The sequence below is a fragment of the Papaver somniferum genome, chromosome 6 (genome assembly GCF_003573695.1).
Source record: "Papaver somniferum cultivar HN1 chromosome 6, ASM357369v1, whole genome shotgun sequence".
Lineage (NCBI taxonomy): Eukaryota > Viridiplantae > Streptophyta > Magnoliopsida > Ranunculales > Papaveraceae > Papaver > Papaver somniferum.
The window spans coordinates 12834031-12906119 of record NC_039363.1 but is presented as its reverse complement, the minus strand read 5'-3'; the positions used below and the strand labels follow the sequence as shown (position 1 = coordinate 12906119).

Sequence of the window (72089 nt, the reverse complement as noted above, 5' to 3'; positions counted from 1 at the left end):
TCACATGTCTTTTTTTGTTATCAGTGCTAGGATTGTGCCTTTGATAGCTAGATTGACATCTCCATTTTGCTGTGAGCTTAAACTGACTTGCACATGTCACATTTGATGGAATATGAGCTCATATTTTGACCTAGAACTTTGTAGGTACGTTCTAAGCAAACCTTCACGAGACTTCACTCGTCCACTAGGGACACTTAGTGGTTTAAAAGGCTTAGTGCATATGCTAAATGCATTCGAGAGACCAGCGACAGTGGTATAAGTAGGATTTCCTTAGTTTTGTTTTACTTGAGGACAAGTAAAATTCAGGTTTGGGGGTATTTGATGAGTGCTAAAAAGTGCATATTTCTAAGGAATGGAGGATCAATTGAGGCATGGGAATGGAGCAGGAAAGTCAGAGGAAGAATGGGTCGACGCATGGGGGAGAGATTGTGCCATCAAATTAGGTAAAGTCGAACCCTAATTTCAACTGCCAATTTGGAGGAAAATTGTAAACCCTAAAATTTGGGTATAAATAGGATGTATGTTGTGTTGTAGAAGGTATGCCTGGATTAACCAGAGCATCAGTAGAATAGTTTAGTTTTGTTATTTCCATGAACTGTAGCTTTGAGGGTTATCAATCTTTTCAATTCCATGATTCTCAATTCAAATGCATTGTTAATTTTAGCTGTTCTGAACTCCAACATGTATTTAATTTGAGTGTGTGATTGTTACATTTTATATCAAGCTCCTGTTCATGTTTATGTTATGTTTTGTTCTTATGATTTGTTCTTAGGATAGTCTCATTCTAGTGCACTGTTGAATGATGTATTGCTAGGATAGTTATCTTGATGCCTGTTTTGCTTGAGCAATGGGAAGTAATCAGTGCTCTGGTATGCCTGTGATTGACTGTGCTGTCAAAAGACAGTCAATACTAGGGGCATATCAGTGAGCAAGCTGATTTTCCTCCCATTCTAATATATTGCATTGCTTTACTTTCTGTCACTAGAAAAGTATAAACAACACCAGCTCCCTCCTTGTCCCTGTGGACTTCCCCTGCTTTTCATTATCTACTATCTGACCCTGTATACTTGCAGGTGTAAATATAACCATAGTTTTAGGTTTAATTCCTTAGCTATCATTATGCCTTTTTACAAAATATATGATATGACCGGTTCTACCCTGACCCTCAATATAAGTTAAGATCGGTTGTACCTTGTCATCTTGCATTGTTTATCCAAGTATTATTCAATGAAGAACCAGACCAATACACTTGATGATTTCCTTTTCGATTACGAAACAAGTTTGTACATCCAATTCCTTAAACCAATGTGATAATACATAGTTTCCTAAGATGAAATAACACCTATATCCCACACATAATCATGTAAATATACATAGATTATGTTGATGCCATATTTACGAAGTTCAAAATATAAGTGTTGTACTTCATAATTTAATATAATTCCTTGATACTTTGATCATAATAATATGACCAAGTCTAATACTAGAGTTTCACATGCATATAACTTCTCATGTTATTTTTTCAATATAAAACGACTTGAAAGATATGTTAGGAATGAAAAAAATATCAAGTCAATATTACTAACCTCAAGTGGAAGGATGATGTGTTAGTTGTAGTCGATACTTCTTCACATTCTTCAGGTCTTCAGGGTAATAGTTGTAAGTCTCAACATTCCTAGACTTTCTAGTCTAACTGGTGGGCCCGGAGGTGTGTGAAAATTAAGCGCAATAAAAACGGGCCTACAGTAATACCGCAAGTGCACGGTCGTCAGTTGTAGCTCGTGCAAGTACGGGTCGATCCACAGAGACTGGGAGTGTTTTGGAGTTTTCTAGCTATTTTGGGCTCCTAAACTGTTGTTGGTTAACTATGAAGCCTTTTGGGCTTTGGGCTTAGGGTACCTTTGGATTATAGGCTTGTTTGACAATGAAGTGAACTGATCTTGGGCTCAGTTGGTATTGAAGTGCACTAGGCTTGGCCTTTGAAGTGCACTGGGCTTTGAGTGTCAATGGGCTTCTAGATTAACCCAAGACTGAATGAACTGAACTGAGTTGGGCCTTAGGTTTCTAAGCAGATACAGTGGGCTTTTGTAATGACTGGACTTGTAGCCCAGAATTGAACTGGACCTGGAGCAGCAGCAGTGGTAGCTTCAGCAGCAGCAGAAGCAGTGCACAGCAGCAGCAGAAGCAGTGCACAGCAGCAGCAACAGCAACAGCAAGTAGTAGCAGCTGGGGGAGAACTGGCAGCAAGGCCAGGGAAGGAAAAGGGCAGAAAAGCCAAAAAGACCTAGTGCAGCTGGAGCTAAACAAGGCAGCAGAGCACTAGGCCAAGGTAAAACATGGATATTTACAATGACAAAAGCAAACAGCAAACAACAATGATGATGGTGAAGGTGACAATGACATATACATGGAAGCAACACAGGGAAAAAGGATGCGAATTTACAATGGCATGGCAGTGATAAATCAAAGACAATGGCCAAGGGCCAAAGGCAAAGGAAGAACAGGGCACAAAACAGTTATAAAAACAGCTATAAAAACAGTGATAAGAAGCCACAAAAACAGATAGATAACAAAGAAGAACAGGAAAGATGCTAGGCAGTGGCTGTTTTTGGTTAAATCCTTGTCCCTAATGGAGCTAGGTGGAGATTCTAGCCTGCCTATGTTCCAGGGCATACATAAATGGAATGGAAGGAGAAGAAGCTTGTCCAACTGTTTTACTCCTAGCATTGACTGTCTTTTAACAGCACAATCAATCACAAGCAACAGTGGACACTAAATTCCTCCATTTCTCAATCAGCTCAATTTACATGAATTCTAACCTAAACTTCCACCACTAACAGTGAACAAACTTAACATAAACATGAACAGGAGCTTGATATAAATTGTAACAATCACACACTCAAATTAAATACATGTTGGAATTCTGAACAGCTAAAATTAACAATGCATTTGAATTGAGAATCATGGAATTGAAAAGATTGATAACCCTCAAAGCTACAGTTCATGAAAATAACAAACTAAACTATTCTACTGATGCTCTGGTTAATCCAGGCATAAGTTTTGCAACACACAACACCCAGCTCTATTTATAGCTTACAGACAATCCCCAAATTCCCCAAAAATTAGGGTTTTCCAAAATCACACAAATTCCCAAATTAAACAGTAATTGGGTTTAATTACCTACCCTATTTCACCCACTCTATCTTCTCTATACTCTTCTCAACAATAATCAGGGTTTTTATGATTTTCCCCAAATTGACTGTGAACTAGGGTTTAGGATTTTTACCTCACCAACTGTGATGAGACAATTCCATCTTCGAACCATACTTCTTCTGCTTCCCTTGCGTAATTCCCATGCTTCAATTTCATCTCTAGGTCACCTACTTCATCAACCTCTCACGCTTAGGGTTTCAGGGAAGAAACGTGAGAGATTGAGTGAATAGGGGGCTAGATAGTTAGGGGGTGATGATGGGTTGGTAGTTTAGGGATGATGTGAGACAGGTAGAGGTGGTGGCGCGGCAATTGCAGGGAGTGGTGGTGGTTCTGCAACTGTCGGGGTAGGGGAGAAAGAGGGAGAAGAAGAAAGAGAAGAGAACAGAAGAATGGTTGATGTTTTTAGGTTAATAGGTATAGATTGCTAGTGTGTGAGGCGGGGTATCAAAGTTCTATATTGGCGAATCTGAGTCACTGGATGCGAAGCTGTAGGTGAATCGGATGGCTACCCGTGAAGAGGCTGGTAGCGACCGTCGGATGTCTTGATACAACGAAGTTAACGGCGAAGATCGAGGTTAGGTGCTGTAGTGTTTAGCGGAAGTATCGATATTTGATGCACATGCATAGGAGCGACCGTAGGATTCAAATGCAATCTAATCTGAAGGCTTGGAAATTAAGCACTACGGTGTTTGACAAGAACCTCGAATTTTGATGCACTCTACTGAAGCGACCATTGGATTTCGATGATCCAATCCGACGGCTGAATATGAAGGCGGGTATGGATATTGGAAATGGGTTTGGGTGAGGGTTTTGGGCCTTGGGTATGCCAAGCCCATATCTTCTTTAAGAATAATTCTTCCTCTTCAAGCCCACTTCTAGCCTTTTGGTCTTGTGCACAACATTCTTCGCGGCTTCCTTGTGTAATTCCTCCCGGCTTTTCACTACTTTTCTGCTCTTTTCGCTCCGCTATTCATCCAAACTTTATTTATTACCTAAAAATGCAAAATTAATTAATAAAAATATTTATTCTTGAAAACAATGAAAATACAGAATATGGGATAAAATGTAGAATTAATGCACAAAAGATGAGTTAAATGCCAAGAAAAATATATAGAAATATGCACTTTTTAGCACTCATCAAATACCCCCAAACCTGAATTTTACTTGTCCTCAAGTAAAACAAAACTAAGGAAATCCTACCTATACCACTGTCGCTGGTCTCTCGAATGCATTTAGCATATGCACTAAGCCTTTTAAACCACTAAGTGTCCCTAGTGGACGAGTGAAGTCTCGTGAAGGTTTGCTTAGAACGTACCTACAAAGTTCTAGGGAAAATATAAGCTCAGATTCCATCAAATGTGACATGTGCAAGTCAGTTTAAGCTCACAGCAAAATGGAGATGTCAATTTAGCTATCAAAGGCACAATCCTAGCACTGATAACAAATAAAGACATGTGATAAGAGTGTAAAGTGTATCTACACATGTTTCTAGAATGACCTGAAGTTATGACTACTAACCACCAAGAGATAGTTTTAGGCTAAGAACCGAATTCTAAGCCAAGCTAGCTGTCCGGCTTTACGAGAATTGTGAATGTTCACCCAATGAGTTGGTGATATTTCAGTTTACCCCGTTATACATCGATGGCTGCACCCTCCTTGCTTATTACAAGACTATTTACAAAAAAGATGACTCTTTACATGACTCTTATTTACATTGATTACTCTCTTTTATTTTTGGAACAAGAGAGAACTATTGTCTTTAACATGACAAAATGGAATAAATAAATACTTGATTTTTTTTTTTTTTTTTTGATTTTTCTGATTTTTTTTTTTTTTTTTTTGAAGAAATAACTTTGATCTTTACAACATAATGACACTTTTGATACATGAACAAAAAGAAAAACATAATTACATGACTCTTAGCAAGAGGTGGCCCTTATCGAATGCATCCGGTCAAATTCTATGGTTGTTTTCTTAACGTATCCTCCAACTTCTATCCCAGCCAACCAAAGAACAAGCTAGTCAAGTCTCATTCAGTATTCTAAAGTGATTGGCAATCTAACTTCCTATCAAACACCTTGAAGATCGAGGCTATACATGTATTGGTAGATCGTGCGCGTGCAAGTTTCTTATCACTATGTGAATTGTGCTAGAATCAGGGTGCCTAAATATCTAGACTAAGACTCCTAAAAATTACATATATGCACAAGAGTCAACATTTCAAGGTAAATGAGCTCCATTTTTATGATTTTTTTTTTTTTTTTTTTTTCGGAATTTTTAATTTTTTCAAAAAGAGGGAGTTCTGTTTTCAATTATAACATATTATCAAAGTATCTACTTTTCACCCCCAAACCTAAACTAAACATTGTCCTCAATGTTTCAAAATATGAACAAAATTATAATACAACATATGAAGAGGATCATGTTGAGTAGAGAAAAAGGAAAGATACCCGATTTCGGCGAAAGCAAGATTAGACTCCGTTATTCAAGGAAAAAAATCCAACATATTTCAGCCGAGATCATATTGGATTAGCAAAATATATACAAAAGGAACAAAAGGGTTTTAAGAAATTTTATCTACTGGATTATATACAAAAATTCACCATACACTAACAATCTAAAGAGTTGAGGATCAACCCAAAAGACAAAGTGTAGAGGTTTCAACAGCTTCACACAATAATAATATGATAGGCATGCAAGTGAAGCTGTGAAACAAAATGAGCTACCCCCAAACCTGGATTTTTCAACGGATAAAATTTTGGAAACAAAATCTCGCAGTTTTGGGGGTTCATCATGCACAAGGTCTAGCTCGAAATGAACTTTGCTAGGGACGGGTAAACATGCTAATTCCAACTGTGGCTCCTCAAAGATATTATACTTAGATGCAAAATAGTCCAAAAGGACTTGGGAAGCATACAGTTCCAATCCTAGATTAGGAATTTTCAGAAAAATCGGTTTGACAATATGGGTACAAACCAAATCTAGGTTGGGTGGAAGGCCATCAGATTGTGACTTATGTAGGAATAGGCACATCATTACTAATCACATCAACATCTCCTAAGTCTTCTACACGTGTCACAACATGCTCACAATCATCAAACAAATTGGCAAGATCACAATCAGAGTCATCAACATCATCAACAAATTTATTCTCATGCATCGGCAAATCAGGAGAAATATCACAATGTGACCTAGGTAGAGAATCAGACACATCAAATATATTTTCATGCATAATAACATTAGTGTCTACAGAAGATTCAACTATTCCTATGTCATGCTCATCTTCACAGAATAATTGTACGAATCCCATGTCAATATCAAAATCATATGAATTACAATGAGTATTAGAAAAAACAACATTCATGAAGGTCGAGGGCGAGAAGCCATATGTTATTGAACCAACAGGTTCCACAATATTTTCATGTTCTTCTAACATCATCATAATCATCATAATCATCATCATGGTAGCATGCATATTGGTCCTCATTAACAGTGGTGGTGTCATTAGTCGATTCATGTTCCTCTAAATTAGGTTCATATTCAACATCATTTACATGAATGGGACTAGACACTTCATTAGGGACAACATACATTTCCTCATGAATTTCCTCCTTTTGTAGGTGAAGCAAAATCTGATCTAAATATGCATGAATTCGTGATGTAGATCTATCAAAGTTTTGCTTACTGAGTCTTAAAGCTTCTGTGGTGGAGTCTAAATTCATGGGAGTACAAAATTCTTCATGTTCAAATTGTGGTGAATGGTACATGCGTGCATGGTCATTAGGGTTTACAAAATATTGATCGCAACCCTCAAAGGATTGATTATGGTCCCAATGACTACCATTCTCACAATTTATGGGCATTTCATACCTTGGATTTTCTCTAGATTGCCTAAAATTATGCAAAATATGACAATTCTCAACAGGGTGGTCTAAACTACCACATGCGGGACATGCATAGATTTCAGGTTGCCTAAGAAAATTAGATGTGACAGATTCCTCATGTGATTGCATTTCTAAAGCTGCGATTCGAGCTTCTAATTGATCGATCAGTGATGATTGTGTGAGTGAGGCACTAGCAAAATGTTCATTTTCACGTTGTGGCGAATGATGCATGTGTGAATAGTCATTAGGGTTCATGTATTGAGGCTCGGGACTTTGAAAATGTCCATAATAATTCCTATGACTATTGACATCATGGTCTATGGGAGGTTCATAACGTGAAGTATGTCCACACGCAAGTTCTCTAAGGGATTTGTTGTATTCCCCAACTGTAGACCAAGATCTAGACATGATTGGGCTCAAAAGCTAAGTAACTATATTACAAAGCCCAAAATTTGGTTTTTAATGGGTTTGGATTTTTGGGAAAAATTTGGTTTTGGTGGGATAAAGAAAAAAAAAATTTGGTTGTTAATGTGGGAGCAAAATAAATTTGGTTTTAAAATTTGGGAGCAAGTAAAAATTTTGGTTTTTGAATGGGAGAGAAAATATTTATTTATTTATTTAAAAGATAAAAATTTGGTTTTTGAATGGGAGCAAGCCCACTGTTGGTTTTGTGTTTGCTTTGGCTCAGCTGGTTTGAAAACGTTTGGTGAAACTGAGTCCAAAATCTCGGCCTAGAATTTGGGTACTCGGCCCACTAACGAGTTAACCTAGCGTGATCGGTTACAAGCTCAGCTGGGTTTAAAAACCCAGAATACAAAATACCAGTCCAAATTAAACAAGCTCACAAAAATTAAATACAAGCCCACAAATTAAACAAACAAGCCCACAAAATTAATTACAAACCCAACAGAAAATAAAAAGCCCAAAAATTGGCTTTAATATTACAAGCCCACAATTAAAAATTGGAAGCCCACAATTCGGGTTCTCTTAAATGGGTTACCTTTTAAGCACAGCCCAGCTGCTCTGATATTGTTGCAAAAACCCAGTTGGGCTTTGGTTCTTTTCCTTGGTGGCGTCCCAGCAGAGGAAAAACTGGTTCAGAACAGCAGGTCCAACAGCAAATGAAGTGAAGCAGATGCAGATGCAAATGCTATGCAGTGAAATGCAAAAATAGCTAATAAAACTACTAGAGAAACAAACCCGAGTCCCCGGCAACGGCGCCAAAAACTTGGTGGGCCCGGAGGTGTGTGAAAATTAAGCGCAATAAAAACGGGCCTACAGTAATACCGCAAGTGCACGGTCGTCAGTTGTAGCTCGTGCAAGTACGGGTCGATCCACAGAGACTGGGAGTGTTTTGGAGTTTTCTAGCTATTTTGGGCTCCTAAACTGTTGTTGGTTAACTATGAAGCCTTTTGGGCTTTGGGCTTAGGGTACCTTTGGATTATAGGCTTGTTTGACAATGAAGTGAACTGAGCTTGGGCTCAGTTGGTCTTGAAGTGCACTAGGCTTGGCCTTTGAAGTGCACTGGGCTTTGAGTGTCAATGGGCTTCTAGATTAACCCAAGACTGAATGAACTGAACTGAGTTGGGCCTTAGGTTTCTAAGCAGATACAGTGGGCTTTTGTAATGACTGGACTTGTAGCCCAGAATTGAACTGGACCTGGAGCAGCAGCAGTGGTGGCTTCAGCAGCAGCAGAAGCAGTGCACAGCAGCAGCAACAGCAGTAGTAGCAGCTGGGGGAGAACTGGCAGCAAGGCCAGGGAAGGAAAAGGGCAGAAAAGCCAAAAAGACCTAGTGCAGCTGGAGCTAAACAAGGCAGCAAGCACTAGGCCAAGGTAAAACATGGATATTTACAATGGCAAAAGCAAACAGCAAACAACAATGATGATGGTGAAGGTGACAATGGCATATACATGGAAGCAACACAGGGAAAAAGGATGCGAATTTACAATGGCATGGCAGTGATAAATCAAAGACAATGGCCAAGGGCCAAAGGCAAAGGAAGAACAGGGCACAAAACAGTTATAAAAACAGCTATAAAAACAGTGATAAGAAGCCACAAAAACAGATAGATAACAAAGAAGAACAGGAAAGATGCTAGGCAGTGGCTGTTTTTGGTTAAATCCTTGTCCCTAATGGAGCTAGGTGGAGGTTCTAGCCTGCCTATGTTCCAGGGCATACATAAATGGAATGGAAGGAGAAGAAGCTTGTCCAACTGTTTTACTCCTAGCATTGACTGTCTTTTAACAGCACAATCAATCACAAGCAACAGTGGACACTAAATTCCTCCATTTCTCAATCAGCTCAATTTACATGAATTCTAACCTAAACTTCCACCACTAACAGTGAACAAACTTAACATAAACATGAACAGGAGCTTGATATAAATTGTAACAATCACACACTCAAATTAAATACATGTTGGAGTTCTGAACAGCTAAAATTAACAATGCATTTGAATTGAGAATCATGGAATTGAAAAGATTGATAACCCTCAAAGCTACAGTTCATGGAAATAACAAACTAAACTATTCTACTGATGCTCTGGTTAATCCAGGCATAAGTTTTGCAACACACAACACCCAGCTCTATTTATAGCTTACAGACAATCCCCAAATTCCCCAAAAATTAGGGTTTTCCAAAATCACACAAATTCCCAAATTAAACAGTAATTGGGTTTAATTACCTACCCTATTTCACCCACTCTATCTTCTCTATACTCTTCTCAACAATAATCAGGGTTTTTATGATTTTCCCCAAATTGACTGTGAACTAGGGTTTAGGATTTTTACCTCACCAACTGTGATGAGACAATTCCATCTTCGACCCATACTTCTTCTGCTTCCCTTGCGTAATTCCCATGCTTCAATTTCATCTCTAGGTCACCTACTTCATCAACCTCTCACGCTTAGGGTTTCAGGGAAGAAACGTGAGAGATTGAGGGAATGGGGCTAGATAGTTAGGGGGTGATGATGGGTTGGTAGTTTAGGGATGATGTGAGACAGGTAGAGGTGGTGGCGCGGCAGTTGCAGGGAGTGGTGGTGGTTCTGCAACTGTCGGGGTAGGGGAGAAAGAGGGAGAAGAAGAAAGAGAAGAGAACAGAAGAATGGTCGATGTTTTTAGGTTAATAGGTATAGGTTGCTAGTGTGTGAGGCGGGGTATCAAAGTTCTATATTGGCGAATCTGAGTCACTGGATGCGAAGCTGTAGGTGAATCGGATGGCTACCCCTGAAGAGGCTGGTAGCGACCGTCGGATGTCTTGATACAACGAAGTTAACGGCGAAGATCGAGGTTAGGTGCTGTAGTGTTTAGCGGAAGTATCGATATTTGATGCACATGCATAGGAGCGACCGTAGGATTCAAATGCAATCTAATCTGAATGCTTGGAAATTAAGCACTACGGTGTTTGACAAGAACCTCGAATTTTGATGCACTCTACTGAAGCGACCATTGGATTTCGATGATCCAATCCGACGGCTGAATATGAAGGCGGGTATGGATATTGGAAATGGATTTGGGTGAGGGTTTTGGGCCTTGGGTATGCCAAGCCCATATCTTCTTTAAGAACAATTCTTCCTCTTCAAGCCCACTTCTAGCCTTTTGGTCTTGTGCACAACATTCTTCGCGGCTTCCTTGTGTAATTCCTCCCGGCTTTTCACTACTTTTCTGCTCTTTTCGCTCCGCTATTCATCCAAACTTTATTTATTACCTAAAAATGCAAAATTAATTAATAAAAATATTTATTCTTGAAAACAATGAAAATACAGAATATGGGATAAAATGTAGAATTAATGCACAAAAGATGAGTTAAATGCCAATAAAAATATATAGAAATATGCACTTTTTAGCACTCATCACTAACCTAAACGAAGTTGACTCTAGTAATTAATTAAGGGATTCTAGATAAGTTTTGATACTAAAATATGACAACCAACCTTGACATACCAACGCTTGGTGGGTTTAACCGAGCTATGCTCTAACAATCTCCCTCTTTGTCAATTTAAGTAACAAAACTCTATACATATATAGATAAACGAATTACAAATAAATTATTCTACGTATGTGATTAAAGATTTTTCGTGGTTGTAATAGTGAGGTTCAAACTCTCGGATTTGTGAAGGATAATTTTTTAGACTTAATAAAAAAGGATAAACATATACAAAAATATTAACAATGGGCGAGAGGTACTGGGACTAGGATTCCGCCAAATTCATTTCTTAAGGTTCAAATAATAATTCTTTTATCAATATTAGCTCGAAAAATATATTAAATATATCGACTCTAATTTATTGCCAAGATAGATTCTCAAAATATTAGGTGTAAATGTTAAGCATGGGACATCAAATCATCTAAGCTAAGCATGGCCCATCAAATCAAATCACAACTAATTAATTTAAATCATAATTTCAATTAAAATTAATGCAAAAGTCATGAAAAGAATTAAATATAATTACCCAAGTGTGAAATAAGGCTTCCTCCATCGCTCCAGTGTTCGGATTTAACTCCGCATATTGGAAACACGCTCAAAGGAATTTTTCATTGCTCAAAAGAGGTGTACAAATGATGAAATGGAGATAATAATGAAAATCGGGTGTTCGCAACATTTATAATTGTTGCAAACACTGTTACAAAGAACGATAAATGAAAAGTGTTGTAGTATACAGAAAACTACGACCCTCAACTGACAGTCGTTGTTACTGTAGTATGAACGACTGTCTCTGGTTGTCTAATGTTCTTCGTGTTCTTGAGTTGCAACAGCAGAAATGGTGACTCTGCAACTCGATTTTTCTTCACTCTGTAGCCTCCAAAGCTTCCCCAAACTCTCGACAACCTCTCTACTAAACCCAAGGGGTCCTTTTATACCCAACAGGCGCGTTTAATCTCGCCATAACTCGAGATAATCTTCATTATTGTCGTTGTCCAAAAATAGGGAATAATTGCCAAAAATAGAAGATTCTTACGTACTCTTGCTTCATGCACACTCCCAATTGCCTTCTCCACGCCTCAGCACTCGTCCAATGCTAGTAGAACTCCTCCATGCACGCTATAACTCCAGTTTTTCTTGCTTACAGTGCGTGTTGCTCTGTTTTGGTTTGGTCAATCGAAACAGGAATTCTAGCCAAAATTGACCAATTCTGTCACCCATACTGTGTTCCTCAACCTATCTCACATCTCTATACCAAAATGCAGCCATTGAATCGACCTACAACTCCTTCATTTTCTCGATCGAAATCTCTCCTGAACTGTGAACATTTTCCCGCCAATTTTCAGTTTTCAAATTGTTGAAGAAGGTGCCCCTTATCCTGGACTGGGGTGCGAATAGCATATGCCTTGGGGTGACCTGGGGGTGCTCCTTAGTAATTAGGTTACCCCTTATCCAAACTTGGGAGTCCGAATAACACGTGTCCTCCGGGTGCCAAAATCAACTTTTCGAGCCGAATTTTCTTAAAATATTTATTTCCAAAAAAATACGTACAAATACATAAAATAACAAAATTAGTACAAAATCGAGTGCCAACAATATATAGTATTGAGAACAAATTGGACACAAAAATGTGTCTATCAAATACCCCCAAACTTATTATTTGCTAGTCCTCGAGCAAAATTTATTCTTGAAAAGTGACCGAGTTAATCTCGGGTGGGTTTATCAGAGGTGTACCCACAAAAACCAATACTCCAGACCCTAGCTATCTACGAAAAATCTTGGAAAGCACTAAAGAACCTCCTTGGTTGGCATACTTATTAATTACAGGAGGAAGTACCCTGACGCGAAATTCCAATTGCTGTATACGAGTTTGCACTCAAGCATACTAAAATTCATATAAGTGACAGAGCTCTACTAAGATAGTTTCACGATGGAAATCATACTCGGAGTCAGACTAATCACATGAAAAGATTAAGAATATGGAAAAAGCAAAATGTAGAATATGTTGAAAAGTGAACGGTGTTTCCCATATCTGTCTGAAGGCCTCTGCCAAGATGAACCTAACCTAAATGACTGAGATACCGGTCTGACTAATGTTGACATACTGGCATATACAAGGGAACCAGTGGTCAATAACTTAAATCTAGATCAACAGACTGGCAAATACAAGGGAACCAGCAGTTGACTACACATAACAATAACCATTTTTTTTCTTAACAGCACGAATATATCTTTTTGATCCAAGCGCATGCTTCTTGTCAGCAGATTACACGATATTTCCCGCGGGTCCTGCATTCCACGCTTGCTTAGGCGACGGAAACAGGGAGAACACACGCATATTGCTATCCAAGTGTTAATACTTATTCCGATTGGTCTAACTGGTCCGGTCTAAAATTTTTTTTTTTTTTTTTGAAAAGGTAACTCAGTCACTCTATTTCACCCTAGCAAAGGTAACAACTTGAATCGTGTGCCCCACCAAATCACTTGAAATAAAAGAAAACTAAAAATAGAAAGTGAAAAGGACTCGACGAGATATGGCGAAACTATCATGTTATTTCTAACACCTGAGCTATGTGCTTTTTTGAATAGACTCTATAGATGTTTCCATCTAGTCAGATTGGTTCCTCAGCTCCTAAAACAAAAATGTTTCCATCCACTTAGATTGGTTAGTGCTATCCTTAATAGGCGTAAATTTCTACGCTCTGGAGTTTATTTATTGCAACTAAAAAGTTTCTCCCATACCCCCAAACTTAAATCTAACATTGTCCTCAATGTTTTAAAGATGAAACTAAAAGTATGAACAAGGAGAAACTGTTACCATTTGAAGCGAAAGAGTTAAGGAAAGATATTACCGTGTTGCATGAGATTGGGTTACCTCCCAAGAAGTGCGAAGTTTAAAGTCTTCAGCCAGTCTTAGAAAAGGTTTAGTCAACTCGAACCGTATAACAGTAGCCGGAATAACTGCGGGTCTTTAAAACCAAAAAGAGATGACAACAGGAAATTGCAGTGAACCAAGAAAATGAACAAGACTAGCGTGCCCTTACCTAGTTTCTTGATTAAGATATTTATATCTAATTGTGGTTCAGGTTCAGGTTCTATGAAAGGGTCTAAATAAAATATTTTTCTTGGATGCATTTCCTCATAGATTGGATCTAAATTACTAGGTCCTAGAGTCTGGAAAAACTCAAATACGAACTTAGAATCACGAAGTAATAACCTAAATAATTGCGGATCCTCTAAGTCAATCATATATGGCTTACATAATTGACCACAATGAGAGTAGTGTTCATCCTTAAGCAAATGTGTCGATTCTAATTTCCTAAAGCATTTAGGTTTAGTCTCACAACTTAATATTCGACACATTTGAAATCTATATGTTCCCACATTTGGAAGAAAACTATTTGGTGGGAAAACAAAATAAATCTTGGTATTATTGCCTGGGTTAACCACATCAACCAGAGGATGGGTTTCTAACAGTTGAGACTCTTGTTGGATATCATTAGGTTCTGGAAAACGAGTACGAAGATAGTCTCGTAAGATGGGTGAGGCATTGATGTCAAGTCCCAAGTGAGGGATATTTTTAAGAGTTAAAGAACATGGAGAATGATAATCACCCTCAAACTTAGAGTTTTCGGCGTCTCTAGGTAGACTGGTCATAATCTCCCTAATTTCTAAGTCATCAAATTCCTGAAAGTGGGCGATTGATTTTTCTAAGTCAGGTTCATCCCCGATAATCTCTACGAGTTCTTCTAAGACTATTGTTTCTAAATCGTTTGACTCGAAAACAGTACTCTCAAGATAAACTGGTTCATCTAAACCATCATCGGTTTCGTAATCATCGTCTAAAACGGGAGTATTTCTAGTCAAATCCTCGTCCTTTTGAATAGGTAAATAATTATTAAAATTATTTGGATTTGAACTAGAAATATCATTATAATCATCATCACCATCCTCCTCCTCATCATCATCACAATATAATTTTTGATATTCACGAATTCTCAAGCTTTGTTCCCAACTACATGGTCTATGTTTATAATATTTCTCATAGATCGTTAGAGGTGATTCCTCAATAAAAGTTGGAGTATCCATATATCGCTGCCCACGCATATATTCACCAAGAGTCATTTCCGAAGACGTCTCTTGATAACGAGAATTTCTAAACATATATTCTCGCAACGTCATCGCAGGTGGCGTCTCCTCAAAAGGATTCATCACCGAAGAAATATAAACTACAGAGGGATTCTATACAATCACAAACAAGGCCGACTCGACTCCACCAAAGCAAACCTAAAGATTTCTAGCAAACAAAAAGCATGATGGCTCCACTTAGATTGTTTCTAGACCAGCTTATACCTTTCGAAAGGGAATTCGTTGCAATTTGAGCAAACCCCTCTGGAATCAATCTGAGTCAAAGTAAGTTGAATTGAGGCGAGGGAAGCTCAGTGGAGCTTTGATACCCAAGGCCTCACCGCTATCACAAGGCGGCGCAGTCACGCATTCAACTCACAGAAACCATCATGAACTTTGGAGTGTGCTTAAAGAGCAACCAATATTATTCGAACGAGTTTCCTATTAAGCTCGTTACCCTATCGGTCTCGTTCTATTCCAAATTTTAAGCTTGGGTTCGCGTTAGTTTTCGTTTTCCTAAGGTGGGCAAGAAGGGAACGGTGATGAAATCCGAACCCTTATCTTGTTTAGGCCAGGCCTTGCCCTTTACTAGGAAAATAAAGACAGTCTGGTTCGTCCTCAAACAATTATCACCTTAAGGCAGACAATAACCCGCTTACAGGAGATTCGCGAGTGTTTCGATGGAATTACCTCCCGTACCAGACGGGGGATGAACCGTTGTCGTCGACTCGGGCCACGAATCCTATGCCGTGTGCGAACCCGAGGGGCCAAGACGATATAGTAATCGTCGTCCTTCCCTGCACACAGTTTATATAATAAATTTTTTTTTTTTTAATAATAATACCCTTCCGTAGGGTTAAAAAAAATAAAGTCCAATTGTTTAAAGTCCAAAGTCCAAAATAAATAAATAAAAAATTACAGTTTTCCTCACACACTCAAAAAAATTAAAAATTAAAAATTAAATCCTAAAATTGTCCCTTTTTTTTTTCTCTTTTCGCTTTTCGCTTTAAGATTTTTCCTCTCCAAGTCCTTAGTTTGCACTTTGAACCTGCAAAATAAAGACAAAAGAAACGTAAAAAGGAACAAACAATTCTAAAAAAAAAAAAAAAAAACCTACAAAAAAAAAAATCTACCTAAGCACAAATCCGCGTCGACGGCGCCAAAATGATTAAAGATTTTTCGTGGTTGTAATAGTGAGGTTCAAACTCTCGGATTTGTGAAGGATAATTTTTTAGACTTAATAAAAAAGGATAAATATATACAAAAATATTAACAATGGGCGAGAGGTACTGGGACTAGGATTCCGCCAAATTCATTTCTTAAGGTTCAAATAATAATTCTTTTATCAATAATAGCTCGAAAAATATATTAAATATATCGACTCTAATTTATTACCAAGATAGATTCTCAAAATATTAGGTGTAAATATTAAGCATGGGACATCAAATCATCTAAGCTAAGCATGGCCCATCAAATCAAATCACAACTAATTAATTTAAATCATAATTTCAATTAAAATTAATGCAAAAGTCATGAAAAGAATTAAATATAATTACCCAAGTGTGAAATAAGGCTTCCTCCATCGCCCCAGTGTTGGGATTTAACTCCGCATATTGGAAACACGCTCAAAGGAATTTTTCATTGCTCAAAAGAGGTGTACAAATGATGAAATGGAGATAATAATGAAAATCGGGTGTTCGCAACGTTTATAATTGTTGCAAACACTGTTACAAAGAACGATAAATGAAAAGTGTTGTAGTATACAGAAAACTACGACCCTCAACTGACAGTCGTTGTTACTGTAGTATGAACGACTGTCTCTGGTTGTCTAATGTTCTTCGTGTTCTTGAGTTGCAACAGCAGAAATGGTGACTCTGCAACTCGATTTTTCTTCACTCTGTAGCCTCCAAAGCTTCCCCAAACTCTCGACAACCTCTCTACTAAACCCAAGGGGTCCTTTTATACCCAACAGGCGCGTTTAATCTCGCCATAACTCGAGATAATATTCATTATTGTCGTTGTCCAAAAATAGGGAATAATTGCCAAAAATAGAAGATTCTTACGTACTCTTGCTTCATGCACACTCCCAATTGCCTTCTCCACGCCTCAGCACTCATCCAATGCTAGTAGAACTCCTCCATGCACGCTATAACTCCAGTTTTGCTTGCTTACAGTGCGTGTTGCTCTGTTTTGGTTTGGTCAATCGAAACAGGAATTCTAGCCAAAATTGACCAATTCTGTCACCCATACTGTGTTCCTCAACCTATCTCACATCTCTATACCAAAATGCAGCCATTGAATCGACCTACAACTCCTTCATTTTCTCGATCGAAATCTCTCCTGAACTGTGAACATTTTCCCGCCAATTTTCAGTTTTCAAATTGTTGAAGAAGGTGCCCCTTATCCTGGACTGGAGTGCGAATAGAAGATGCCTTGGGTGACCTGGGGGTGCCCCTTAGTAATTAGGTTACCCCTTATCCAAACTTGGGAGTCCGAATAACACGTGTCCTCCGGGTGCCAAAATCAACTTTTCGAGCCGAATTTTCTTAAAATATTTATTTCCAAAAAAATACGTACAAATACATAAAATAACAAAATTAGTACAAAATCGAGTGCCAACAATATATAGTATTGAGAACAAATTGGACACAAAAATGTGTCTATCAGTATGCTTCATTCCAAGTTTCAACACAACACAATATCCTGCTGCACATATTCAAAAGACAAATGTCGTTGTTGACATTTGAATAATAAAATATTTACTCCCCCTAAAGGAAATATAGGTATATATTCAATCTTAACATCTTTGTTATTCCCCTTTTGTAGTATGCTACACAACATGATATGCTTCTCCCCCTTAGTCTATGCTTTACTCTTTTGTAAGATATAACATTTAAGCACATATATCCTTTCCTAGTGAGCATAAATCACTTATTTTATCTGTATATTTCTCCACCTTTTTGTCACAAAAATGAAAAACAAACAAATAAACAAAAAAGCAAACCGAAAGGATCTTACAACCCATAATGAAAAACCGGAGTATAACAACCACACCCAATATTTCGTTTAACAATATGTATGGACAAACTCCAATATAATTCCAAGAGAATCAACTAGACGTCAGACTTAATTAATGGAAATATATAGAAGAGTTGTATCTCAATTTCTCAATTCAATTTGCAATCAAACAAATAGGAATTTGCGAGCCTGATTGAATATAAGAAATTGCTTGGACAGTATCAAAAACCAATATCCAAGTGTCAATAAATTTAATCAACACCCAAAGTTTGGATTTACAATTGATTGAACTTACGCACAACCTATCATATTTCAATGATATAAACAAATATAATTCAGAAAAAAAATAACACAGACACAAGAAATTTTGTTAACGAGGAAACCGCAAATGTAGAAAAACCCCGGGACCTAGTCCAATATGAACACCACACTATATTAAGACGCTACATACACTAGCCTAATCCAAGTTAACTTCGGACTGGAATATAGTTGAGCCCTAACCAATATAGTCGCGTTCATTATGCCTCTGAACCCAGCTGGACTCTGATAGACGCATTTATGTTTCTATTTTCATCTCTTTTGTGTATTTTGTTAGTACTCGTTTTCGTCCTTATTATGGTGTTTTGTGTGTTTGTAGGTATTTTTTGGAAATAAATAATTTTGGAAAAATCGGCTCGAAAAATTATGCGGAGCATCCCGGAGGACATTTGTTATACAGACTCTCTGCTTTGGATAAGGGACACCCACTTGATAAGGGGTGACCACTTGCTATTCGCACCCCTGAACTGGATAAGGGGATGTCATCTTCTTTGTTTGAATTTGGTTTTGGAGGGAATATTGCATGCAGACGCTGCAGATTTTGGAGTTGAATTCTCAGGCTGTTTTAACGAGATTCAATCATTGTAAATGATTGGGCTGGACTTGTATTGATCAAACAAAGTTAGTTTGGGCAGTTTAACTAATCAAAATGGGCTGGATAATCTGTTGGAGGAAGACAGCGTCAACAGCAGGAGCGTGAACATATTTCGAAGATATGGTGATTAATCAGCAGAAGATATCATAAGATTTGCTTCTATCCTATCTTAACAAAGTTTGGAAAGTTATTAAAAACCAAATATCTGCTATTAACGAGAAATCAGAGTCCACGGGGAAAGAAATAACGGACGAGGCCGTGACGAATAATAGAAGATATTCGGGATTGAACCAGGAGATTTTTGGGCCTGTCGAGTATAAAAAGTCATGTGGGAGTTCAGAGAAGCTTTATAAAGAGTTTGGGGGGTCGAAAGAGAGTCAGAGGAGCAAGGAAGGAGCACCTGCAGCCATTGCAGGAGAGCTTCCTGCTGCTGCTGAGGAAGAAGAAGACGAAGAACAGACTGTCCAAAGACCGTCGTTCTTCAACAGTTCCAGCAGAAGACAGAAAGTGTCGCTGTTTACAGCGCTCAGGTTGTGTCGCTCTTTACTGCACTTAAGTTTTGTTTATGCAGCGCAATTGTAACGCTTATAACTGTTGCGAAATCTCTGTTTAATATTTTCTCATCATTTAATCAACTTTTTGAGCTATAAAATTGTATTTTGAGAACATGAATAATATGAGAGGCTAAACCCCCAACACTGGGATGATGGAGGAAGCCATATTTCACGCATATAATAATTTATTCAATTCTTTCATGACTTCTTGCACTTTTTATAAATTGTTTTATGATTTTTCTTAATTGATTGTCATTTCTTTTGATGGTTTATGCTTGGTCTTAGTGCTTTTGATATGTCATGCTTTCGATTTACAGTTAATCTTCTAAAAATCTACCTTGGCAAGAATTAGAGTCCCTATTTTTATGTGAGCTATAATTGTTTTGGGAATAAATATATTAATTATATGAATGATTATGGTGGAATCCTGAGTCCCAGTGTCTCTTGATCCTGTGACAAATATTGTGTATATATTTTTATTTATAAATCTTTTCAAGTCCGAGCAACGAATCCTTATTTACCGCAATCGAAATACTATAACAAAATGGCGCCGCCGACGCGGACTTGTTTATAGATTTGTTTTTAGGTTTATTTTATTTATTTTTTTACTATTATTTGTTCCTTTTTACGTTTCTTTTTGTGTCTTTGATTTACATGTTCGAAATGGAATACTAAGGACTTGGGAACAAAAAGCTTAAATCTAAAAGCTAAAAGCTAAAAGAGAAGAAAAAAAAAGACATAATATTTTTTTTTAGGATTTAATTTTTATTATTATTATCTTTTTGTATATAGCTTTTATTTATTTTTTTTAGAATTTGTAAATAGGCTTTATTTTTTCATAATTTTTGTAATTTTTGGACTTTTTTTATTTGGACTTTATTCTGGACTTTGGACAATTTATTTTAATTTTAAACCCTACGGAAGGGTTATATAAAAAAAATTATATATAAACTGTGTGTAGGGAAGGACGACGATTACTATATCGTCTCGGCCCCTCGGGTTCGTACATGACATAGGAGTCGTGGCCCGAGTCGACTTCAACGGTTCATCCCCCGTCTGGTACGGGAGGTAAGTCCATTGAAACACTCGTGAATCTCCTGTAAGCGAGTTACTGTATTTCTTAAGGTGATTCATTGATTGAGGATGAATTTGGACTGTTTTTAAATTCCTAGTAAAGGGCAAGGCCTGGCCAATACAAGATAAGGGTTTGGATTTCATCACCGTTCCCTTCTTGGCCGCCTTAGGAAAATGAAACCAAACGCGAACCTAAGCCTAAAATTTTGACTAGAAAGAGACTGATAGGGTAACGAGCTTAATAGGAAACTCGTTCGAAAAATATTGGTTGCTCTTTAAGCACACTTCAAAGTTCATGATGGTTTATGTGATTTGAATGCGTGATTGCGCCGCCTTCTAATGCGGTGAGGCCTTGGGTATCAAAGATCTACTAAGCTTCCCTCGCCTCTATTCAACTTACTTTGACTCGGATTGATTCCAGAGGGGTTTGCTCAAATTGCAACGAATTCCCATTCGAAAGATAGAAGCTGGTCTAGAAACAATCTAAGTGGAGCCATCATGCTTTTTGTTTGATAGAAATATTTAGGTTTGTTTTCGTGGAGTCGAGTCAGCCTTGTTTGTGATTGTGTAGAATTCCCTTGCAAATTAAGAATGTCGAAATGGTATGATAGAAGTCAATACAACGATTATCGACCTGAATTTGAATATGGACATCATCCTTTTTATGACCATGTTGGGAATAGTGGTTGGGAACGTCATCCTTTGGAAGTATATGGGTCATACCCTGGTGAGCCCAATTACTATCCACACATGCATCAGTCTTACGAGCAAGAATATTATAGTACTAGTTCTTCGTCTCTAGAGGATACAATCAAACTATTGAAAAGTAGTCCTTTTTATGATCCCTCTGTTCATATTCCTCCTTTAGAAGAGTCCCTCAAGGAGTTAACTGAGTCGACACGTAAGTTAGCTGAGATGAATAGTGTAATTATAGACGAAAGAACTACAATAATGAGTGAACTTTCCATAGAGGAATCCCTCAAGCTGATGGCTGAGACGAACGAAAGACTTGCTCGAAATAATCTTACTTTCCAATATAGTGTTTCCAATAATACCCTTAAAAATGAGGATAGTTATTTTCATAATCAAGATGACGAGGTTAGAATTGGTAACACTACTTGTTTTGATGAGGTTCGATCTTTTTCATGTTATTATGATGAGGATAGTGTTGATGGAGAATCATACTTATGTAGGAATAGTGATCAGGAAATGGTTACTCCAATTGAGCTTTACAATGATAATATTATTTCTAGTTCAAATCCAAATAATTTTAATAATTATTCACCTATTCAAAAGGACGGGGATTTGACTAGAGATACCCTCGTTTTAGACGATGTAGTATTTCCTGTTTACAAAGCCGATAATGATTTAGAGGAACGAGTTTATTCTGAAAATAATGTTTTAGAGTCTAGCGATTTAGAAACAATAGTCTTAGACGAAGAAGATGAACTCGTAGAGATGAGTGAGGATGAACCTGACTTAGAAGAATCAATTGACCATTTCCAGGAATCTGATGACCTAGAAATTAGGAAAGTTGTGACTAGTCTTTCTAGAGACACAGAAAACTCTAAGTTTGGGGGTGATTATCATTCTACGTGTGCTTTAACTCTTAGAAAGTACCCTCCTGTAGGACTTGACATTTGTGCCTCAACCATCTTACAAGATTATCTTCATACACGTTTTCCCGAACCTAATGATGTCCATAAAGAAGCTCAGTTGTTAGAAACCCATCCTCTGGTTGATGTGGTTAACCTAGGCTATGATACCAAGATTGACTTTGTTTTCCCACCAAAAACTTTTCAACCAATTGTGGGAACTTTTGATTTTAAGATGTGTCGGTTATTAAGTTTTGAGACTAAACCTAATCACTTTAGGATATTAGGGTCGACACATTTTCTTAAGGAAGACCACCTCTTTCATTGTGGTCAGCTGTGTGAGTCAAATCTGACTGACTTAGAGGATCCCCAGTTATTCAGGTTGTTGTTATGTGCTTATAAGTTCTTAGTTGAGTTTTTACAGACTCTAATACCTGAACCGGATCTTAGCTTTGAGGAAATCCAACCGATGAAAACCTTTTATCTAGACCCAGTTATAGAACCTGAACCTGAGCCACAACTAGATGTAGTTGTCTTAAACAAGGGTATGTTCGGCATCTTTTTAGTCTGTTGCAGTTTCCTCTTCTTGTGGGTAATACTTTTTGATCCAGATGACCCACAGTTATTCCGACTACTTCTATATGATTCTATGAGGCGACTAATTCCTTCTGATGTCTGGCTGAAGACTTTAAACATATCACTTCTTGGGAGGTAACCCAATATTCTTGCGACACGGTAATATCTTTCCTTATCTCGTTTGCTTCATTGGTAACAGTTTCTCCTTGTTCATGTTTTTAATTTTATCTTTAGAACATTGAGGACAATGTTAGGTTTAAGTTTGGGGGTATGGGAGAAACTTTTTAGTTGCAATAAATAAACTCCAGAGCTTAGAAAGTTATGCCTATTTAGGATTGCACTAACTAATCTAAGTGGATGGAAGCATTTTGATCGTAGGAGTTGAGGAACCAATCTGAATAGATGGAAACATCTAAAGAGTCTATTCATAAAAGCACAGAGCTCAGGTGTTAGGAATAACATGATAGTTTCACCATATTTCGTTGAGTCCTTTTCACTTCTATTTTTATTTTTTTCATTTTAAACTATGTTTCTCTAAGTGATTAGGTGGGGCACATGATTCAAGTTGTTACCACTGCTAGGGTGAATTAGAGTGATTGAGTTACTATATATATATATATATATATATATATATATATATATATATATATATAAAAGTTGAGACCGGACCAATTAGACCAATCGGAATAAATATTAACACTTGGATAGCAATATGCGTGTGTTCTCCCTGTTTCCGTCGCCTAAGCAAGCGTGGAATGCAGGACCCGTGGGAGCTATCGTGTAATATGCTGACAAGAAGCATGCTCTTGGATCCAAAAGATCTATTCATGTAGTTAAAAAAAAATCGAGAAAAAAGGTTATTATTCTATGTAGTCAACCACTGGTTCCGTTGTATATGCCAGTTTGTTGATTTAGATTTAGGTTATCGGCCGTTGGTTCCCTTGTATATGCCAGCAATGTTGATATTAGTCAGACCGGTATCTCAGTCCATTAGGATAGGTTCATTTTAGCAGTGGCCTTCAGACATATATGTGAAACATCGATCATTTGGTCAACATCAACACCATCTATGTTTTTTCTATATCCATCTCTTAATCTTTCCATGTGATTAGTTTGACTCCGAATATGATTTCCATAGTGCAACTATCTTAGTAGAGCTCTGTCACTTATATGAATTTTAGTATGCTTGAGTGAAAACTCATGTACAGTAATTGGAATTTCGCATCAGGGTACTTCCTCCTATAATTAATAAGTATGCCAACCAAGGAGGTTCTTTAGTGCTTTCCAAGATTTTGCGTAGATAGTTAGGGTCTGGAGTAAAGGTTTTGTGGGTACACCTCTGGTAAACCCTCCGGAGACAACACTCCGCCACTAGGGCCACCTAGGGGTTCAAATGATTTTCCTTTCTAGAATAAATTTGCTCGAGGACTAGCAAATAATAAGTTTGGGGGTATTTGATAGACGCATTTATGTGTCTATTTTCATCTCTTTTGTGTATTTTATTAGTACTCGTTTTCGTCCTTATTATGGTGTTTTGTGTGTTTGTAGTTATTTTTTTGGAAATAAATAATTTTGGAAAAATCGGCTCGAAAAATTATGCGGAGCATCCCGGAGGACATTTGTTATTCGGACTCTCTGCTTTGGATAAGGGACACCCACTTGATAAGGGGTGACCACTTGCTATTCGCACCCCTGAACTGGATAGGGGGAGGTCATCTTCTTTGTTTGAATTTGGTTTTGGAGGGAATATTGCATGCAGACGCTGCAGATTTTGGAGTTGAATTCTCGGGCTGTTTTAACGAGATTCAATCGCTGTAAATGATTGGGATGGACTTGTATTGATCAAACAAAGTTAGTTTGGGCAGTTTAACTAATCAAAATGGGCTGGATAATCTGTTGGAGGAAGACAGCGTCAACAACAGGAGCGTGAACATATTTCGAAGATATGGTGATCAATCAGCAGAAGATATCATAAGATTTGCTTCTATCATATCTTAACAAAGTTTGGAAAGTTATTAAAAACCAAATATCTGCTATTAACGAGAAATCAGAGTCCACAGGGAAAGAAATAACGGACGAGGCCGTGACGAATAATAGAAGATATTCGGGATTAAACCAGGAGATTTTTGGGCCTGTCGAGTATAAAAAGTCCTGTGGGAGTTCAGAGAAGCTTTATAAAGAGTTTGGGGGGTCGAAAGAGAGTCAGAGGAGCAAGGAAGGAGCACCAGCAACCATTGCAGGAGAGCTTCCTGCTGCTGCTGAGGAAGAAGAAGACGAAGAACAGACTGTCCAAAGACCGTCGTTCTTCAACAGTTCCAGCAGAAGACGGAAAGTGTCGCTGTTTACAACGCTCAGGTTGTGTCGCTCTTTACTGCACTTAAGTTTTGTTTATGCAGCGCAACAGTTAACAGCGCAATTGTGACGCTTATAACTGTTGCGAAATCTTTGTTTAATATTTTCTCATCATTTAATCAACTTTTTGAGCTATAAAATTGTATTTTGAGAACATGAATAATATGAGAGGCTAAACCCCCAACACTGGGATGATGGAGGAAGCCATATTTCACGCATATAATAATTTATTCAATTCTTTCATGACTTCTTGCACTTTTTATAAATAGTTTTATGATTTTTCTTAATTGATTGTCATTTATTTTAATGGTTTATGCTTGGTCTTAGTACTTTTGATATGCCATGCTTTCGATTTACAGTTAATCTTCTAAAAATCTACCTTGGCAAGAATTAGAGTCCCTATTTTTATGTGAGCTATAATTGTTTTGGGAATAAATATATTAATTATATGAATGATTATGGTGGAATCCTGAGTCCTAGTGTCTCTTGATCCTGTGATAAATATTGTGTATATATTTTTATCTATAAATCTTTTCAAATCCGAGCAACGAACTCTTATTTACCGTACGAAAAATACCATAACAGACTCCGTGCACTTGATTCCCTTAGCTGATCTCACCCAAAACTAAGAGTTGCTACGACCCAAAGTCGAAGACTTGATAAACCAATCTTTCTCACACAGAAAACTCTATTGAATAGATAAATTTGTCTTCCACAGAAATACCTAAGAGTTTTTTATTCCGTCCTTTGATAAATTAAGGTGAACATGAACCAATTGATACACCGATCTTATATTCCCGAAGAACAGCCTAGTAATATCAATCACCTCATAATAATCTTAATCGTATGGTAGTGAAACAAGATATTGTGGAATCACAAACGATGAGACGAAGATGTTTGTGACTAATTTTTATCTTGCCTATCGGATATTAAATCTCGAGCAAATCTTAGACAAGATAGTACTCAATCTCGAAAGAAAATAGCAAAATCAGAACACGCAACGATACAGAAAATAGTTGGGTCTGGCTTCACAATCCCAATGAAATCTTCAAATCTTTAACCTACATGGCTTTGGAAAAACTTAAGGTTATAGGAGAATCGACTATAGTCGCAACTAATATCACACAGGAGGTGTGGGCATTAAGTTTCCAAGTCGCTAAAGTTCTCCCTTATATAGTATTCAAATCAAGATTTGCAATCAATGCTATCTTGGTAAGAAAGCATTCAATATTCACCGTTAGATGAAATCCTCATTAGACTCAAGCTAATATCTTTGAACCGTTATATCGAACTTAGCTTGTTACACACAAATGAAAAGTGATTTCATTTAGATATGAGTAACCATACCTAAACGTGTACACATTGTTGGCTCAACAATGGTTAACCGACACTTTAACCACAACTAGTTCAAATGACTTAAATGAAACTAGTTATAAAGTTGTTCAATTGTTTATATTCTCATAGAAGTATACATGACACAATTGAAGCAAAATCGATTTTGATTCACTCGAATCAATTCATGAACATTATTGCCACGGTTTGCAAAAGATTTCATTCCTTATTATATAAATGTATTAGTTCATGAACAAACCGATTTTAGAACATAACCTATTCAAGTATGCAAACGGGTACGCATACCTAAGTGGACGGACTAAGGGTTCGCCAATATACAAACGGGTATGCATACCTTCCAAACTTAGTTGAATTTTCGAAACTTGAAACTCACACCGGTACACATACCGGTATGCATACTAAGTTTTCGTACTTTCATTAAACCAACCAGTACGCATACAGGTATGCATATCATGGTTCCCGTACTTGGAATAAATTGCAATAGTTAGCATACTGTGCTATATCCAATCATGGTTATTTATTCTAAACTCCCATTTCAATCATTGAAATATTCTAAGAAGACGACAATAGCTGTCTCACATAAACTATTAGCTTTGAAGCAATTTTCAAGTGATCGAATGATCAATACGAAACATTCTGAGTTTACATCAAATGATTGTCTTACACAAATCATGTAAGATGTTACAAGGCGATTTTCACATGATCATCTTTTGACTTTCGTATAGAATATAAAATGAACTTGGTTAAAGCGAAAGCTTACCAACACATATTTTGAGAAATATGTAAGCGAGTTAAACTCATCTCGAAATATCAAATGTGTATAATTGAAATATATATAGATATAGGACTTTTTTCTCAAATAGGAGATAGAGTAGATAGATTTTTGAGTGATAGATGAGTTCAAGTCTCCACATACCTTTTGTTGATGAAGTTTCACAAGCTCCCCTTGGTAGTTCTTCGTCTTCATTCTATGAACGTCGTGAAGTCTAATTCTAAACTACACTTTCTATCCTAATCCGAGACTTAGATATAAGTAGACTAGAAATCAAGACTTATAGTTTTGGCAACTAAACTCGACAACAATCTTGAGATAGCAACGCTTGCGAGTTAAACCGAGTAGTGCTTTAACAATCTCCCCCTTTGTCAATTTTATTGACAAAACTATCAATACATACGGGTTACAAAAATAATAAAAATTGTAGCTTCTCATCCAAATGCTTGATCTTCTTGGCATCTTCAACACGACTCGAAATCTTCGTCATTTCCAAGTACTTCAGTGATTCTGAACGTGTTCAATTCAGCATCATAGTTGTTAAAGATACGTAGTTATAACAATATATAAAAACAAGATGTTTTCTTATATTTTTATACAGTTTCATAGTATTATTACACAACATCAAAGTCCAATTGTATCACAACTTTGACAACAATACTACGGTGATATGTATCACTCCCCCTTGGTCAATATTTCATCTCAAATAAAAACCACTCCCCCTTACATAATGATCTGTAAACTATATGTATTTATGTGAACTACACACTAATTAATTCTCCCCCTTTTTGTCAATAAAAATTGACAAAGGTACGAAAACTAGTGGAATCATAATGAAATTCTCATAGAGATACTTCATGACTAAAATAAAACATATCAACTTTGTTTCGATGATTTCACATAGTCAAAACTTAGGGTATTCATCAAGGAGTTTATAAAGATACAAGAGAACTCCTACAATATTCTACAGCCGAACTCCCCACAAAGATTTGGAAATTAAGAACAAGTTCAAATAAGAATTCTCCCCCATAAAATGTCATTCCCGAAAGAACAACAAGAGCGACCTTACTTTTGCAAGAAAAGAAGGATTTCTTTGGACATTAACAAATTACATGAAACATGAATTTGTACCCAGAAAACTAAATTAAATAAACTACAAGAGAAACCATGATTAATTTAATTGGAAATGCTCAACATAAGAAAACATACAGAGCCTCACAGTACTTTCACATAGAAGTTGATCAGGGAAAGATCAATACTACGGAATATTCAAAGATTCATTATATTTTTCATCAATATTTGCATAAAGACATATAATAGACTTAATCCTTGAAATCAAAAGTTCATCCTATCTTCCATCAATATTTGCATAATAACACAATAGGCTTAACTTTTGACATATATGGGACAATCATTGTTCAAGGACGTAAACACACATATCCCATAACAATTTTTTGCAATATATAAAACCAATAAATATTAAACTGCAAAATCATCTTCCAAATAAACTTTAGAATTTAAATAAATAAATCTAAAAACATTGCAAGATGAACATCGTTTGCAATAGTTATGTGTACTCACAAGAAATGTTATTCCAAACCCTAGTTATCCTTCTTAAAACACAAGAATAAATTCTCATAAGATGTTTCCTAGACAAATAGAAATATAAATCCTAGGAAGGATGCAACCGAAAGTCATCAGACGTGACCAGCAACTAGAGATCGAACACAAATAAGTTCATCAGTTGCTTTCTTCAGTTGATTTTGAAGATTTTTGTTGCAATTCCAAGTTGTTCACGTACGACCTCAAAATCTCGAAGAAGATTTCCTTCCAATTGAGATGACATCTGAACAGGAAGTTTATTTTCATGATCAACAACATGATAGCAAGTTATGAAAACAGGGTTCTTGTGAAACTCAATAATCTTGCCCTTTTCAACTTTGTCTTCATTTTTGCATCCATCCATTGTGTACACCACAAAGATTCAAGAGAACTTTTGACGTTACAGAACGTGTATGTATTAGGAGAAGAGAAAAACCATGATACATATATATGAGTGTTTCATAGGGAAATCCTAGGGTTACTCGTTTACGTTCGGTAAGGTTCGGGTGTACGTACGCTCATGGTTGTGACTCAGGTTCAAAACCAAAAGAGCATAGGAGCCTAATTTAGAAGTATTTTTTTGATAAAAATCAAAGACAAATTCTAAACATAATGACAACCAATCTTATATCAAAAGAACATAAGATAATTGTTGATGAACAACAACCCACTCGTCATTAGGAAGAAAACAAGAGTTTTCAAGGTAAGCAACAAAGAGAATATTCCCTAGAGTTATTGACTAAAAATATTACAATATATAATAATTAATCGGAGAAGGGCTCAACAGTAAGATGATCATTTTATTTTTAAACCAAAAACAGATACAACAAAGACCACTTTCTCAAGACGAAAGTTTCTTGAGAATTACGAGCATCCTCACCTGGTCTCAAAGATGATGCTCACTTGTAAGCAGTTAAGTTGTAATTTTAAAAGCATATGGCTCATCAAGGGTATTGACATTTTCCCCTTTTCTTTCTTGAAGATCTTCGGAAAAGTCAATAGGTTTAGTCACAAAGTTATTAACAAGAGGAGGATAAGAGATGCCTGAAATTGTTGACTTCCTTGCCTTCTTAATGTTGTGCTTGAGTCTATTTATACTGGTTTTTGGTTAGTTCCGAAAAACGATTATTGATATGAATGTACTCAGGAACGATTGACTCTTTTGATCCAACACTTCCTTTAGTTACAGAAGAAGGGTTTGAAGAAGTTTTCTTACTCATTGGATCAACAAGGCAGTCATTTGTCCGTATAACATAATTCTTTTGACAATTGTATAAAGTCGTTGTGTTATCTTTATAGGAAAGACTTGGCTTATCACAATACTTTTCTTGTCTGATAGCTGGACAGTTAAGACCAGTAATATGAGAAACTGGTTTGACTAATTTCTTAGCCATCCAAATAAGAATGTTATGAAGTTTTTCATTATGTAAGCGAAAACAACATTTCCTTACAAGATGACCTTTGTTGCCGCAATAACAACATCTGAAGGGAATGTTTTTCACTATTCTCAAGCTGTTTTTGAAGGTTGACAATCTTTGTTCATAGGAACATCAGCTACTGAATGTGGTTTTCACTTTTTATGCCAGTGAAATTTTCACTTAGAAAATCGTCATTAACAAAGACAAAATTTATCTTACTAGTACTTGGAGCATCTATTCCTTTATAACCTAGACCACGTGTATGATAATGTTATTTACATGCTCCCAGCATAGTGGATAATTTTGTAGAGCTATTATTCAATCTTTTCAGATTCTCTTCCAGTGACTTTACCTTATCAGGAGAAGCATCTAGATCATCCTCCAATTGTTTTTCTTTGGCGAGAAGGACGATTTCCTTTCCATTAAAACGTTTTTGTTGAGAGTCATATGTTGCTTCAGTTTCCGCGAGTATTTCTTTCAACACAAAGAGGTTTCAACGAATATTTTCACATTCAAAATTTTTTGAATGCACATCTTCTTCCCGATATTTAAGAAGAGATTGTAAGAGTTTATAACCATAATCATATCCCTTAAAGAGTTTTTTCAATTTCCTGTTTTCTAGACAGAGAGGAGTCAAAAATTCATCCAAGCAAGCTGTTGTGAGACTTCCTCATCAATATTTGGTCCCTCGTCTGAATCACTTTTATCTGAAAGATCATCCAAATATTCATCTAGGAGTTTTTCCTAGTTGAACACAGTTTCAGATAATGGAGAAGACGTGAGAGATTTATCAGGAGATTCAAGGCTTTGAACCATGTCAGAATGTTTCTGAACTGGTGTTTTGTTGTTAGAGATAACATTATTGTTCATAGAGTCAGACCGCTACAAACACCGAATTGTAAGGTCTTAAACGTATTTGCCTACTCTGATGGCCAATTAAAAAACCGGGGGTATAGCAACCACACCCAATATTTTTCTTAGCAATCTGTATGGAAAAACTCTAATATAATTCCAAGAGAATCAACTAGACAATCATATTCAATCAATGAAAATATATCCAAGAGTTTTATCTCAATTTCTCAATTCAATCTGCAATCAAACAAATAGGAATTTACGAGCCCGATTGAATATAATAAATAGCTTGGACGGTATCAAAAACCAATATCCAAGTGTCAATCAATTTAATCAACAACCAGAGGTTGGATTCACAATTGATTGAACTTATGCACAACTTGTGATATCTCAATTATATAAACAAATATAATGCGGAAAAGAAATAACACAGACACCAAAAAAATTGTTAACGAGGAAACCGCAAATGCAGAAAAACTCAGGGACCTAGTCCAAATTTGAATGCCACGCTGTATTAAGCCACTACAGACACTAGCCTACTCTAAGTTAACTTCGTACTGAAATGTAGTTGATTCCTAACCAATCTCACACTGATCAAGGTACAGTCACGTTCTTTATGCCTCTGAATCCCAGCAGGACTCTTCGCATTTGATTCCCTTAACTGATCTCACCCACAACTAAGAGTTGCTACGACCCAAAGTCGAACACTTGATAAACTAATATGTCTCACACAGAAAAGTATATTGAATAGTGTTAGAGTATAGCTCGATTGAACCCACCAAGCGTTGTTATGTCAAGTTGGGTCTGGCTTCACAATCCCAATGAAGTCTTCAAGTCATGAACCTACAGAGTTTTGAAAAAAACTAAGGTTAAAGGAGAATCGACTCTAGTCGCAACTAGTATCACAAAGGAGGTATGGGCATTAGGTTTACCAGTTGCTAGAGTTCTCCCTTATATAGTCTTCAAATTAGGGTTTGCAATCAATGTTACCTTGGTAAAAAAACATTCAATATTCACCGTTAGACGAAAACCTCATTAGACTCAAGCTAATATCTTTCAACCGTTAGATTGAACTTAGCTTGTTACACACAAATGAAAAGTTACTTCATTTAGATATGAGTAACCGTACCTAAACGTGTACACCTTGTTGGCTCAACAATAGTTAACCGAAGTTATCCATATTAACACTTTCATATCAACCTTATTCTTCTTAACCATAACTAGTTCAAATGACTCAAATGAAACTAGTTCTAGAGTTGTTCAACTGTTTATATTCTCATAGAAGTATACAAGACACAATTGAAGCAAAATCGATTTTGATTCACTCGAATCAATTCATGAAAATTATAGCCACGGTTTGAAAAAGGTTACATTCCTTATTATATAAATGTATTGATTCATGAACAAACCAATTTTAGAACATAACCTACTCAAATATGCAAACAGGTACGTATACCTAAGTGGCTGGACGAATTTTGGGTTCGCCAGTATGCAAATGGGTACGCATACCTTCGAAACTCGATTGAATTTCCGGAACTTGAAACTCACGCCCGTACGCATACCAGTATGCTTACTAAATTCTTGGACTTTCACTAAACCAACCAGTACGCATACGGGTATGCATACCATGGTTCACGGGCTTGGAATAACTTGCAACAGTTAGCATACAAGTACGCATACTGTGTTATCCAATCATGTTTATTTGTTCTAAACTCCCATTTCAATCATTAAAACATTATTAGAAGACGACAATAGCTGTCTCACACAAACTATTAGCTTCAAAGCAATTTTCAAGTGATCGAATGATCAATACGAAACATTCTGAGTTTACATCAAATGACTGTCTCGCACAAATCATGTAAGATGCTAGAATGCGACTTTCACATAATCATCTTTTGACTTCCGTTAAGAATATAAGATGAACTTGGTTCAAACGAAAGCTTACCAACACATATTTCGAAAAATATGTAAGCGAGTTAAACTCATCTCGAAATATCAAATGTGTATAATTGAAGTCTATATAGCTATACGACTTTTGTCTCAAATAGGAGATAGAGTAGATAGACTTTTGAGTGATAGATGAGTTCAAGTCTCCACATACCTTTTGTGGATGAAGTTCCACAAGCTCCCCTTATTAGTTCTTCGTCTTCAATCAATGAACGTCGGGAAGTCTAATGCTCAACTACACTTTCAATCCTAATACGAGACTTAGATATAAGTAGACTAGATTTCAAGACTTATAGTTTTGGTAACTAAACTTGAAAACAAACCTGAGGTAGCAACGCTTGCGAGTTCGACCGAGTAGTGTTCTAATGCATAATACTTGTACAACCCATAAGAGTTAAGCATGAAGGGTTCACATATCATTTTATATAACTAATACTAAAACCGAAACTACAAAAGTAATCTTGTTTTAGTATGTTATCAAGAAAACAATTTCCCGAAGCAATTTTACCTTAGTACGATTGATCAATCAATGTATCTTGGTTACAAATCGAACTGATTATGTATGTATAATCTCTTAATTCGATAAGACACAAAAATAGATCAGAATTAACTCACTTTATCTTATCAGGTTCTAATTATTCATAAAATAACTTAAACCTTCCTTTAGACAAGAAACAAACTAGGTTAGTTAACTAGTTTTCTTGTCAAGGACTTCGATTAGACTTGAATAACCCGAATCCTATATTTGATAAGCCTAAACTAAAATCTGAATTAAATTATTATTTTTTTATCAGGAATCAAATGGACTAACAAATGACCCCGTATTTCATTAAGAAAAAACAATTGATACCAATCAATAATGAAGATACCAAATCAATTATTAGTAAAAAAGAATTGACATAGTTTTTCTTAACAGGAAATAATTGAATCACAATAATCAATCCATCCATCATAATAGAAATATATCAATTGCACCGAATTTCGTTAAGCAAAAGCAAAATATATGCAATAAAATCAAGCTTTTCTTAATCAGGTAAAACGATCAACTAACAATAAAAGAATTGTTACCTTGGTTTTCCGCAACCATATCTCCCCATAAATATATATCATTTAAGCACAAGTTCGATAAGAATTCTCTACTTGTTTGTTTTCATCCTTTCGCAAGAGAAAAATAACAACAACAAAGACAAAACAACCTTTACCAGAGAAAGGTTGTTTCAGTTTTAACCATTGCGTGCTAATAGGAAAAATTTAAACCCAAAACTCACAAGGTAATAATATACCTTGACAACACCAATATACTTTCTAAGATTTTGGAAAGTTTCTCTGTCTAGTGGTTTTGTAAGAATATCAACTAGTTGTCGTTCAGACAAATCATACTCTAGTTTGATAAGCTCATTCTCATACAATTATCGAATAAAATGATATATAATATCGATATGTTTAGTACGATAATGTTCAACCGGATCTTCTATTAGTCAAATGACACTTGAGTTATCACAAAAAAAATACTCATAGTTGGGATATTTATGCCATAATCAATGAACATTTGCTTCATTCACAAAAGTTGTGTACAACAAGTACCATCAGCAATATATTCTGCTTTACATGTTAAGAGGAATTAAAAGTTTTGTTTCTTACTATGTCAACCTATAATATTTTGACAAACATATAAACAACCACCAGATGTAATTTTCGATCTTCCAAACATCCTTCCGATATAACATACTTTCTATCATAGATCGATAAAGCTTCTGGTCAACGGACCTTTCATTAAGATCCGACTGAATTTTTGCATTGGTTGGCTTTGGAGTTTCCATATGAGTTACTTCCTTTATATCAAGAATCTGACATAGTTTTCTTGAGATAGAAAAATATTATCTTTTGTTGGTGAATTTGCAAACTAAGAAGTATGATATTTCCCCCTCATTAGTCATCTCGAATTCACCAGTTATAAGATATAGGAATTCATCATTGAGTTTTTTGGAGGTCGATCCGTAGATAATGTCATCCACATAGATTTGTGCAACAAGTGCATTCTTTCCATTGCATTTGGTGAAAGGTGTCTTATCAGCACCACCTCTTGGAGTCTGTTTTAGACCATATAATGCCTTTTTGAGTTTAAGTACATGGTCAAGAAACGAGAAGGTCTTCAAATCCTTTAGGTTGAGCAACAAAGACTTCCTTTTTTAAATCTCTATTAAGAAATCCAGATCTAATATCCATTTGAAAATTTTAATCTTAAGATTACAAGCATAAGCAAGTAAAAGTCTAATTGATTCTAAACGAGCTACATGAGCAAAGGTTTCATCGAAATCAATACCTTTTATTTGTGAATATCCTTGAGCAACGAGTCTGGTTTTGTTTCGAACAATAGTTACATATTCATATAATTTTTTCTTCAAGATCCTATATTCAGAATGATGCAACTACAACATACCAGCTTCAAAAATGGTCTCCCCAAAGATCAGTCGTCTTAAAATTAATATTGATACATCACTTGAAGATGTTTCAAACGTTTTTGGTAGTTGTTAATCATTCGAGACCATACGAGTTCCTGCAGATACATCACAGACAAAAACTTATATGAAGGACCGGATCCAGAACAATCGAAATGCTTGGTTGTGAATGAAGCAATACTATGAGCCAAGGAAATGAATGCATACAACATTGTGCTTGAATGTTACAACTTAAATTCAGTTAACTCTACAAATCGTGCAACCCTTTATGTACATTGGATAAATCAGAGGATTGTAGAAGAAATAAAACATCTTCTTTCTAGTACTTTAGGCATTTTGGAAAAGATCGGGTAACACTGTAGCTCACAAGATAACCAATAAAACCAGAAAATATAGAGAGTTTCTTCTGACCTTTTGGAAAACATCCATGAAGATTTTGCTCAAACCATGAGAGACGATGTTGTTAACCTGAAATTATGTAATGTTAATTAATTAATGAGAAAAATAAATCTCATCAATCAATTTTCTCGAGTCTTAAAAAATAAAATAAAAAACCAATCGCATCAGTAAAGCAGTGTCGTGTAAGAAAACTTATAAGAGCACCCTCTGATTTGTATTGAGCTTTCATTTGTCATAGCACATTTCGTTAAACCCTAGAAATCTCACAACACCAAAATCTATTCATCTCCAATTTTCCGTTTCCCCACGATAATTCGTTTTTCCCCAATTTCTTCTTTCTGCAACTCCATCCCACAATGGCGAAGAAACAAAGATTTGAAGATGATTCAGAAGATACAGAATCAGAAACCGATTCATATTCCGAAGAAGAAGGCATAACAAAACTTCTTGAACCATTTACTAGACAACAATTAATTTCCATTATTCGTTCAATCTCAACAAAAAACACAGAAATCATTTCAGAAATTCAACAACTCGCAGATCAAAATCCATCTCATCTTAAAATTTTCATCCATGGACTTAGCTTAGATACCACACCAGATAATCTCAGACAGATTTTTTCAAGTTACGGAGAAATTGAAGATTGTAATGTTGTTATTGATAACAAAGGGAAATTCATCTCTTCAAGACGTTGTTATGGATTCATATTATACAAACACAGAAAATCTGTGATTAAAGCTTTAAAAGAACCGATTAAAAAGATTGGAAATCGAATTACTGCTTGTAATTTAGCTTCATCTGGACCTATCCATATTCCTCAGTGGGCAATGCGAGAAGAAATTCTGCAGAGGAAGATCTTTGTAGGTAATGTTAACAATTCTCATTTTGAAATTACTGCTGAAAAATTGTACAAATTTTTTTCCAAGTATGGGGAAATTGAGGAAGGTCCATTTGGATTTGATAAACACACTGGGGAACCTAAAGGGTATGCTTTGTTTATATATGAAACTGTTGATGGAGTAAGAAAGGCTTTAGAAGAACCTGTTAAGAATTTCAATGGACATCCGCTGTATTGCGAAATAGCAACTTGTTGTTATACTAATAAGCAGAAATTGGGTTCTTATGAGAAGCAAAAATATGGTTCTGATTCTGGTTCTACTGAAAGTTTAACTCCGAAGAGTGACTTGTATAATGCACCTAAGAGGCCTGGTGCTGGTAGGAAAAGGGTGGGGGGTTTTGGAATGAGGAACCAAAAATCTGGTCCTCGTTCTGAAAATTTAACCACGAAGAATGATGGGTATAATGCACCTATGATTCCAGGTGCTGGTAGGCGACCTAGAGTGGGAGATTTTGGAATGAAGAACCGAGTTGGTCCTGGTTCTGAAACACGACGTTATCAAGTTAGTAATTCAGGCCAGGTTGGACCTTCTGGACATGGTCATGTTATGAGACCTGCATTGGTGCGGACAGGAGTATGTGTAGCGTGTGTAGGTTATTATTTTGAGAAACTCATGTTGTTTATCCTGTTTTTTGTGGTTATATGGTTTCTTCTGTCTATAGTTTTTTTCTGATCATATCTTTGTTAATCGGTCGTTGCTTTTTTGGAATGTGGTTACTTGTAGCGTTGTAGAATTGGGAATTTGAGACATGGGAAATTAGAGGTTATGAACATTTTCAAACACATTGTTCCTTTGAATAATGCACTCCTGTTTTTGGTTTTATCCTTTTTATGGATGTTTTGTTTTCGAATATTTCCTTCTTCTGCGTTCTTTTGACGTCGTTAACGGGTTTTTTTTAGCCACTGAACTACGCTAATTATCTTCCTCTAGTAGACTTTTTTGAGACATTAAGAAGTGACATTCGCTTTGTTCATATTTTGCTTGTTACCTTTGTTAGTGTTTCTCGCTTCTGCATTCCTGGAAAATGACTTTTCTTGTTTCCTCTGTGCACACCTTTTTTTGTAAACACCAGTGTTCTGTTTTCCCAGCTGCACAACTAATTGCTATGAATTTGATTCCTTCCGCTTGGTTCAGTTTGTTCTCATTTCCTTGTACTCCATCCTGCCAGCATTTTTTTGGGGTAACCGTTTTAACATATGGTGCAGTCGTCTACTTGTTCCTGTTACATTTGAACCCATGTTTAAACTTCGTAGTACAGAATGCATAGGTTCGGTACTTCCCATCATTGATGCATTAAGTAAGAAGACTGAAGGTTCGGTACATTTGCCTAAAACGTAAGCAACAGAAGCGTACTGTTGCTTTATTTTTTTCTTTACACCAAATAAGAGTCTTTTTGTTGGTCAAAAATGTTTTCTCCACTAGTAAACAAATGGCAGTAATCCCCAATGGTAACACGGGGATCATGACTAGTGTTTTGAAGCATACTCTTTAGCATGTGTCCTCATTGATACCTTTTGCACCGGTATGAATTGCGTTTTCTTTTCTTTCTATCACGAACTTAAAAAGGTTGTCACGATAAAACGGTGTGATCATGGAATGAGCATTGTAAGCCGCTACTATTCTATTATAAAAGGATTTATTTGAATTCATTCGGAGGTGATTTTCTAATTTCAGGAAAAACATATCTCCCCCCTTTAATGAGAGCAAGACCAATCAAAATTTTAAGAGTTAGGTAACAGCAGCCGTTGGATCTCCTTTAATTTAAAATTTTAAAATCTAGACTGTTAGATTATCGAATATTCTCTAAAGATTCCCGTCACAAGTGTTTTTTTGGTTACTCGACAAAAATACCCCTACCAAAATAAGCTTCTTCCCAAGTTTATTTCGATTGTTTTTTCTTCTTCTTAACTGCGTATGTGAGTTCTCTCTGAAACTGTAAACCTTCGGTCTCAACAAAGTAAATGAAATCGAGTTCGCCAAAAACCGATACTTCCCTATTCCACCTTCTTTGATTTTACCAAATTAAATTTCGAATTACAAATCAAGAAAGGATTTGGTTTTTTCCCCATATGTCTAATCTGAATTTCATTTGTAGGTTAGAAACTCAAATCTATAATTTTCATAATGTCTCATTTTCAGTTTTAGTTAATTTTACGTAGTTAGATGTAATTATGTTGAAACAGCAATTTGGTTTTACTATGAAACTTGTCACTTCTACCTTCTCCAAATAATTGATCTTCAGTTTTCACTATGGAAGTAGTGCAGCTTATGTGTTTGAGAAATTCAGCCAGATACAGTTCTCTTTAAAGTCTTTGTAGAAATGCCTATGAAGTTTTTGTGAAAATGCCCAGGAGAGCAATGAGACAGATGTCCACCCTCTTTTACTGATCAGTGACGTGAATTGATAGTCAGAAATGATTGTTAGACAAGTGATTTACTGATATTGTCGACCTAAGGAGTAAAGATTTAGTTTAATTATGTTGTTTTCATGGACTTGTTAAATTTTCAGTTAACTTATATGACAGATTTTGATTTACTTTCTTTGTTTCATTTGTAAGTGATTTCAATGCAAGGTCAAGTTTCGGGTATTCATCCATGTTGGGATCCAAGAATAATTGAGCTAGCTTGACTATGACACCTAAAGAGATGCAGGTAACATTGTTATGGGCTCAAGATCGTGATGTAGTTGGGTTCATACTGTGTAAGCAATTTTTTTGTTTTGTTTTACTGGCTTGATAAGTTTGAATGTAGTAAATGACTACATTTTTAAGCATGTTTGAATTTAGACCTGCATATATGCCGAAGGATCAGATACTCCGCTTATTTACTAACATAGTAACTTATGAATACAAGGAATTGTGCCCAAGACTTAGATTTGGAGTGCTTTTCTCCTTTGATCTCATATGAGCTTATCTACTAGCATAGATATGTAAAAAAAAAACTCTTCTTTTTGTAGTGTCAAGTATTTGGGAACTAATGTTTATGATTGTGATATGCTCACAAGTGAAAGTGTAAAATGAATGAAATGGGTTACATCTGTATCTAACTAACCTCCATCAATTAAAATGTCCACCTCATTCGATTTGATTGTTTTTCTATTCTTTTTTTTGAACGTCTTGCTGAACAGTCCATCATAACTTATTATGCCCAAACAAAACAAAATTAAAAAATTGCTATGCCAAAAACCAAAAGCACGCACAATCTGCTTCTTCATTTTAGATCACTACTAATTTTTTGTAACATTACTAAATTGTGTTTTTGATGTATGAAAAACAATATTTCTGTGAGTGTTATAGTTCTGCCAAGAAGGAAGATAAATGTAAACAAACCATGGTTTGCCGACGTGCAATGCACGTGCATTCTACTTGTTGAATATTAATGCACATTTGGTTTATTTGATTTACTAGAACATGGGGATTTGGAAAAAACTAAACAAATTAGTATAATTAAACTAAGGCAAACTCAACTCCATGCTAGCCAAAACATTTAACCCATAATAACATATAGAGGTCTAACTAAATTGATGTCAACGGTTTGCTAGTGCATGTTACTGACTATCATGGTTTTCTTACCGCTAAAACTTATGAAGATGGTTGTTGCTTAAGTTCCTAGGCTAATTGGTTTTAATATGTATATATGTTTATGCAACTTTCAAAATGAAATATAACAAATATTTTTCTGGCGGCTGAAATATGTACTCAATTTTAGAAAAAAGGTTGAGTTAATTTAACAAAGGTTTAGATTCTAAAATTTAAATAGGAGTAGTATCCTTCCATGTAGACCGGAGACTTTTGATGTGCATAATGATAGTTTAAGGTATGAATACAAAACCAAGTGGGCTTTGTTTGACATAAGCCCATGTTCATAAGCAAAGTAAAGTAACCAAGAACTAAAGCTTTCGAAATCGTGTCATTGGTATCATCACCCAATAACTTTACCACTCTACTATAATGACACTAGTCGACTGATAAAATAAAAAACTCAATAATTATAAATAAATAAATATACATAAATAGTTAACTCGATATCACCTATCACAATCATTAAGAAAGAAAAAAATGTTTACTTATTTTCTTTTTGCCGGGAAATAATATTGTGTTATGAAAAAAACTTACAAATGTTGTTGGAAGAAATCAGGCAAGACTAAGGGTGCACAGGAACCGACCTGGACCGAGGAACCGTCCCGGAACCGGCTGAACCGGGCCGATATTTGTCCCGAACCGAGGAACGGGGTACAGGTACCGGTCCATAAAATAGGAAGCGAGGCTGATGAGGTACAGGTACACGGTCCTGTACAAGTCCCGTACCGTCTGGACCGAAAGAACCAACCATTTGTAGCCATTAGATTTAGGGATAGTAGAATAATAATAGCCGTTAGATTAAGGAGGGGTATATATAGTACCTTAACGATAGGGTTTCTCATTTTCGTTTTTCTTTTCCGTCTTCGTCTTCGACTCTTCCCTCTGAGAGAGAGAGAACTGAGTTCTTGAGTCTCTGATTCTCTGAAGAGTGAAGTATGTAAGTGAACTCCATTAATCAGTGAACACGGAACACCGAACAACACCTCTCGATCCAGAAGAAGAAGGAGAAAAAGTCAGTGATTTCAATGATTTGATTTGTGTAAGTTTTTTACTTTTTTTGCTTTTTTTCTTCTCCAATTTGATTTGTGTAAGTTTTTTTACTATGGATTTCTGTATGAAGTCGAGTTCTGGATGATCCTAGGACTTTTGATTAATTTAATTTAGGGTTTCAGTTTCACAGGGTAAGTTATCAATCACGTCAGGAAAAAGACGAAGGGAAAGGATTCAAGGAAGAAGCTGAAGGAAACCCATTAAGGTACTTTGTATTTCTTTAGGCTTTTTATAATTTTTTTAATTAATTTTGTTGTTTTCAGTTTTTAATTTTATGATGTTTTGTGACTTTTGTCTTATGTTCTAATGTGGCGCAATTCACTTCCATATAGTGTTTACTTGACTTTGAAGATCAATCAGAATTCCTAACTTACTCTCAATTACATGTATTCTATTCATTTCAATTTGTGTTTTCTAGGAAGAAACACACATCTGCACTATAAATGACAATTATACATTTCTGACTCCTGATATCGGTATCTTTGCTATGGGTAATAAGATTTAGGCGTATTAAATGTCAATATGTACTTGTCATCTTGGTATCTTCATTTTTCTGGCTTTCCCATTTTGTAATTTCATCGTGCTTTATCACGACATATTACTTGCAAGTTCGGCACTTCTTTATGTTAGTTTAGATCTATCTTCAGGTAAACTGCATATTTGTCTTGACATCATCATTGGCTTATAAACTGAATCAAGGTTCTTAGCTTTCGTTATTATTGTCTGTAAATCGAGATGAATGTTCTCACCACAACTGTTGGATTATGTTTTTTTTTTTATTCTGTGATTACAACTTGTGTAAATCAGGATTAGCATCAAGCACTATGGAGGCTCTGACTGTTGATTCCTTAAAGTAAATGTAATATACATGTTGGTACTGTGAATGTAATTGTCTGTGTCAGTGGTGGTCTAGTTGTGTCACTTTCGAGTACCATCATAGGCCCCTCTCAACACAGCTAGTCTCTCATTAGATGTCTGAATCAAACATTTCATAAACATTTCAACACAGCTAGTCTCTCCTTAGTTGGTTCTGAAATAAAAAAAACAGAGCTCAATGCTCCTTGAACAATGTTCAGTTATAAAGTTCTTATTTCTTTTTCAGTTGAGTTCTTATTTCATTTCTTATTTCATTTCTTAATTTTTCAGCACTTAAATTTGTTTTCTCAGTGATAAGCTGGCATGGATGAATCAAGTCAAGCTCATGGAATATATACCCCTACACCTACAACTGATACACCTACCACCGCCACAGATGCAATTGTTGGATCCTCAATCCAACCAACAAATGAAGCAGCATAGCCAGAGACAGCAACAGTAGATGTAGAAGTTACTTCTACATCTATGGGTGGTAAGATAACTTCTGACATTTGGAATCATTTCAAGAGGTTGAATGTTCAAGATGCTGGATGCAATTACTGCAAGAAGGTGATAAAGGCTCATACTGGAAAGAATGGTACAAGTGGAATGTGGAAGCACTTCAACAGATGCAAGCAGAATCCTAACAAGCCAAAGCCAAAAGGACAACAAACTCTGACATTAAATCCTGCACAACTGGGTGAGAATGAAGGTCAGTTAGTCTCTACTATTTTCAGTCAAGAGAAATGTAAAATGGCAGTTGTTGAATTTATTATAATTGATGAGATGTCATTTAGAGCAGTTGAGGGTGAAGGTTTTAGGAGAATGATGCATGTCTTAGAGCCTAAATTTGTTGTGCCAAGTAGAATGACTATTTATAGATGTTTATTGGACATGTATGTATTAGAGAAAGAAAAGTTGAAAAATTACTTCAAGTCAACCAAGCAGAGGGTTAGTTTGACAACAGACACATGGACTTCACCAAACAATTTCAACTACATCTGTGTAACAGTTCACTTTATTGATCAGCAGTGGAAGTATCAAAAGAGAATTATTATGTTTTGTGAGGTTAGTGGTCACAAAGGAATTGACATTGGTGAGATGTTAGAGAAGTGTTTGTTAGATTGGGAGCTTAAAGATGTGTTTACTGTCACTTTGGATAATGTGAGTGCCAACAAGGTAGCAGTGGATTATTTGAAGACTAATATTGTTTCAAAGACAAGGGCAGAAGAGAGAGCTAAGTACTTGCATGTAAGTATATGTATATGAATATGACTTATTATTTTTTTTACTTTCTAACTTAGGATTATGTTTATTAGTTTTGTTAAAATATCTAATACTTGTTTGAATTCACCTTTTCAGGTAAGGTGTGCAGCTCATGTACTTGCACTTGTGGTAAAAGATGTTGTGAGGGTCTACAACAAATCAATTGCAAGAATCAGGTCAGTTGTGAAGTATATAAAGGGTTCTCCATCTAGGTTGGCTAAGATTAAGCGTTGTGCAAAATTAGTTGGAATAGAGTCTAAGGTAACATTGATATCAGATGTTAAGACTAGGTGGAAAAGCACATTCTTGATGCTACAGGCTGCAGAAGTGTTAGAAAAAGCATTTATTAGGTTAGAAAGGTATGACAAGGAATATCGGCAGTTGTTTTATTACCCAAAACAGAGTGAGAAAGATCTACCTGATGCTAATGATTTTGATATTGATGTTAATGTTGGTGAAGAAGAAGAAGAATTTAGTGAAGAAGAACAAGAAGAAGTTGAGGTGTCAGGGAAGAAGAATAAGGCACAAAAGAAGAAGAAGAAGGTAGTAGTGAGGAAACCTGCTCCATGTGAAGAGGACTGGATCTTTTCCAGAGGCCTTGTCAAATGTTTGAAAGTATTCTTTGATGCCACTGTTGCATTTTCAGCCTCAACTAAGGTAACAACAAACACTTTCTTATGGCAATTAGTTATCATATATGAGCAACTAGTTGAGTTTAGAGATAATGTAGATGAAGATCCTTTTATTGCTACTATGGATGGAAAAATGTTTAAGAAGTATAACAAATATTGGGGTGATTATGCAAAGATGAACCCTACAACCTTTTTTGCCATGTTGTTGGATCCTAGAGAGAAAGAAAAAGGACTACAATTTGCTCTTGAGCTCTTGATGGGAAGAATTCTTCTAAGGTTGAATCTGTTATGAAGCTTGTTAAGTCGGATTTTAAGATTCTATTTGAAGAATATAAGGATGCCTATTCAGTTCATGAGGAGGAGTCAAGCAGTTCTATCCAGGGACAAGCCAAAGCAGTGGTAAGTAAACCAGTGGCAGGGCCAATTCGTATGAAAGAGTTGATGTCAAGGAGTAAGAGGTTCAAGAAAATCCCAAATGATGATGAGGGAAAAACAGAGTTGGATAAATATTTCATTGACGAGTATGAAGAAGGTGTAGGAGAAGATGATGATGAGGAGTTTGACTTATTGGGTTGGTGGAAGACCAACAGTACAAAGTATAAGATACTTGGACATATGGCTAAGGACATATTAGCCATTCATGTGTCTTCTGTTGCCTCTGAGTCTGCTTTTAGCACAGGAAAGCGAGTCTTAAGTCCTTGTAGAAGCTCTTTATCTACAAGGACAGTTGAGGCATTGATTTGCACACAAAGCTGGCTAAGGAAGCCAATACAACTTGATCTTCTATCTGATTACATACCAGATGATGATGTTGAAGTTGAAGAAGGTAACATATAATACATATTACATTATTACTTGTGTTTGGCAGTAATAGATATAGTCTAATAGTTACTAAATGCTATTATTTGTTTTTGCAGCGTTACTTGGTCCTATCAACACTGATGACACCACAAGTGCTGCTGACATGGATTAGAAGATCAAGATTCAAGACTACTGCAGCACTAGCTGCACTGCTAGTTGTTCTTTTTTCAAGTTTTTCTCATTTTCAAGACTTAGTGTGTGTGTCTGTGGCTACTGCTACTTTTTTTTCCATATTTTCAAGACATTGTTTGTTTGGTTTGTTAGTAATATTGCTACTTATTAGTTGCTGCTTTGAATGAGAATTTGTTATATAAAAAAAACAGGTAAAATAAAAGGCAGACAGTTTTTCCCTGAAAAGGTACCGACTGGTACCGGTCCCGAACCGAAACCGAATGGTACCGGAACCGAGGTATCGGTACCAGTCCAAATGTTCAATACCGATCTTTGGGGGTACAGGTACTCGGCCTCGGCAAGAACCGAGCCGAACCGTACAATGTGCACCCTTAGGCAAGACTTCCCACGGGTAAGGGCACTTTTAAGCCTCTTGACACGTGGATCGTATATGCACGGAAAAAATGATACTTTCGCCCCGTTTAGGAAAAACTGATACTTTCGTACCGTTTTGGGAAAAGTGATGCTTTCGCTCTGTTCCAGAAAATGTATCACTTTTTCTGGAACAGAGCGAAAGCATCACTTTTTCTGAAGCAGGGCGAAAGCATCACTTTTTCTGAAACGGGGCAAAAGCATCATTTTTTCCGAAACGGGGAGAAAAGATCATTTTTCTGAAACGAAATGTAAAAATAGTCGCGGACAAACTACGCTCCCAAGTGATGCTCTAAGCAAAGATGTAGTTAAATCCATATCAGTTATTGTCAACTAAGGTTTCGTGGTGTAGTTGGTTATCACGTCAGTCTAACACACTGAAGGTCTCCAGTTCAAACCTGGGCGAAGCCATATACTCTTTTTATAAAAATTTTTACTTGCTGCAAAAATCTGTGCATGCAGGCATGATAAAGCCTGCTTGGCTTGGAAAGTTTGCTCGATGGTCAATACTGCTGCAGCGATACTCGAGACACATGTAAGTTGGAAGCTGACTTAGGTGGGATACTTCAATATTGATTTGATGAAGAATCATGAATAAGTTTTGAAACTGGAAATGAACAGATGTTATGACAAAGGCGACATGAGCGTGCCTTACTAAGAAAGTTGGGACTTGTGGTACTAAAGTTGTTGGTAGAGCTAAAATTTCCCTAGAAAGCATTTCAGTTCAGTATAGATACCGTTTCATTGTGCAATTTTTTCATGGGATGAGTAAGAAAGGAGACAGTGTTGCGCCCAGGATGACCTTTCTTAAATCTTCTATGACTGGAATGTATCTCCCGATAGCACAGCAGAGCAGTGGCTGGCTTGTTGTTGTGTGCTGATCCTGCTCACCCACTTTTCTTTTTCATATGCCTTAGCTTCAAACAATTCCGGTTCGTGGTGGTTGTAATTGGTTGGCACTCCTCAAAATGATTCTCACCTCTGGTTTTTACTTATATAATCTTGCAGGTGTACTTGTGGATACAACCGAAGTTGATGGATAAACTGCTCATAACCACAGTTGCCCAGTCTCGAGTGGAACTGATGACTCGAATATGCACTGCTCAATTTGACTCAACAAGTTGAGAACAAAAACTTTAACATATCAAATCAATTTCACCAAACAGTGTAATGCAACTGATTTTGCGGGTTCAAAAGCTATAGTGGCGCTCAGGAGATTAGTGTATTCGTATCTCCCAAATATCAAAACGGGAATGACGTCTTTGAGCATCAGCATAAACTCCCCTGCACTCGCCAAAGTATAGAATATGCTTACTATGAAGAGTTTCGCTCCACACCAGACCCCAATAATCTAACAGGTGATGGGAAAGGAAAGGGATCTCCTGCTGATATCTGCACTGCAGACGCCTTGGATGCTAAAGCTTGAGCTGACAACCACGGTTAAGCTGTACTCCTCATATTCGCTCCTCTGGCTTGTGCTGAATTCAACATTGCAGATCTTAGTGGTGGCCTGAGAGCATCTGACATTGATAAGATAATAAAATCAAGGAAAACGAAAACCACTCAACATCGGAGAGTTTCTCTCTTAAGTAAATTTCAGTGTTCTTCAACAGTACTGATATTTCAAATCCAATTGATTTCTGTTTTCCTGACACTTACAAAATTGTTCCAAGAAGATACATCTTGGAGATTGTTAAGCAAAACTGGAGAATAAATTCAACTGATTTTCGTTGTTTAGGTTTCAATTGCAATAGGAACATGAAATTACGGTACCAGAACGAACATCAAAATCAAACTCAGAAATAAAAACAATAGCAGATCAAATTGACTAAAAGAAACTGAAATTTTTCATTCATTTAGGAAAACAAGAAAGAAAAAAAAAACAGAAATTACCGAAACCCTTTACAGAAAAAAACCCCAATTTCGAAACCCTAACCTCCAAAACCGTAAAGAGTTCTTCCCTGTCGCTTCAAAGCATAAACCACATCCATAGCAGTAACAGTCTTCCTCCTAGCATGTTCAGTGTAAGTAACAGCATCACGAATCACATTCTCAAGAAAGATCTTAAGAACACCACGAGTTTCTTCATAGATCAATCCACTGATACGTTTCACACCACCTCTTCTTGCTAATCTTCTGATGGCTGGCTTAGTAATACCTTGAATGTTGTCTCTCAGAACTTTTCTGTGCCTCTTTGCTCCTCCCTTTCCTAAACCCTTTCCTCCTTTTCCTCTTCCTGACATTTTTTTTTTTTGAAATTTCTTTCTCTCTGGGCTGGATTTTCCTTTTTTTTCTTTGTTTTAAATTGTGAGAGATGGTGGTGGGGTGAGTTGGTGGTGGTGGTTATTTATAGATTTAATTTGGACTTGGTCAAACTTTTAAGATGGTGTTTGTACTGTTCGATGGGATTGTGATCCGTGTGAATGGTTTTTGTTTGTAATTCACCGTTAGATTAGGAACACTGGTATCTTATTGGTCGAATAAAGAGTACTCGGATCGTGTGTTTTTTCTTGTTTTAATCAGGATACCGACCGTTGATATCGTGATCCGTATGACTATTTTGATTGGTATTACAACCGTTGGATTGGATGGCAAACTCTTTACTCTCATTTTTGTTTTTTTGGTTGTGTTTTCTCCAAGAGCATGGCTTAGTGGTATCCCATCAACTCCAATACGGAGAAAGTCAGGATTTGTGTTTGTCGTGTTTTCTCTCGAGACGGATCCAAGAGCATAGCTCAGTGGTATCCCATCAACTCCAATACGGAGAAAGTCAGGGGTTCAATCCCCGCCGTCGTAAAGGTTTGTAGTAGATTAGTTGTATAGTGGGTTTAGTGGTGTTGTGTCCGGCAGTGGGGCCAGTCCAACTGGTTGGGTTCGGGTAGGGACCTGGGTCCGGCTTTCGCGTATCAAAAAAAAAACGAGATTACTCTGAGTTAGTAGTTTTCTCTCAAACGCGGTCTAGTTTTGCATTCTTCATACTAATACCATAATTGGTAGTTTTCATACATAATGATGTTCATCATGTGATATAACGTGTGAATAAACATGTGAAGAGATCCTTCCTCATAATAATTTAAGGTATGAACAATATTATAACCAAATGGGATTTATTTAGCACGGAACTAAAAAATTAAAATTACAGAAGACCATGTTCATAAGCAAAGTAAAGCAACCAAGAGTGGGAGCTTTTGGAATGAGTTTGTGAAAATCCTCGCTAGGTTATCGAGTGAATATTCTGAGTCTTCAACGGAATATGTAGTGCTCCCGAACTGATAATTGAATGAAATAAAAATATGTTACGACTAACAAACTTAAAAACTCATTGTAAATAAATAGGTATACTTAAATGGTTAGCTCAATCACCAATCACAACTATTAAAAAATAAAGATGTTTCTTTAATTATTTTTTCCAGGAAAAGCCATTGTATTATGAGAAAGAAATTACAAATGTTATGGGAAGAAATGAGGTAAGACATCCCACCACTCATTATAAATATCAAATCTTCTATAATACTTAGCCGCTTTATCAGCGAATGAGCTAAAATCTCAACTAGGATGACTTATTTTAATAAACAGAAAAAAGTATAACAGCGCATAACAACCATTAACAAAGATGTTTATGATTAAATAATGTCGTTATACACACAGGGAATGTCTTCTGCGTTGAATATCCCGACTCTATTCATTTATAAATGCAACCGCGATGAAAAGTGTATTACACTTCCTGACCATACATATATTGTTACTTTCAATATCATCATCATCTTCCTTTTGGACGTCCTTCGTGCAAATTCTGCAAACAAATAGGACGTATTTGGCGTATGTCTTCGGCTAGATGTTTATAACAAGTAAAGGTGGAGCTCTATGTTGTGTATTTCTCAAAGATATTAAAAGAGTTTCCATAACGAGAACTGACAATTACATACAACACTACTAGTACAACAATTAATTTATTGATTAAGAGGAAATTGGATATAATCATCTATCACGATTAACAAATTCGTTTTGAGATTCACGTAGATCATGGGTTCTCTTTACTACGCTTGGTAGACGAGGAGGTAAAGTTGTTGTACATGTCAAATTATTTGTATGTTTGGTGGGTTATCAACGTATGTTTGTGAAAGTAGTGACTATAGTTCCTCTTGAATCCGGTCACAGCAGGTTAAACACTTGACACATGAGCGCCATAATAGGTAGCAACAAACTATCATTGTAAGAACTAAACCAATCATATCCCTTACCACCACATCAATTTTAGCTTGCACAACCATATGTGTTTGTTGTTGAAAATATGGATGCATTTTTTTATCTGGAAACAAAGCCGAAGGAAAAATTATATATTTATAGAGGGAGACGGACAAAAGAAAGATGTTGTTATCATATCGGAAAATGGAAACCTGGTCCTTATGGGATTCATAAAACTATCTATTATTGACTTAAATATTGAGATAATGGGACGATACATCGTTTCATGGATCAATCGGTTTTTCAAACACACAAAGGGAATACAAGGGGAAACATAAACCACAAATTTAAGTTTGAGGAAACAAAAGTCAACTTGAAGAAACTGTACTTTGACTCAACACAGTTGAATCACATTTAAGTAACGGAGCGAACCAAACAAAACTCAACCAATTATCCTTTTTTTTCGCATTTTTTAGGGTAGAATTTTAACTTTTAATCAACTACGAATATGATGTCGATCAAAAAATTTCCCATTTCAAGAACAAAACATGTACGTGATATCATTATACATATGCTCGGCCACTTCAGGAGGGCATGAATCAGAACAAGAAAACTTAGTCGTCACAAAAGTATTGTAAAAGATGTTAAAAACATATAATGGTCTTAAATAAACAAAAGTACTAGTATTGCGATCAGCTGAAGTTTCTTGACAAGTGTCATAATCCACCATGTTTTTGCGTTCTATATTAACTAGTAATGACATAATTGACCTTCGCATTCTGAAATTTAATCGAGTCGATAAGGATTAGGAATAACAGTAAGTGCTCATGTTCACAATATTTTTACCCTTTCCCTTCGAAAATAAAGCATAAAAACACAATTATCTCCATAATATGTTTAAGTCAAATTGATATGTCATCTACAAAATGGTGGCGTATTGTTACATCTTAAAATAAATAAAGAATAGAATGTGCATATAGCTACCCAACACAGCTAAATAGAAGGAAACCATGCAGCATGTGACATGGAAAATCATGGGACGGATGAAAGAAATGAAAAATCTATCAACCAAAATTTAGGACCAGCTATCCCATTTTTTATTAATCCGATTATTTTTCATGGCTCTATGGGTGCCACATATCCACACAAAATTGTAATCTAATATTTTGATATATGGTAATCTACTCTTTTATATATAAACGCATTCTTCAAAAAGAAAAAGAAAAGGGAAAAAATAATCTTAAAGTAAAAAATCGATTTTCTATATAAGTTAATATTTCAACTGTTGTCCCAAAGGTTTTGTGGTGTAGTTGGTTATCATGTCAGTATAACACGAAGGTATCCAGTTCAAACCTGGGCAATAACCTCCAAGATCAAGGGAGAAAAACAAAACTATGTAAATACTCTCGTAGTCGTAAGGAGGGGAAAGGGGAATCCTTTGAAACACGATGTTTTTATTTGCACCAAATAAAATTATTGCTCTCTTCTCCACTAATAAATAAATAGAAATTATCTTCGATGATAGTTATATTAAAAGGGTTTCACGATAAAAGGGTAAACATGCATTAAACATGTGCTCATGAAGTGAGTATACACCAAGATAAGCTGCTGCTATTTCGTCGTATAATTGTGCTATAAAGGCTTTATGTGGATTTATTTGATGGTGATTTTCTAATTTCAATAAAAATTATGAATGCTATATTTGGTTTATTAAAATCATTATAAATGGCATGAGGAGTTGGAGAAAACTTAAAAATAATTGGACTATGACATCTAGTATATTTCGCTTTTATGTGATTGTCTTTTTCGTTTTTCTTTTTGGTTCCTCTTTATGTGTTAATGCTAATGATAGCGAGGAAATCACTAAGGTGAAAGGGTGACCTTTCACCTTAATATATAACTTTGGTATCCTGGTAATTATAAAGTGGTCAATTATTTATTACCGACCTTTCATCTTCTTTCACCTAAACCATACCTAGCAAATAAAAAAGATGATAGGTTTCACTATATGGAGTAGACTTTGCAGCAGAATGTACAACTAAGATTGAGTGGTCGTTTACGAATAATTCTTTCAACTAATAAGTTGACGAGTTCATATTTATAAGATATTTTGAGGAAAATATAAAAAATTTAGAAGTTTTAAAAATCTAAAGGGAGAATGACTAAAAAACTTAAAACGCTAAACCGTAAAATATAAATTTTCATATTTCAGGTAGGACAACTGACCATCCCGACCACAATATGGCTCCGTCGTACATATCTCAAAGGCACTTTTGATAGTGTTATTCCCTAATATAAATTTTAGAAACCTAATTAACTTAGCTTAACTACTATCAGGCTTTTTCTATCTCGCTTCTTCCTCTATCTTTTTAAATCCTTTATGCTTCAACAATTAACAACTCTTGCTTCTCTCTTTGCATCACCACCTCCACTATGTCAGTGCATTTCTGTATCTTTCTCTCTTATTCATTTATCAACTCATTGACCGGGTATTATGATGATAATTAATATTTCGCTGAGTGTTGTAAGAAGTTAAAAGGAAAACATATATATTTGTTACTATCGGGATACCTTGAGTTTGTAGACTTTATGCCTGGGGTAATTTTAGCGGATAACTTGAGTCTGTAGATTCTTTTTCGGGGCTAATTTTAAATTTTTCAATAATTACAAGGGCGCAAGTGAGTTTTTATAAGTTTTATGAGTTGGGACTACAAAAATAAGTTCAAGAGTCAATTCGACTGAATGGTTGACTCAACGTCGTTGAATGGCCGTTTACCCAACCAAATATTCTTTTGTTTTCTGTATATAAGTGTATGATTCACCCGATTTTTATTTTAAACGAAACATTGATCAAATATCTTCAAATTTCTGAAGGTCTAAAGTAAAAGAAAAATTCTTAATTCAATAGTTCCTGAATGTTTACAACTTTGTTTCTTTCTTGACGAAAAATAATACCAAATTGACCTGCGTTTGGAATCGTTCCATCGAACATGTGTTCATGGCATTACAATTTCACCATTTTATGAAGGTTTTCGTGATAAAGTTATATTCTTGCTCTTTTTAAGGTGGATAATGGGTCTTTAATCTTTTGGTTCTTCGTAATAAAAAGGATAATCATTAAAACCAATTTTTTTTGTATCTTTTTTGCTTTCCTATACAAGCAAGTAAACATACCTTTTCTCACTATTAAAACATGTTTCAAATATCACAATTTTTGCAAACACAAAGTAAGTGCCATCCTTTTTATCAAAAATTTAAAAGGTTTCCACTTTCATATTAAAAGGGTAGCATGGATTAAATGTGTGTTAAGTGAAAATGCCACCCGTAAACTTCTACTCCTCTGTCTTTTAATTGTGCTATAAAAAGATCTCAATCCGATTCTTTAAGCGGTCAATCTATATGTAAACATATGGCTGCTAAATATATTTGTTAGAAATGACATGAGAAGCTGGAGTAAACTAAAAAATAAACACAAAACAAGATCAATCACCAAGACAAGGCTAAGCAACTTCATGATATAAAATTGCAGAAAATAATTGCTACAGGTAATTTACATCCCATAAGTAAAATCAAAGTTACTATTGGACCGACATGTTATGCATGATGTTGTAGAATCATTATTCGAGGATCATTATTGATTTGTGTAACTTATAATCTTCCTTTTCTATTGATTTGTGTATACATCGTAAGATAATGATGGTACTAAAGACCTGAATTCAAAACTTGTTAGTCTTTTAATCATGTAGATGTTACAAGAAAATCAAAAAGTTCGTCAAGCAGTCGGCATGTATGTATAAAAAAGATTCACGTATCGTAGGTGAGATTGACTAGTATGTATAGTCTTTAAAACCAAATGTTACCAAAGGGCCAAAAGAAACCTTCTATTTCTTGTTTATGGCTATTGGAATGTTCTTTTAACTTGGCGAATAGTTGCGGTATATGTATGTTTATTGACAATTCCAGGCATAGTGAGGTAAATTCAATTGGTGAAACCTCATAATTATTATGTGTTTAATTATCGATCCAATAAAAGCAATGTATTTCAATACAAAAGCTAAAAACATATTTGACACTACAAGTTGAGATGCATAAACCGAACAACTAGCAAAGCAAACCAGGCATCAAAAATATATGTATCAGGCACGTCTTTATCTTTGAGTCGATACATTCCCAAGTAAACTGATATTTCTATTAGCGATGTCCACAAAGGTAATCTGCATTGTTTTTATTTCTCTAAATAGTGTTCTATTGTATTTTTTTTTAACTTACGCATCCTTCATTACTACATGACTGATCATCAGGTCGAAGAAGAGTTCAATACTGTATGACTGCTCAGGTTGAAGAAGAGTCATTGGAATAACGCCATGCTGAATGAGAATATCATTGGCTTGTTTAGCTTTGTCTTGTTTAGCTTTGTCTTGTTTAACTCTTCGAAGATATGCTTTTCTTGCCTGTGAGCGTGCCTATTAAAATTTTTAAACAGAAAATTACTTCAGAGTCTAAATCTATGTTATTCAATTCTTTCTTTTATTAGTAAGATTAGAATTAGAATCAGAATTAACGCTTTACCCGTGATGGCTCCCTTTTTGGAAGTTGTTCTTTCTTTTGTCTCTCTCTCTCCCATCGTGCTTTCTGACCTAAAGATGCTGCCTGTGTAAATTTAAAACACCAAATTAGATTTCGTAGTTTATTGTAGTAATTATAACCTGTGTAAGAATATAGATTACCAAAAAATTTCCACTGATTTTAGGTAGTTGCTTGCATAATTCATCATGCTCAGGAAGAGTTAACGGGGCTCTGAAACATACAAAGATCATACCAAATAGAAAAATCAATCAGACAAACCAACTTGAATAACTATACAATCCAAAGCTTACCTCATAAGAATAATAGATAAACATACCAAATATAAAAATCAAATCAAACCATCTTGAATAGAGAAATCTGAACTACACAATCGAATGCTTACTTCATAATTCAATTTAAGTTAAGCCAGTATATATCCACGGTGCTGTATGAGGATACCTCTGTTCCACGATGGTGCCAGACTTTGATCAAAGGTATAATCGTAAATTAGAAAAGTTTTGTTGTTTTTTTTTATTATGATTAATTAGATAGATAGCAAAATCTAGTTAAAGTAGGAAATAAAATTAGATAGATTATAAAATCTAGTTAAAGTAGGAAATCTATAGTTTAAACCGGTTTTGGTTTTGGCTTACCCATATAACCAAGCCATCTGTGGGAGTTGAACCCACAACAAACATGGGTGAAAGCCATGTGCTCTGCCATTTGAGCTAAGACAGCAAATATGATTTCCTAACGTAAGATGAAAACACACTTACGCCTGTTTCTTTAAAAGATTGAATTGAATAAGACGATAAGCTTTTCTACCTTTATTTGAAGAAGGGAAACATAAACCCCACCTGATGCCACCTTTGAGTACTCATGGAAAAGCAACAACTGACAAAACTTCTTCTTGATACCTAATAACTTGAGCAGCTACATCACTATCTTTCTTCTGCAAATCACCACCATCTTATCCACCACCACCAGTCTCACCTCTTCTAGATGCACACTCTCAAAACTATGGCAACTGGAACCTAGTGGACAATATGACGTGCATAAATCCAAATTCCGAAAAGATAATCACAGTTTGGAGTCCTTACATTTTCGTCCAGGCGGAGCAGATCGCTGGTAACTTCGTTACATATCAAATCCATCATCTGACACTGGTGCAATACTCGCATCTTAACCATGGGAGCTATTCCTGTCTCTATACCATTCAGAGATTTACCTTTTCCGCTGATTTTTCAGATTCAACTATGCCTCCTGAAGAAATCAGGAAACTACAGTCAATAAACTTGAAGGCAATTTAGGAAAATAAAGACTACTACAACTTTGCCTCCTACGCAAGCATACTATTTGTCCATTCACCCAATCAAGGTCACAAACTATCTTCGAATTTGAAAAAACTTATGAACTGCATGAGATAGTAATTGTCCGCAATAAGAAGATCAAACTTACGATACTACAAAAATGCTCATACGTTGGAAAATGCTTAGCTAGATGGAGTTGTCCTGGTATTATAAATACATTCACAATACTAATTTTTACCACTTAAAATGCCACAATGATTTTAATTCAAACAGATGACTACAGATTAAATACTATGAGATGAATAAGGAAGAGAATTCAATTGTCAGTACCAAAAATTTTAGCAACTTTTTTCCCGGAAAAGAAACTAACTTCATAAAAAACGACCACTTGAACGGTACAAAAAAATGGCTCTATATTTGTCTAATTGCAAACCTGAAGTGAGGGAAACAGAAAAGATGTTCAAGCAAATTACAGATGCTGCAGTACCACTTTCTTCCTTCCTCAAGAAAACAAAACATAAGAACTCACATAATTAAACATTCATAAGTATTTGATAGGTTTATAACTTCTTAATCAACCATTGAACTTCATATCTCGCGAATCAAATTTAATTCCTTCTACTATTTGAGAAAAAACCTACAATCAAATAGCTTTTCTTGATAGGTATGAAAAGAAACTTAATATCTTTATGGTGTCATCGTCTTATGCTATTCCCATTCTATGAATCAACTTCAACTACAATTGCTATTCAAAAAAAATTCAGCAATCCACAGGTGAGCCAAATTTGCTAACTTCAAATGATCACCCTAAACAAATTCAACTAATACCACGAACACCAGCATACCCCCGAATAAAGACAATCATGCACGGTAGTCACAAAGGTAGGCTACATTTATTTCAGATAATCATATTGATTTGAACATATTAAATTCCAAAATCAACTCCCAAGATAACGTAAGATTAAATAAAACTCATCAACATACTTGAGAAAATTGATAATATAACAGGTAAGAACTTGACAGCATCATTTCACAGCACCCATTGAAAACCATCTCTTCTACTTGATTTAGAACTTCACCCATTTGACAGCAGCAAACACATCGTCTCTCCATTCACCAGCAACAATCTTTCTAAATCAAACCCATAGCAGCAGAACCGGCACTAATTGTATCAAAGAAAAATACCAAATAGAATGCTGATTCAAAAAAGAAGAATAATAAGAGTGATTTTCACCTAAACGCACAATGGATTATCAAAGTCGTGAGATTCAGAATCAATGTTACAAACAAAAACCTTAGAGTGACGGCTTTCAACCTTTACAGCCTCAAGAATGTCTCTTCTCTTCTTGCTACTTCATCAATTATGTTCTATCCATGTTAGACCCTGCAATTAGTGGTGGTGGTGTTGGACTGCTTTCCTTTAATATGTTGCTACAAAGGACTGGGCAAGTACGACTCCAATTTCCTGGGAATTTAACCATCTCCTTTTCAGAACCAGGAGAGTACTAATTCTGAATCACCCCTATTTACTCAATCTACAACATTTTCTCTTAAGAATTTCACCCCTAATTACTAATTTCTTAAAAAAAAGAATCACCCAAAAAGGAGACAGCAAATATGATTTCCTAACACTTAAAAGATTGAATTGAATGGCATAAGGGGATAAGCTTTTCTACCTTTACTTGAAGAATGGAAACATAAACCCCACCTGATTGAGTACTTACAGAGGCTGCAAGCAAAAAGGAGCCTACGAATAGGAGATGCATAAATAAGAATATTGTCAGGGTGCAGACCACAACTATTCTCATTACCAGGGTGTCTCGATTATGGGATTTGAGGATCACAACTGCACACATATTGGTTCCATAAATTTGTAAGTAGATCTAGGAAAACAACAACTCCAGTCCCAACTGGAACCTACTGAACAATACGACGTGCATAAATCTAAATTCTGAAAAGATAATCACAATATGGAGTCCTTACATCTTTGTCTAGGAGGAGCAGATTGCTGGTAACTTGGTTACTTGACCTGAAAATCCATCTTCTGTCACTGGTGCAAGACTCTCATCCTAACCATGTGAGCTTTTCCTGTCCTTATATCATTTAGCTTATACAACTTGCGATAACACCTTTTTGAGCCATTCTCATGAGATTGTCCAACATTCCCTACAGCTGCACACATATTGGTTCCATAAATTTGTAAGTAGATATATGAAAACAACTCCTCGGCACAAAAGTACTTCATCAATTTACCATATCGAATGCTATCAAAAATACCAAAATTCAATCAATTTACCGATCAGAAAAAAAAAAAATCAAATTTAACAGTAAACAAAGGAAAGAAAACCGTGTCAATAAGAAAGAAACCCGCACACACCCACCCTCATCAAGTTACCTTTAGCTGGACAAACACACTGCAAAGGACACTTTTCAAAGATCTTGATTCTTCTGATTATACTGTTTTTTGTTTCTACATTACCCATTCACAAATTCATAACATTTTTCGTTTCAAATGCCATCAAAATACCAATCAATTTAACATTTTTCGTTTCCCTACCTACCTAGGTATACGATATTGGATAGATTTCAATGGTACCAACTAAAAAATCCAATTGACATTCAACAACCTTCAATTTACAGTCAAAATAAACAATAGAAGTTTTGAAGTTGTACCTTAAATTATTGAAGTTGAAAAATTCAGGGATGGAGAATGGAAGAGTGATAGAGAATGATGAGATTTAAGAGAAATAATTACTACACACATCCGATTTTGATCAGAATCACTCAATTTCAGAAATAGGAGATGAGGTAGAGAGAACGAAGGGGTTTGAGGGGAAATAATATATTTTAATTTTTAGATACAACCGAGAGTTCGAAAGATAGTAAGAGGGTTCAAGATACCGAGCACGGGCCGAGCATAATCCTGGCCGTTCTTCCTGGAAGTCAATTCTGCCAATCTTAACCGTTCTTACACATATTGATGGGAACTGATACGGGCGCCGAGTTACGCGCGTACGATTGAAACTCTGAACCTTGTACGTGTATTTTATGGAAGATCCGAATTATACGCGAATAATTCAGACTCGTGTATCTATCGGCCACGAGATTTGGTCGGATGTAGGCAAAGGGAATCGAACCCAAGGCGTTTAGCACCTCTTCTCCAACTCCAACCATTTTTCCATGAATTGATTTGTGTTGATATCTAACATGTGTTGTATATAATGCCTTTAAAATCATAGAAATCTTCCGCATCCTAATGTTAAAATGTTATTTTTCCTCCATATGACTCAACCATGGATACAAATACTAGTGTTTTAGGATGCCGAATTTTTCGTACCGAATTCATATCTCTAAAACGAATTATACACATGTGTATCCTGTTCCAAACTTGCAGGATAAAAAACTGTTGACCGGATTTTTGACCGAACTTAACTGTCGCAAATTCCAATAATATTCGTATATTTACCGTTCCGTATGTATCCCGAACTACGAAATGCTAACTAAGTGCATGACTAAATGGGAAGTAAGGATTTTATACCAACGGGATCATGAGTAGGACGATTACAAGTGATTTAAACTATACTAACGTAATGTCAAAACTGGTAACACCTATCATGCTAGGTGTCACACGCCCATTTAATCGCCTAAAATTTTCTATGGGACATGACCGGTAACACTTGCAGTTAAGTGATTCAACATCACCCACGAGTACTCAGCCTTGCATACTTGCATCAAAGTATGCATCTGCCTTCACTCTAAAGGCTTTGCACAACGGAAGTCTTTTCTTCTTCATCTCTAACTCGTCATGCCCCCATAAACATAAGAGTTTATGCCATACATCAATTCCAATTGAAAATCTCAGAACATCAGCAACACATTTAACACAAAAATATACTGCAACAAACCCATTTTATTGCACTAAATGATGATTACATCAAACAGTCCATCACATGGACCAAACAGGCCATCACCCTCTTGGTGATGACTTACTCTCTCAATTATGAGACTACATGTCTACAAAACTCTCCTATGTAAGCCTACTGAGCCAATGTGCAACCATCTTAGCGCTACATTTATTTAGGCCATGCACTTAACTCTTTTGATTCCAACATCTGAGTAAAGTCATGCCAATCATGTCTTGTTCTGCTGCTTGGTTTAGCTTCATACATTAAGTGCATCACTTGTATTCTTTTTACTGAGCAATGGCCAATAATGTTGCATTTGGCAACGCCACTGTTGCATTCGCATTGGCCAGGCCGTGGTCAAGCCTTAGGCCAATGTATAAATCATCTCATGACTTATCTTGCATCCTTAATCCGTTCCTTGAGCTGGACCAACTCTGGATTACGAATATGCAACACTATCGCATAGTATTGCATATGTCAAACTACCTTTCTTGTCTCAGCCATCTTGGCGCTTCATCGTCGGACTATGAAGCTCCATTGTCCATGCCACTGACTTATGTGTCGCTCCATCTTGGCACTTCACTCTTGGGAACTCTAACAAACCTCCCCCACCCAATCTGTTCAACGTCCTCGTTGAACACAACAATGTATACTCGTTATACTTGTTATTTGGCCTTGTACACTTCCGAACTTATCTCAGAAATCAGCAAACTTGTTTGGCCCTCATTCTTGCCAAGAATTTTCTGCCTAGTACCATGTGCCATTACTTAGCTTACTGCCTTGTCATTGATCCTAATGACTTGTATAGTTATTGTCACGTTGGCCTACACTCCAACTTCTACTACAATCGCATATCAACACCCAAATGCATCTTGGAAATTCCTCTTACCAATTCCCTGAATTAGGCTTGAATTTCACTTGAATCATTTGTGCCTAAGTGCACACAAGCAATGATTCTTTCCAAATGATCACATTGATCAATGACATAGTCTTTTGCCTTCATTTTCCTACTTTAGTTGCACCAAGAAACTCAACATGACTTATATAAGACTTGGCCTTATACTTCAATCATGTTGCGCCTTCGCCAAACATGCCATGCCTTAAGGTATGCAAGTTATGATTCGATACCACTCTGGTATGCGCCACAATCTATAGCCTTTGCTGCACTTTGCAAACATCAGCACTTTAACTAGATTTGGCCTCCAAATCATATTGCAAACTTCACCTCCTTGGACTTGCATCATTTGTATGCAAAAGAACCAACACCTTGTTGTTCCTTGCTTGCATTGTCGCAACACCTTGATTCAAATGCATGACTCTGGTATAGTCATGACTTAGGATACCCGTGACATCATACCGTCTCTTTAGACCAGGAATCTCTTCACGCGCCTTTGAAACCAGCAACTTAAGCATCACTTGCTCTTTCAAATTTCTACGCTTTAATGTGGTAGAAAAACAACATCATGTTCTTCCTAGCTATGAGTTACTGTTAACTCATATACTTGATGGACTTACATCTTCATTCTTGCTGCGTTACTCCATGCTATCGCTGCCAAATGCCTTCGCACTTCCACATAACTCTCAACAGCAAACTCGACTATGCCACCAAATCTATTTGCTTCTTTCACTTTCAGCGTCTTCTATTGCATACTTTGACTTAATATGCTATGTAGCATCTTCCACCGAACTAACTTTACTTTGAACAAAATAAACAAGAATTTCGTTTCAAATACCCTCATTCACTACTACCTTACATAGAGAGACTTCATTCCAACACCAAAGTCCACTCGACCCAAACTGAAAGTATACTCAAACTTGAGCAAATACTCGCGCCAAATGATTGTAACTTGTAAGACCTAACAAGCCTTGCAATACTGACTTCATCTTTGCTTCTAAGTAACAAAAGTAGCGAGACAGCACCTACTATCCCCAATGTAGCAATTCACTTTGCCACATGCACTCTTCCAACCATCAACGTTCTTATGCAACTCCCATAATGAAGCATAATATAATTGACACTTAGTTGAATACTACTTCAAACTGATGCTATCATGTTGCTTTAGCTTTCATGAAGATTTCTTCAATAATCGCCACATGCCATCTTCATGCATCACCACTACTTTGTCCTTATCTTTTCCCCATCCACAATTTGGCCTAACTTGCATCTTCAACCGCATCATGCATCTTGGCCATGCCTAAATCCCATTTGGCGCATGCTACTGTTGCATACCTGCTACGCCAATTAGCACCCAAATCTTGACACAAACTTGTGCACCTTTGCACAACTGGAACAGACTTAACTTGGTGATTCTGAGCATCACCATAGAGCTCGGAAAAGTCACATATATCACTCAATGACTTATGCGGATAAATACCTTGGACAATTTTAACAAGGCCATAATCCTTGCAAATGAGGCGTCGCTGACTATGTTCCATGAAGAAAGAATGCCACATTCTTCTTCAAACTTGGAACTCATTTTTACTACCCATGCACAACTAGTTACTCTTGTCTTTCCCCCTTCTACATAATTAGCGTTAGTAGCAACAATTGCTGATTTGCAGTTGACAAGAACATCCGATTGTGGTTGCGATCAAATGCAGGTCTTTGGACACCCTTGTCCAAGCATATTGAACCCACTCATAAACCAGGTGCAAACACACTCCTTGTGCGCATCTAGCATCAACGAATAACTCTTTGCAAACGCAAGACCGTGGTGTATCGGTTTTCCCCTAACTTGCGCTTATTTCTTCAGTCTTTCAATAAGCTTTATGCTAGATAAGAATTGGTCTTCCAATTCTATTTTTATGGCATCACATTGCCATAAAAATATTGGTTCACAACCAGACTTTGCATTACCACCAAGGTACATGCAGTCAAAAGAGATAACTTTAATCTTCCACCAACTGGCTACAATGAGACACCATCAATTATATCGTATAGAAAGGTTTTACATCAACTTTGCCATTGCAAAGGCCAACAAAATCTTTGCATTCTGGAATTTTCACAAAAGTCTCATTACTACTTGTAATGCACTTGCTACTGATAACACCACAAAGATATCATTCCAAATGCGTAATCTTTGCTTACTTGTGAGAAACATGGACTTCAACACCTGACTTGCACCATAGAAGTCAGCATACTCCTTAGTTTGTCATGCAATCGCTTGAAAACCCGGTTTTCAATGACTCTTGCACGTTCGTCTAACACTTTGGGCAGGAATTTTGACACCTTTGTCATAAACTTTCATGGCATGTTGCTACTTCAAGCTTCAAAGTTCATTCCAATTGATCTTTCCACACAAGACCAACTTCTTCTAGTCACCGTACTAGTGAAACCCAAACAATTCACCCATGAATTTGACAAAAAATGACATCAACTTGAGTAAAAGAGAGAACAATCAAGAACAGTGTCCCAAAACACCGCTCTGATACCTGCTGTCACACGCCCATTAAATCTCCTAAAATTTTCTGCGGGACATGACCAGCAATACTTGCAGTTCAGTGATTCAACATCACCCACAAGTACTCAGCCTTGCATACTTGCATCAAAGTATGCTTCTGCCTTCCCTCTAAAGGCTTTGCAAAACATAAGTCTTTTCTTCTTTCTCTCTAACTCTTCATGCCCCCATAAGCATAAGAGGTTCTTCTATACATCAATTCCAATTGACAATTTCACAACATCGGCAACACATTCAACACAAAGATATACTACAACAAACCCATTTTATTTCACTAAAGGAAGATTACATCAAACAGGCCATCACCCTCTTGGTGATGCCTTATTCTCTCAATTATGAGACTACATGTCTATAAAACTCTCCTATGTAAGGCTACTGATTTTCCCCACTACAAAATTATAGAGTTTTATCCACGTCCCTATTGCCACGAAAGATCCGTGGAAATTGATCACATATTGCCACACCTTATTGATATGGGAAAATTAGGGGGAGACCCAAAAAAAAAAATTCTTATTGTCAGGCCCATAATTAATTTTGGATATCGTGACACCCATAAATATTTCGGCGACACCCATAATTATCCGAAATTATTAAAACTTGTCTGCATGATGGTTTATGCATCCGCATGACGTATTATGCATACTGTTTTTCAGGGATAACTCGTTATGCATCCTAATTTTTCAGGGGTATAATTGGAAACGCAACTTGGATATAACATATCTACAAATCCGCGCTTTGGAATTTTACAAATTTTATATTGTTGGAAATTTTAAAGAGAGCTACGCAACGAGTACAAACAACAATATCAAATTTTTGTTTTTCACGAAAAAATCGTTTTAGGGAAATTTTTCGAAAACTGACTACATATTCATTATGCAGCCTCCAAAAAAGATGCATAACGAATTATGCAACCATTTTTTCGGCTGCATGACAAAGTTATGCATCTATAACAAGTTATGTAATTGTTTTGGTTGATTTTAGTTCGTACAGAAAAAATTGGTGCATAATGCGTTATGCAGCCATATTTAAATGATGCATATCAGGTTATGCATCCATTTTCTCGATGCATAAAAGATTATGCAACAATTTTCTCGATGCATAATGCATTATGTAGTCATATTTTCGGATGCATAACAGGTTTTGCATCCACTTTCATGACTGCATAACTTGTTATGTAGATATTATTGTAGGTGCATAACAAGTTATGCAACCTTGTTTTTTGTTGGTTTCAATACTAAGAAAAAAGTATCTGCATAACGTAGATATTATTTCCTTCATCAAACCACTCATCTCTACTCTATTAATAGTTTGTAAGCATTCATCCTTAAAAGTACGTGGCAACCATAGCGTAGATACTATGTGTCCGTCTCCAAACCCTGAATTCTCTTCTGAATCATAACTCCTATTCACAGCAACACAGCAGCTAAAGAAGAAGATAAGGAAACGAATTGATAAGCAATGGCATAGGAGAACACTTTCTTCATATACGAGATTCAACTATCTTTTTCTATAGTCCTAATCGTCTATTTTTTTTCGTGTGAAGCCTAAGATACTTTGATTGTTTAAACATCGGTGATGTTTAGTTCGTTACTATGACTTAGAGAAACGATGGAGCAATCAATGGGTGTGATTTCATATCTGAAATTGGGTGAAGATTGGTGCGAATTTGTGTGGGTTTGAGCATAATTGAAAAGGGAATTTTTGTATCGCTGCTCAATAGATGGGATTAAGGAATTGAAGTTAGGGTTTCGGTGTTCTTGAGAGATGGAGATGATATTGTTGATAAGGGGTCGGTGGTTTGAATATGAAGATGATTATGGGCTTCCTGTTGAACTCAAAAGAAGAAGATAGATCTGCTCTGAAGATCAAATGGTTGAATCTGTGAATAGGTGGAGGTTAACAAGATGAATAGGTTGCTGAGTGTTGAATCGAATTGATCCAAAATTAGAAGATGGATGATGGGTTGTTGGCGCTGTTGAAGAAAAAGAATTGAAGATGAAGAAGAAAAATAAAAAAGAACGAAACATAATTTTATAAAATATGGGTTTGAGAATAATTTTTTCCTAGAAAATGGGTGCGCACCTTCAGATTTCTGGGCGTGGGTTTCAAAGTGGAAAAGATCCGAAGAATAGGTCTCCCTGTAGTTTTCACAATTGATAGTCGTGGCAAATAGATCACTCATTTGCCACGACCTAATGATAATTTGACACGAGTCCAGTTTTATAAGGGATAAATCTTCGAACGGACTCTAGTTACGGCATAGTGGGCCTGTGGGTATTGTGGACTTTTTGTTACGACATATAAGATACCATTGTAGCTATAACTAAATTATAATACGGGTTCACACGAACATCCCACGTTTCTTGGAAGAAAAAATAACTCCCCACTCCCCAGTTCCCCTCAACCCTCTTCTTCCTCTTCTTGTTCGACCATGTATCTCATAAAAAGAAACACCGATACTTTAAACCTCTCTACACGTAAAAAGAAGTGATGCAAGTAAGTTAGGGTTTGTGTAGATCTAGTTATTTCTTTTCATTTGCTGAACTTAGGCTTTCGAAGTAGTTTTGTTTTGTACTTGATTTTAGTTCGTTCATAAATTTTTCTGCAATATAGTATTTTATCTTCTTCAATTTTAAGTATTTCTTTGATATTGGTACAGGTTCGAAGTAAAGAAATAAAAAGATTTCTTCATTTGCTTGCAATGCTTCTTTGTTTTAGAATCCTATTATTGGGGCTTACAAAGTCTTGGTCTTTTGACCATTTTGGGGGCTTAAATGCTTTCGGGAGGTAAAAAATGGTTAGGGGGACTCAAGATATATCAAAAGTCAAAAACACCCTTACCTAAATTTCACTATTCATTAATAAAAAAAAATCCTAAATCTATAATCTTCTTCTTCTCCTCTCATTCACAAATCATGATGATCATGATGAAGATCATTAAAAAACAAACTAAATCTAATATTTTCTCCTCATCGTTCTCTTCTCATTCATAAATTGTGATAAAAGATGATGATCATAGTTTCATCACGATGAGAGCGATGATCATAAAGAAAACCCAAAACTATTATCATAAATTCATAGATATAAAGATGGTGATCATCATAAAAAGAAAAAACTAAGAAAACCCACAATTTATTTTTGCTTTTAAATGGTTAAAAAATATGATTCCCTGAATTTCGGGTAAAAAATAATAATTCTGAAGGTGTTTTCGGCTGGGAATCTAAGAACTCCCAGCCGAAAGTACATTTTATGGCTTGGTTATCCCAACTGAAATTAGTTTTCTGATTTTTTGGGGTTTCCAGTATCAACTACGGCTGGGAAAACCCAGCCGAAACTCCAAATACGGCTGGAAAAACCTAGCCTTAACTGGTTCTAAAAACAAAAAAAATCATAAAAATGATTTCGGCTAGGAATTCTTTATTTCCCCGCTGTAAATAAAGAATACGTCTTGGAAAACCATCATTTCCCAACCGTTTTTCGTTTCTACGGTTGGGTCGACAAATTATCCTAGCCGTAACCACACTTTCGGCTAGGTTATGAAAACGAAAAAAAAATTGAAAAATCTTTCGGTTGGGAAAACCAAGTCGAAATATGGACTTTCAGTTGGGTCGACAAACTATCCCAACCATAATCTTGATTCACGGTTTGGAATCTAAGAACTCCCAGCCATAAACATCTTCAGAAACTATTTTCTTTTTACCCAAAATTCATCGAATTGGATTTTTTTAGCCATTTAAAACAAAAATAAATGGTGGGTTTTCTTAGTTTTTTCTTTCTATGATGATCATAATTTTGATCATGATATTTGAATGAGAAAGAGTAGGAGAAGAAAATAGTTTTGGGTTTTCTTTATGATCATCATCCTCATCATGATGAAATTATGCTCATCGTCTTCATCAAAAGTCTTGCTTAAATCACTCATTTCCAACAAAAAAATCCCCAAATTTTTATATTTCCTCTTCTTCTCTTCCCTCTGATTTTTGTTTGTTTTGATTTCATCTAACTTAAAGAGATGAATTAGTCTTAATTAATTTAATAATCTTGATTAATAATGATAATCAAGTTTATTATCTAAAATCATATGGGGTCATATTAGTCTTTATATAAATATATGATGAGGGGTGTCCCAATTGATATGTGGTGACCTTAGAAAGCCCCGAAAAAACTTGACTTTCTAAGACCCAACAATAGAGTTCTTGATTTATACCTCGGGTTGTATGTCCTACAAGCTGGAAACAAATTTTTCTACTTGTTCCTTTAATTTTCTGGTGCAATTATCCTTTAATTTCAGTTTTAGTTTGTGATTCACCTGAATTTGCTATTTATTTATGTATGAGTTTATGTAAGGTGCATGATCTGTGTTTGAGGAAATTACAAACTGAAATTGGGATTATATTTTGTGGTATATCAATCCAGTACATTACACAAAACAAGGACGAAGAATTCAGATTGTGTTAATCCATGGTAGATGCTTCTATAACTCAATTCCATTGGATGTTTGAATTTTTCCTTTCGATTTTTTCATGCAGACTGTTTGAACTTAGAAACATATGTGTATATCATTTCTATGCGGACGCACTAGTGGAAAAGGGGTGTTTTACCACCCACATCAGAGACCCTCGATAACCGTAGTTGGGCCGTTGACCATTAAAACCGTCTCTGATATAATAAAAAACCGGAAAAATTCTGGGAGCTTAAATAGCCGTCTCTAAATAACAAAATTTATTTACCATTTTACCCCTCCTGGAGCTTCAATTCAGAGACGCCCGACCGTGAGCTGCAGTTCTGATAGTTTTGTTGAGCGGGAGATTTGCCGCCATTTCCCACGTTCAGGATCTTTCTAACCTATGAACGGTTGGATATCAACTTCGTTTTTATCGACCCTATATAAATCCCCTCGCATTTCTCTCTCTCTTTACTTCTCCTTCCCTAACCTAGCCGCAGCAGAAAAACCCACCTCTCTGAATAGGGGTGTAAATTGGGCCGGGCCGGAAAACCCGACCTAATTATTAAATGGGACGGGACAGGACGAGCACGAACTTCTCCTACCCATCAAATTAAAAAGGCCGAGCGGGCAGGGCTATACAACAAAATAAACTACCCATGACCTGCCCAAGCCTGTTAAATAATTTGGGCTAGGGCGGGCAGGGCCGGTCGGGCCTTGAATATATAATATTAAAACTAGAAGAAAAAAATATGCAACGAATTTTATTCACTATTTGATACCTAAATAAATAAATACTTCCTGACAGAGCCAATAACATGATGTTCAATATCCAAAACGTCTAAATCAAAACCAAAGCAATAAAATTTAAAAGCAAATATCTCATAGTGATTCAAAAAATTGATATGCATGCGTCCGTCTTCTTCCACTTGTGTGGTTGTCCATTTAAAACAAGATGGCCTATAATTATTCCAAGATTGGATCATTTTTCAAGAGGAACCCCTATATTTTTTCACCATGATTAGCGAAATGAATTATATGCACAAAGATATTCGAGGATACTGATATATCGAGTATATTATAACATAGAATGAAAGAGGAAAGGGGCAATTAGGTCGGGTAAATAGGTAGATTAAATGGGCAAACAGGTCGGATAACGTTGACGGGCTAACGGACGGGTACAAGGCCGGGCAAGAATTTTTAACTCATGGCCTGTGCATGTCCTGTTATTTAACTGGGATGGGCCGGGCTAGCCTTTAAAGGGCCGCGGGCAACCATGGGCTTCCGTGGGACAGGACTGTTGGTACTGGGCCATGGGCTGCCTGGAAAAATTGACACCCCTATCTCTGAAACCTTTCACCATGAATCAGAACTCCACCATTAAGTTTATCTAATTATCGAATAGAAACTCGATTAACCTTCTAAATCTGTGAATTTAGTGCTTTTATGGTTTGATTTTCTAAACAAATCAGGTATAGTAATTAGGATTTGAATTTGAGGTTTGAATTTTTTTATTTTCTTTTGACTTGTTTTGCTATTTGGTTGATTATTTTCAGTAGGTTCTAATTATTATTATATTTTTTTTGTAGATTTCAGTTTGATCTTCAATAGCTTAAGCTGCAGGAAGATCTTTACAGGTATAATGATTTTGGTCTCTCATCTATTATATTTTTGCAAGGATAAGCTATGAATCACCCCATCTATCTAAAACCTGCCTAAAATGATGTTGTATGGGGAAAAATTACCAACTTGTACCTACAAATATAGTCAATTTTAAGAAGAGAAATCGGCATTAAGGCAGGTTGCTAACCTCTGACCTTGCCCACAGTCCAAATAGCTAACACAGTTGCATGAAATGATGCTTGTATGTCAACAAACCATTGAGCCTGACTTATATCTTCAATTAAGGTCCTTGGTGTAGCTTAATTGATGTAGCCCAATCTCTAACTTTAGCATTACTTTTAGCTCTTAAATTTATGCTCCAATTGTTGCAATTATTGATTTAGGTATGGAAGTCTAAGATGTAAATATTGCAAACATGATTACTGAAACTGGTATTGGGATATTAGTTGGCTTTGTTTGTTTAATCCAAGTTGACTAAGATTTTGTGTTATGTTGTCATGTATACAGATATACAGATATGAGAATTCATGTTGGAGGTACCAGCCGATTCCTTTCTGCAAGTACTAGGTCTGCTAGTACTAGGTCGCCAAGTACTACCCCTACCTCAAATGAAGTTAACTGGCCGAGGTGTTTGCTCGATTCACAAGGCTCTCCATCAACTGATGATGCAAACACAACTGCAACTCCAAGTGTAGGGAGTCGACCCGTGTCTTCGTCACATGGTGACCATTCTCCAATCCAGGGTAATGGAAATCAACCTGAAGTACATGAGTGGCATGAGGTTTTTCATCAGGAAGATGATGATCCTGGCGAAACCGAGGAAAGCATGAACGGTATAATATACAACTCTGTTTTTTCAGTTTCCTTTATGTGATATGTTATGTTATAAATTAACATCTAAATTGTTGTGTTTTCAGTAGATGATCAACTTACAGAAATCCCATTCAATTCCTTGGGCCAACTAATAGAAGATATTTCTAAGCCATATGCTTCCAGACTTGGGGTGATAGACAGGAGTGTCGTCTCACCACATTATGAGGATTGGAGGATAGTCACTTCGGAATATAAGGAAGAAATTTGTAGGAGCCTTAAGAATGAGTACAAGGTACCTGAAATCATCAAGGTGGAGGCTTTAAGGATGGCAAATAAGTCATGGAAAAACAGAAAGAATAAACTAAGAAATTGATGTGATAAGTTTGATACTATTGCTGTGAAAAAGCACAATCGACCTGTAGGTGTGAGGAGAGAGCATTGGAAAGCCTTTGTTGATATGTATGTTACTGCCAAGGATCAGAAACTAAGGGAAATAGGGAAGGAATCAAGAAAGCAAGTGAAAGTTCTGCATACTACTGGAAAGGATGCATTGCTCGTCGTCGGCATGTGATGGAGCAACAAAGTCCAACCGGCAGTGTTTCAAGATCTGCTGTATACTTGGCAACCCATGTTTACAGATAAATCCCTCAAGAAGAACTTGATTTAATGGACCCAGATTGTTATGAAATAAAATGCAGAGAATATGTTGCAAGTCATGTGGTTTTTCTTTGTTGGTTTTTGATTAACTTGCATATATTTTTTTTCTTTGAAATTTTTTTTCCACTTACATATCATATGATTAACTTTCCAGGCAAAGATAAGGGAGTTGAACGAAACTGAGCAGTATAAAGAGGAAACCATTTGGACAAAGATGCAGTTGCCACGGTGGGTGCATATGATTTCGTATTGCAGTTTGCAAAAAAAAAAAAACTTGTCAGTTGCTAGATAAATGATTTTTTTTTACTTCCTCGTAGGTGCTTGGAAAAGATGATAGAGGCTTTGTTCGAGGAATGGGAGGTGGGATATCAAAGACTGAACTGATTGATTCTACAGTTCCTAGGGAGAAGTTATGCCAACAGGTGCTGAAGACTAGAGCTGTGGAAGATCGTGTTCATACTCTTGAGGTCACTGTTGAGACACTAATGGCTGGTTTAAGCTGCAATCCTAGCACCAACAATGCTAGTGCTCAGGTAGAATTCTATAACTACTTGATGATCAATTGCCTGAGTTGCTTTTTGATTGATTGTTGTTTTCAAGAACGTTTGTTCAATACTGTTTTGAAATGTCATGTTTGATTAAATAATAGTGAATTAGAATCTTATACTAGGTTTTCACAATTAGTCTTTGTTTCTCTTATGATTTGTTTGTCTTCTTTCTAAATGTGAACTAGAATCTTATACTAGTAAATGTGGAATCTTATACCAGGTTTTCACAATTAATAGTGAACTAGAATCTTACTGGTTCATTAAGATTCTTTGTGTTCGGTAACTCTTTATTTGAGTAAGAACTGATCCCTTGATCCCAATGTGAATCCGACATCTCTTTGTTACTGTTACAGAAATTCATTCTCTGATTTTTATGGATCTATGACTGGATTCCTTCCTTGGATAATGTTTTTAGATTGCTTTTTTTTTTTTTTGTTGTTATCATTTTTATGGCCAATAAGAGTACAACTTTATGGTTACTTTCTTCCTTATGATTCCTTCCTTAGGTTACTTTCTTCTTCCTTGGATAACATAAGAACCTCCACTTTATGGTTTGATTGAAATCAAAACCTTAAACATGAGTACAACTTTTATCAATAGAATTGTTCCTCTGTTTGCATTTTTTTTATTATGTGCACCTGTAATTCTTATTGCCTAATGGATGTGGTTATGATCTGCATGGAATGAATGGTGGTGGTTATCAAATTAGAAGTCACGGAGTAATTTTGAGAAATATGAGAAAGAGATGCGTTGCCTTGGGCCATATAGATAGGAGTAGGCCTCCAGGAAATGATGAATTTCATTTGGTCCAAATTGATGAAGTTTTTCTAGAATATGAGGATCTCTGTGATGGCGATGGA

At 36.1% G+C, this 72089-nt stretch overlaps 3 protein-coding genes and 1 non-coding gene across 4 annotated transcripts; 2 read left to right on the top strand and 2 right to left on the bottom strand.

Annotated features, from left to right (window-relative positions):
* Window positions 1–36389: 36389 nt before the first annotated feature.
* LOC113290500 (UBP1-associated protein 2C-like) lies at window positions 36390–42420 on the top strand. Its single transcript, XM_026540097.1, has 5 exons — window positions 36390–37505; window positions 37656–37741; window positions 38138–38249; window positions 41982–42054; window positions 42371–42420. Exons 1-5 carry the CDS (start codon window positions 36390–36392, stop codon window positions 42418–42420), a joined length of 1437 nt encoding a protein of 478 aa, XP_026395882.1.
* A 3637-nt stretch (window positions 42421–46057) lies between these two features.
* TRNAV-AAC lies at window positions 46058–46131 on the top strand. The gene has a single exon. It is a non-coding gene; the product is annotated as a tRNA-Val (tRNA).
* A 146-nt stretch (window positions 46132–46277) lies between these two features.
* LOC113286956 (histone H4) lies at window positions 46278–48024 on the bottom strand. The gene is made up of 2 exons (XM_026535612.1): window positions 47614–48024; window positions 46278–47198 (listed from the first exon to the last, which is right to left on the bottom strand). Exon 1 carries the CDS (start codon window positions 47961–47963, stop codon window positions 47652–47654), a length of 312 nt encoding a protein of 103 aa, XP_026391397.1. The 5' UTR covers window positions 47964–48024; the 3' UTR covers window positions 46278–47198; window positions 47614–47651.
* Window positions 48025–53930: 5906 nt separating this feature from the next.
* On the bottom strand, window positions 53931–54754 carry LOC113285441. The gene is made up of 3 exons (XM_026534319.1): window positions 54633–54754; window positions 54475–54555; window positions 53931–54368 (listed from the first exon to the last, which is right to left on the bottom strand). Exons 1-3 carry the CDS (start codon window positions 54720–54722, stop codon window positions 54171–54173), a joined length of 369 nt encoding a protein of 122 aa, XP_026390104.1. The 5' UTR covers window positions 54723–54754; the 3' UTR covers window positions 53931–54170.
* Window positions 54755–72089: the final 17335 nt, after the last annotated feature.

Excerpts from the sequence above, each read along its gene's own strand:
- LOC113290500 (XM_026540097.1), top strand. The coding sequence starts at position 36,390 with ATGGCGAAGAAACAAAGATTTGAAGATGATTCAGAAGATACAGAATCA. Across the intron at positions 37,506-37,655 it reads CTGCATTGGTGCGGACAGGA|CGTTGTAGAATTGGGAATTT; the intron begins GTATGTGTAGCG and ends GGTTACTTGTAG. Across the intron at positions 37,742-38,137 it reads CCTTTGAATAATGCACTCCT|TCGTCTACTTGTTCCTGTTA; the intron begins GTTTTTGGTTTT and ends CATATGGTGCAG.
- LOC113285441 (XM_026534319.1), bottom strand. The coding sequence starts at position 54,722 with ATGATCTTTGTATGTTTCAGAGCCCCGTTAACTCTTCCTGAGCATGAT. Across the intron at positions 54,556-54,632 it reads AAATCAGTGGAAATTTTTTG|GCAGCATCTTTAGGTCAGAA; the intron begins GTAATCTATATT and ends AAATTTACACAG. Across the intron at positions 54,369-54,474 it reads CAAAAAGGGAGCCATCACGG|GCACGCTCACAGGCAAGAAA; the intron begins GTAAAGCGTTAA and ends AAATTTTAATAG.
- LOC113286956 (XM_026535612.1), bottom strand. The coding sequence starts at position 47,963 with ATGTCAGGAAGAGGAAAAGGAGGAAAGGGTTTAGGAAAGGGAGGAGCA.